Source organism: Aythya fuligula, chromosome Z (genome assembly GCF_009819795.1).
Source record: "Aythya fuligula isolate bAytFul2 chromosome Z, bAytFul2.pri, whole genome shotgun sequence".
Lineage (NCBI taxonomy): Eukaryota > Metazoa > Chordata > Aves > Anseriformes > Anatidae > Aythya > Aythya fuligula.
In genome coordinates, this window is record NC_045593.1 from 68,931,112 (window position 1) to 69,002,927 (window position 71,816).

The following is a 71,816-nucleotide window of genomic DNA, read 5'->3' on the forward strand; positions in this document are numbered from 1 at the left end:
ATTCCCCTGGAAAAAAGCTTTTGGGGAAATTCTTTCCTTTCTCTTTCAGATGCGAACATGCCAGAAGTACTCCCTGAGACTGCACTGCCCTTGTGTTCAGCTTTGCCCGGAGATGCAACCTATAACAGTGACAATTCAGAAGTTACTCCGTGATCTCTGGGGGACATCTCTCTTGGCATTCAGAACACTTTGATGTCATTATGAAGTGCACAGCTCTCCCATTAATGAGAGGATTACCCAGGTGGAAACCTTGAGCACCAGCTGACCTCTTCAGTATTTCAACACCCTGACCTCTTTCTTTATCAAGCCTTGAGCCTATTATCTATAAGTAGTTTTCCCATCTCACTTGGGTGTTGTTAGGAGAAACACTTTTAAAATATGGCATATGTCTCAACTGCAAAAAGATGAACTACATGCACTTAACAGATAGCAGCAAACATGAACTCCTTGCTCAAAGCAATTACCCTTTTACTAAGCTGGACAGTAAGATGTCCTTTGATTCGGGGGTTTTATTTCACTCCTCTTACCACAGTGTCCCAATTATTCTATAATGAGACCAACTAAAATATATATAAGCTCCAAAGTACTTCTTAAGCTTCTGTCTTGGTTTCTACTGTGTGATGCTTGGCTACCCGTTGGGTTAAACCACAACGACTTCACTCTAAATATTTTACAATAGTTACTGAATTAAACTCATTTTTAAGTTGTAACCTTCTTAGTTCAAGCATGTTTTATTATTTTGGAAGATGGTAAAAAAAAAAGGAGAAACATAAAATCCCTCTTTTTCAGGTAACTTCCATGGGCCTAATGTTAAATTGTTATTCAGAGCTGGATAACAAGCTAGATGACGTATACATCAAGGCTTAACTTGTATTGCTACATAGGCTACTTTAGCAAAAAAAATCTCATGGAAGGAAAACAGGTTATTTTGCTGGTAGAGGTAAATCACATTGCTGAAGGACTTAAACTGTATTTGAAAAAGGCTTAACATGAAAGAGTGATGGGTTGCTTTGACACATCATATCCAGATGTTGGCTAGAAGCACCAGCAAACTTCAGAACAATGCATTAACTACCCACGTACCTATTCACCTCTACAGAGGTGAGACCACCAGGCCAGGTGTCCAAATACAGAGAAATGGGACTGTGAGTCCACTTAATGGGAGCAGGTAGAGACATGACTGAGGTGAAGATTTGGTCCCGATCCCACTGCTCACGGGCTGCAGCAAGGCTGTGTGGGACGGGCATGCAGTAACTGGTTGATGCATTAGTCCAACAGTGCATACCTGTCTGCCTGCAGCGAGGAGGGAATGGGGAGGGGGGGCAGCCTGAGTCAGACACTCTGAGTCATGATGCCTCCCAGGTTCAATCCACTGGTGGTGCAGTTTACAGTCATCAGGACTGAACTTTTAGTTATCAGTCACACAGCAGTTTTACCTGAGCAGAGCCAAGGAGGACAAAGCCAAGATGCAATCAAACCAGAGTTACGTGTATGAAAATCCATCTGTGGTTCACAGAACTCCACCTCAACTCAGACTAATGGAAATTTTATGTCAGCAGTTTCCATTCTTCCCCTTTTAATTTTTGCATGATTGGTGTAGAATTAAAGTTGATGTACATGTTTAAAAAAGAAAAAATGTCAGAAGTAGAAGCATGTGGTAGATAAGAGCCATGCAAGTTCCAGAAGAGCCACAGGGGGAGACAGCTCATTCTGTAGATAACTACACTAACTTCATAAGCACTTCAGTGAACAGGTGATAAGGATGCATTCATGCACTGAATGTATGAAAACTGCCATGGAGGCAGTATCAGCAAGAAGCACTCAGTTCTCTAACTCTAGAAGACCAACATGCTTATTAACTGAAATAATACTCATGTTCTGTAATCACTTCTGACATTTTCTGGGGTTCCCCTTTTTCTCTGTGGCATAACCAAAGAGCAAGACTCGGTTTGGGACACTAAGGCCATGCAATACATTTAGGAAGAAAAGCATGATGGTTTAATTACACATTTTATACACATTTTATTTTCTGAACACATACACATATTGTATTGTCTATAATGTATACACATTTTATTTTCTGAGGCTACTTATGTTACTAATATCAAATGTCACAGTTCTGAAGCTGATCATCTTGTCTTGCAGTAGTTTTTAAATACCTGATCTCATACAGCTTGCCTTTCTTTGCACAGAAGCTTTTCAAAATGCTTGTAAGTGGCTTGAAAGCTTAAAAACTCTTCTTTCACCTCCAAAAGAATTGGCAGAATTGCTGTCTGTGCACTGTGCAATCTCTTCAGTAAGGTTAGTGCACAAGAAACACCGAACAGCTTTAAAGCTCATTAAGCCAGGTTCTTGATGGCTCCTCCCTGAGGAAAAAAAAAAATAAGTCATGTTCTGGAAAGGATTTTAGGGCATGCCTGTGTTGCTGAAATGGTCCCTGTAATATACATACACATTTTTCAAATTAGGGAAAACCAGCTGTTCATGTTGCAAAGGGATGGAGCTATGCAAACTGTTGCAGTCCCATAGCACAGACCATGCAATGACAGCCATCTTCACTTCAACTGCTATAGAATCATAGAATATCCTGAGTTGGAAGGGGTCCATAAGGATCATCAACTCCAACTCCAGGTATCGCACAGGTCTGCCCAAAAGTTTAGACCACGTGACTAAGTGCACGCTTCTTAAATTCAGACAGGCTTGGTGCAGTGACTATGTCCCTGGGGAGCCTGTTCCAGTGTGCAACCACCTTCTCGGTGAAGATCCTCTTCCTGATGTCCAGCCTAAACTTCCCCTGCCTCAGCTTAACACCATTCCCATGGGTCCTGTCACTGGTGATTACAGAGAATAGGTCACCTGCCTCTTCACAACCCCTCGTGAGGAAGTTGTAGACCGTGATGAGGTCCCCCCTCAGCCTCCTCTTTTCCAGGCTGAACAGGATGAGTGCCCTCAGCCGCTCCTCATACGTCTTCCCCTCTAGGCCCTTCACCATCTTCGTCGCCCTCCTCTGGGCACTCTCTAACAGTTTAATGTCCTTCTTGTACTGTGGTGCCCAGACCTGCACACAGTACTTGAGGTGAGGCTGCACCAGCGCAGCACAGAGCGGGACAATCACCTCCATCGACCGACTAGTGATGCTGTACTTGATGCACCCCAGGATGCAGTTGGCCCTCCTGGCTGCCAGGGCACACTGCTGGCTCATATTCAACTTGCTGTCAACCACAACCCCCAGATCCCTCCCTGTGGGGCTGCTCTCCTGCATCTCATCGCCCAGTCTGTACATATAGACAGGGTTGCCCCATCCCAGCTGCAGGACCCAGCACGTGCTTTTGTTAAATTTCATGTGGCTGGTGATCGCCCAGCTCTCCAATCTGTCCAGGTCTCCCTGCAAGGCCCTTCCACCCTCAAAAGAGTCCACAACTCCTCCAAGTTTGGTGTCATTGGCAAATTTGCTCAGAACACCTTCTAGTCATACAACCAAATCATTTATAAAGACATTGAAGAGGACTGGCCCTAAAATGGAGCCTTGAGGGACCCCACTAGCAACCATGCGCCAGCCAGATGTGGCCCCATTTACCACAAGCCTTTGAGCCCTGCCTGTCAGCCAATTGCTCACCCATTGTATGATGTTTTTGTTTATCTGTACGCTGGACATTTTGTCCAGTAGGATCCTATGGGAAACCGTGTCAAGAGCCTTGCTGAAGTCCAAAAAGATCACATCAGTTGGTTTCCCTTGATTGACTGGACGGGTGATCTTATAAAAAGAAATCAAATCTGTTAGGCAGGACCTACCCCTCATGAACCCATGTTGGCTGGGACCAATGACTGCATTGTCCCCCAGGTGTGCTTCAATAACTTCAAGGATCATCTTCTCCATAATTTTACTAGGCACTGACGTGACACTGACAGGCCTGTAATTGCTAGGGTCTTCTTTCTTACCCTTCTTGAAAATTGGCACAACATTTGCCAGCTGCCAGTCTACTGGGACCTCTCCAGATTCCCAAGATCATTGAAAACTAATTTAGAGAGGTCCCGCAATGACATCAGCCAGCTCTCTAAGCAGGGATGAATCACATCCAGATCCATGGACTTGTATGGATCCAGGTGAAGTAGCAAATCCTGCACACATTCAGGGTCGGTTGGCAGTTTGTCATTCCCACAGTCATGGTCCTCCAGCTCAGGGCACCCTGCGTCCCGAAGCCCATCATCAGCATTGAAGACAGGTGAAGAAGACATTAAACATCTCTGCCTTGCCTATGTCTTTGCCTGTGAGAAGACCTTCCCCATCAAGTAGCAGACGTATGTTTTCTTTGGTCCTCCTTTTTCTGTTAACATACCTAAAAAAAACTTTTTTATTGTCTCCCACAGACACGGCCAGCTTCAACTCTAGTTGGGCTTTGGCCCCACAAATTTTCTCCCTACAAACTCCAACAGCATCCCTGTATTCCTTCCTTGTCGCCTGAACCCTCGTTCCAGCAGCCGTACACTTTCTTTTTCCGTCTAAGCTCCTGTAGAAGATCCGGGGTCAGCCAGGCTGGCCTTCTGCCTCGCCTGCCTGATTTCTGATATTTTGGAATTGCCTGATCTTGTGCTTTTAGGAGGCAGTGCTTAAAGACTGACCAGCACGGATGATGAAGATTGTTTGACTTTTTCCAATTAGCCTTTGGTGGACATGTTTTTGAGAGTTCACAGAGCTTTATGCTCCACAAGAGAGCTGTAGAAACAATAAACTCTAGGTTAAGTAGATAATAGTGAACAGCTGGAAACTAAAGCTTTCAAATACTCCTGAATAGGATGCTTGGACACTTCCATACAACAGCCTTGAATATATTTATGCTTAAAAATGATTTGTACTGACACCAAACACACACATTCCTTCTTCTCTGAAGTCAGTTGAAACCTTAAGTGATTATTGTGGAGACTGGGTCCAACAAACAGTACACAGAAGAAAATATAAAATGTAGATATAATGCATGTGAGAAAGCCAGTTCCTTATTAAGAGTGCATGGTAAATATGGGGTTCCTCTTTGTTCAAGTCTTCGCTGCTATTGAGATAGAATGCTCTCCTTTCAATGTTTGTAATATTCCATCATTGTTGAAATAAATTGTGTGAATTTTCAGGGCAGAAAACAACAAAGTCTGCTAGCAGTACAGCATAACAGGAACTCACGACACTGGGTTCTACATGAATGAACGTGAAAGGTAAACCTGTCTTGCCTGAGCCTTTATTTCCACCACTCCTTAACATCAGTGTTGTTTCTTTGAAGTAATATTAGCAAAAGCAATTTAAAGCTCAACTATATGTACACAGCACTATTAATTTTTTTACAACTTTTGTAATAATAAAAAATAGTAAGACTTTTTACCACGAATATGGTGTTTTTCATCTTCAAAACACTTTTATAAATAAACTCTAGCTAATGTGAACACATGTTTAACGTGGGTTAAGGTTGATAATCATTATGATTATGACCTGCAGAAGGGTCAGTTTAAATTACTGAAATCCACAGAGTATTTGATGTCAGAAGAGGGATTAAACTCAAGGGTCACTATGTCCTAATTCGCTGCCTGAAACATTAGACCCTCTCCTCTCAACCTTGGTTTGCACTGTGAAGAATTACCTTCTTACACGCAGACTGTTTTCTATATTTACCTAAATAATAAATTATTCATGTAATTTAAGTACCTATTACACACAAAAAAAGGAAATGTTACACTGAATTTGGCCGAGACTTCAAAACTCTGTCAAGCACATGGCCAAAACTGTTGGATAGCTGCAAAGACCAAACTGTCATATTTTACTATATTACTACTAGAACGAACCCTTGGTATTACTAAGGGTTTTCAGGTATTTACCAGATATGGACCTTCATCACAATTCTCTTGAGGCATAAAAACAAAGAAAATTTACATTTAAGCCTGAAGAGCTTTAATGTGAATGTCTAAGTCATTGTGCATTTCCTTTAATTTTGTAAAGCTGGAATGAAACTCCACTAGATTACACATTTTTATTCAGATAAATGGATTTGCATTCCATAATTTAGAATATGAAGTACAAAGCATACCCTTTTGGAAAATACAGGGCCATTTCAAGGAGTTCAGAAATGTCATTAAAGGAAATATGAATTGAAACTCTAGCAATCCTGTAGCTGGTGGCTTTTTAAATCCATATGTCCAGCTAAGACTACATGTTCATTATATTTTCCTGAGTAATATACTGTTGTTTTTAGTGGGGTGGTGTTTGATCACCTGCTTCTAATTGCAAATGTCTGCTGTAGAAAGATGACTATTCACAATAATAAATGCTGGGTCAAGAACTTCTGCAACATAGTTTACTGATGAACAGTCACTGCGCTGGATTCCATCTCTTAGTCCTATGACAAGACTTCAAACTATTCAAAATTGAATTACCAAAAGCATATTGTCAACAGAAATGAAAGCAATTCAAAATATTTCTTTCACAAAGCACTATTTCCTACCTGCTACCAAACAGTTAAAATGTTACTAAACATTCTGAAGATTCAGCCTAGGTTATTAGCTGGTTCAAGTAATGGGAATGCATTACTGTTGTGATGTTGCTGCTGGTTTACAATGAGTTGACTTGAAGAAGTGCAAAATTTCATATATATATTATACACACACACACATTTTCCTTGCTGGTTCTGTCAACTGCTAAATTTGAATAAGCACTGTATTAAATCTGTAAAAGTTCTTAGTTTGGCTGGAAGAATACAGTGTTTCATATCCTTTTTATGACTCTGAATATGGGCTGTTTGGAATGTGCCAAGAACAGTGGCTCAGACTGGACATCTTCGAAAACTACATGTAATAAAGCTTTTTTTATGCTTCCAGCTCAAAATTTCTTGAGTACCCAAGTCATTACCAATTCAGCATGAGCAGAGTTTTCTGCTTGCTGTCCAGATCTACACAAGTCATATACACAACTTTATACAGAGTAACACTCCTGTAAAAAACACATAGTACTGACACTCCACAAGTATGAAACTGGAAAGCTAGGTACCTCTGCGGACAGCTATGGTATTAAACTTCAGGCACTGGAACAGGCTCCCTGGGAAGTGGTCACAGCACCAAGCCTGTCAGAGAAACCTTTGGACAATGCTCTTAGATATACTGCCTGATTTTTGGGTGGTCTAGTGTGGAGTCAGGAGTTGAGCTTGATGGCCCTTTGAGGGTCTATACTTTTATAATTTATTCTTTTCATACTATTTAAACAGTGAGCTTTCATATTCAAAAAGAAGTAGAAAAAAAATACAGCAGAAAAGCAAGTGGATTGCGTATATTTATAGTAAAAAAAAAGACAACTGCACGACAACTTTTTGTAAGCAATTCAACATAGGAAAATCGTACTAAAATTAAACAGGATGAATTGCCAAAAATTATTCACTAAAAAATTCTGTGCAGTGAGAGTAAAGTAGAACACATAGCTTCAACTGAAACACCAACCTACAGTGAGAAAAATATGATAAATTTGTCTTACTATGGTACTAGTGCTGTACTGTGCTGCACCAAAGAACTTAACATGTATCTTCACCCATCTCCTTCTTTCTGCCTTTGTTAAATTGTGATTTTACCAAGTCCATTCCTCATAAATACAATCTCATGTTTTGAACTGTGGAGAAAAGTTTTCAGCATCTGAGACAAACATCTCAGCTGTGTATGAAGATCTGTAATGTACTGAAGACAGATAAAATGTTTAAACCTTACATGAACAAACTCCAGCTGACACAAGTTCAGCACTAGCCTTAATTATAAGGAATATCCTTCTTCTGCAATCCAGTGAACTGCCTCCCAGGTCTCAGCAGATTTCTCAGCTATGATACAATGCAGGACGTACATCCTGAGTTTGCATTTATTAGCAGATATGTGGCATTTATTATGAAAGAGGTAGTGCTTATTGGCATGTGAGAATGGTATGTCTGGATGGCTGAGTCATCTCTGATAAAGTTGTTTTAAAGAAAGGACACATGCTTTTAAAATTAAGTACTTCTAATTAACAAGATACCATCTATTTTTGAAAGCCTTATGCCTCATATTTATAGCTATGTTAAAAAATGCATAAACACATCAAAACAATTGATATTTCTCAAGATATAAGGTTACATGTTTTGTTGGAATGTTCTTACATGTACAGATTTGTGGCAACAAGAAGAATACCATAAATATGAAAATAGGCATTATTAAGATATAATGATACGGTATTTAACTCACTTAAAGCTATATTTAGCTTGGAGAGCTAAACACATGTACTTTCTATATATATGTACCTTGGAAAGAAAACACTTTTTTTTTTCTTCAAAAACGTGCTCAACTTCGTTTTCAGAATCATTTACTAATATTAAAAAGACCACACTCAATTTAAACCATATTGAGCCTTTAAATTATTTGCTTTTTAATTGAAAACAAATCTCTTCAACTCAGTACCAAATTGTATAAATTAGGAATAAGTTACAGATGGAATTTTTGGTCTTGTTTTATCATTTCTGGAAAGCCAGGACTAATTAGTATTTTCTGTTTCTTGCCACTGCTTTACAGGATGCTCCAGGGATTTCATGGTACAGTTTTCTCACAACCCCTGTTGACAAAATGAGGAACTTTAGGGGGAAGTCAAAGAAACCAGAGTGTCTCCAGGAATATGGTGTGTGTGATCTGGGTTAAATATGGACAGGCTGAAAGGAAATTTTCAGAAAGACCAAGTCAACACGTCGCATCTCTTAGCAAACTATTTTATTATACCACAACATGTGTTGCATACTGTTTTCAGGAACTGTAGCAAAGCTTAAAAAAAAAAAAAAAAGTATTTACGTACTAACCGATTCAGCATTTTTCCATGTGCATGCGGTTATGATTCCTGGAAAGTCACATTTCAACACACCAACTAGCAGTACTAAAAAGAAAGCCTCCTTTTGGCTGTCACTTCAGGAGGTGTTTAGACATACCACCGTCCTCACTGACTTAATAAAAGTGCCTCTACGCTAAAAGCTTATAAAAATGTACTAAAACATTTACTTAGCTTGCACTTTGAGGATGTAACAAGAATTGAGAGCTCGCAGACCAGGCGATAGCGATGTTTGACATACGCTCCGGAGACATCCTGACGATGGGACCCGGCTAAGCGTAGGACTCCGGCTTTGTCTTTTAACACTTAGGGGAATGCTCCGAGATAAGGCGAAGACGGTATCTACTTGTGCAGAGTTAACCTGAAACAAACTAAAAAAAAAAAAAAAAGATTTAAAAACAAAAAAAAAAAAAGAGAGAGAGAGGTGCTGCCCTCTAGCGTAGAGCACGGCTGAGGCGCTATCCCGGGCGGCGCAGCACCGCCCTCTCTCATCGCGCTAAGATGGCCGCCGGCAGCTCTGTGAAGGTGAGAGATGATGGCGCGGTGCCATGGCGGGGCGGAACCGGCGTCCGGCGGCCGCCTGGCCGCCTGCCAGCGAGCCCTTGGCTCCCACTCCTCCCCTGGGGGCTGTGCGGAGCCGGGGCGGCAGCGGGGAGCCGGGAGCGGGGCGGAGGGAGCCGCTCAGCCCTTCTCGCCCCGTGCCTCCGTGGCGAGTGGCTGCCGGCCCCCAGCTCCGCCGCCATCCCGCTCCGCCGCCTCCCGCTCCGCACCGGGGGGCGGGCCCGCGGCATCCTCAGGGGACGGCGGAGCGGCGCGGGCCCCGCGCCCTTTGTGTTGTTTTTTTTTTTTTTTTTTGTTTGTTTTTTTTTTTTTTTTTTTTTTTTTTCCTTCCCCGTTTGTAAATGAACGACCACGGACACGCGGCTGGCCCCGCGGGCAGCGCTGCGTCCCGGGGGTTTCCGACCTCGCTAGCACCGAGAGGCATGGCGCCGCCTGCGCATTAAGTCCTAAAATCTAGTCCTAAAGGTGGCGCTGCCTGTACTCTTTAAACATGGCTTGGAAAGGCTCTGGCTTGCGTCAGGGAGGAGGAAAACAGGCTGGCGCTCTGGATTTGTGTTTTGAGTGAAGCTTCAATCACTTTTCTGAGATAACATAAGCCTCCCGAGCCGTTTTTATAAATCATCTGAAAACTGTCTTTCACGTTTTTATTTTACATTGAAAGTGTGTTCTGTTATCTTCTAACTGCAAATAATCTCCAGCTTCTTCTTTATTCCCTTTTAAGTGAAACTCTTCTCAGTGCTGTTCTCTCCCTCTCCTCATCTCCCAGTCCAAAAAATAGAGAGGGATACAGGAGTATTCAGTGTCTTTCAGTTGTCAGAAAAACTCATCACTGATGGTGATGACATTTTTCTCAGTGCCTAAAACCACTGCTAACTGGGCAAGTATGGACTGTACATTGTCAATTTTCTGCCTCATGCTTTAGCCTATGGGAGGAATTTTGCCAAACAGCAGATTATGGAAATGATACACTTAGGTACAATTATTATTTAGATTCCCATAGAGAATTGCTTTTCATTTTATAGTTACTGGTGAAATAAGTACCACCATACTGGTGTGAAACTTTGATAAGTTTCATGTTTCTTGCTCTTCCTCACAATGTTTGAGCTGGATGATGCTATAGTAAAATACTTCATGGCTAGGACCACTGTAAAATTCCTGATAACATGTAAAAATTGATGGTAACTATATCGCAGAATCACAGAATGTCAGGGATTGGAAGGGACCTTGAAAGATTATCTAGTCCAATCCACCTGCCAGAGCAGGAACACCTACATGTACATCAGGTCACACAGGAGCATGTCCAGGTGGGTTTTGAAAGTGTGCAGGGGAGGAGACTCCACCACCCCTCTGGACAGACTGTTCCAGTGCTCTGTCACCCTCACCATGAAGAAGTTTCTTCTCATATTTAAGTGGAACCTCCTGTGTTCCAGCTTGTACCCATTGCCTATAGCTAAGGTTATGCCCCTGTCACCTTGTAGGATGCAGTCTGGAAAGGAGCATACAGTCTAGCGTCTTTCTGTTCTTGAGGTCACTCCTAAAAGTGACTTTATCTGCCTTTTGAGAATCAGTGAAACTTGTCTTGCTGAACCAACTCCTCTTTGCTGTGCTTTGCCTTCAGAGCCTGGGCTGCTAGGTGAAACTGTATGAACCTCATGTTCAACAAGGCCAAGAGCAAGGTCCTGCATCTCATCTCAGTTGGGACAATCCCAAACACAGATAAAGAGAGAATAAGGAGAATGGATTGAGAGCAGCCCTGATGAGAAGGAACGGGAGGAGTTGGTTCTTGAGAAGATCGACATGAGCCAACAGTGTGTGCTTGCAGCCCAGAAAGCCAGCCATAGATGCGGTGCTTAGGGATGTAGTTTAATGGGAGACTTGTCACTGCTAAGTTAACAGTTGGACTTGATGATTTTAGAGGTTGTTTCCAACCTAAACGATTCTATCATTGTATGATCTTTAAGGTCTCTTCCAACCCAAACCATTCTATGGTTCTATGTTTCTAGAACAGTTGAAAATTTGAAAATTAATGTTTATGTGGTATAGCTATAGCTCGTATCTCCAGCACTTCATTGTTTTCCTCAATCCCAACACCTTTCACTTTGTCAGACATAAAAAATCATTTGCTTGTGCATGTTCTCAAGTCACAAGGCACTAATAAAGCAGGAGAGTATAATACCAAACTAAAACTAATTAAGTTAGTGAAGGATTTTTTTTTTTTTTTTAGAATCAAGAAAAAAAGTCACCATTTTGATCCTGGGTTATGTAGTATACTCAGTGTTTACTGAATACATGCATGAGCATTGTTAAGGATGGTCTTACAGATTTTGAGCATTGAGACTGTTGCACAGTTTAATATGATTCTTAAGGCAAAAAAAATTGTTCATCATAAAATTTATATAGGTTTCAGGATTTCCTTGAGCAACCTCATTCTAACATTTAATCTGAATGTTTGTGATACATAAGCAACACAATACTACCAGAAACAGTGATCTGTCTTCCCTAACATTCAAATACATTCAGGGTTGGAGTTTGGATTTTTATTTTCCTTTGCACTACTCATCAGGCTCCACAAGGGGGTAGCAAAAGGAAATAAGAGATGTTAATGTAAACGACTTACGTATTGGCATTTGCACTCTGCTGTGGACAGCTTTCTCCGGGAAGTGTTTGACTTATAACAAAGCCAAACGATCTCTGTTTTTTGAAACTAAACCCTAGAATAGAATAGAATAGAATAGAATAGAATAGAATAGAATAGAATAGAATAGAATAGAATAGAATAGAATAGAATAGAATAGAATAGAATAGAATAGTTGATTTAGAAGGGACCATTAAAGATCATCAGCTCCAGCTGCCTGACCTCTTGAGGGGTGCCCAAAAGTTAAAGCATGTTATTGAGGGCATTATCGAAATGTCCCTTGAACACTGGCAGGCCTGGGGCACCAACCACCCACCTCAGAAGTCTGACCACCCTCACAGTACAGAAATGTTTTCTCATGCCCCATCTGAACCTCCCCTGGTGCAGCTGTGTGCTGTTCTCTCCTGTCCTCCCATCACTCACCAGGGAGCAGAGCACCACCCTCACTGCCTCCCCTCCTCAGAAAGCTGCAGAGAGCAGTGAGATTGCTTCTTGGTCACCTTTTCTTCAGACCAGACAAACCAAGTGTCCTCAGCCTCTCCTCACAGACCATGCCCTCCAAGCCTCTGCCAGCTTTGTTGCCCTCCTCTGCACGCTTTCAAGGGCTTTAACATCCCTTTTGTACTGCAGAAACCAGCACTGCACACAGTATTCAAGGTGAGGCCACACCAACGCTCAGTACAGTGGGAGGATCACCTCTCTGGACCATCTGGCTGTGCTGTGTTTAATGCACCCCTCAGTGGGGTTTGCCCTCCAGGCTGCCAGGGCACACTGCAGGCTCACGCTGAGCCTGCTGCCACCAGCACCCCCAGGCCTCTTTCTGCAGGGCTGCTCCCCAGCCACTCGCCTCCCTGTCTGTGCCTGTGCCTGGCACTGCTCCATCCCAGGGCAGCACCCATCATTTTCCCTTGTTGAACTGCAGGTTGTTAATCACCCAGTGCTGCACTGCTCCAGCCTGTCTGCATCCCTCTGCAAGGCCTCTCGTCCCTCCAAGGAGTCAGCAGCACCTCTCTGTTTAGTGTCATCAGCAAGCTTGCAAGGGATACACTACGGTCGTGCATCCACATAACTGTTAAAAATGTTGAACAGAACTGGCCCTAGACTTGAGTCCTGAGGACCACTGCTGCTCACCGTCCACCAGCCAGACGTAGCTTCATTCACTAAAGCCTTCTGAGCTCTACCGTCAAGCCAGTTCATGAACTAACTGTGATAACAGTGATTAAACCAATCAGGCCTCTGTGAACGTGTAACTTAAGAAAAAGTGAGAATAAGAGGCAGTTGGCTGTGTGTTTTGGGAGGGGGGTGTTTTATGGTGTTTTAAGTCTGGAGTATTCACTTGAGAAATTTTGTACTTTAATAAAAACTGCTGGAGCCATACGGCAATAAGTCATGCCATAATTGTACCATCATAAGGAGCAATTCAGCCATGATAAAAATTCTTCGACTTAAAAAGTGAGACAAACTTTGCAACAGTTGGTTGCATTAAAAAAAAGAAAAAAAAAAAAAAACAGCCAAAGCAGTAGTATTGTCCCCATGTCACAAATGGTGACGTTATTTTTAAGTACAGTTACTATGCTTGAGGTTGTGAAAGACCATATGACTGACAGTAGCCCTTCCATCCAAAGAACTGTAAGTATAGTGAGCTCAATAGAAAACTTAACTTAACTGAACATGGTTTTGTCTTTCCCTAGAAAGACAAAATCAAGATACTTATCAGTGGTGTATCAGAAACAGGAAAATTCAGATACGTTATTCTTTAGCTGGAATATGAAATCGCAGATGATTTTGGACTCATTATGTTTCAGATTATCTTTTTTTTTTCTTTCTGGTTTTTTTTTTTTTTTTTGCAAGTGAACTAGAATATATCAGCAATGAGCAAGAACAATAAATCAATCTTTACTTAAGCATGTCAGATGGATGATATGGATTCAGTACAAGTTGTATGAAAACACAACATACACGTAGTACTCGCAGCCTGATTGCCTAAGGAAATGTATTGATTTAAGTGGCCCTTTGCTTAGCCCTTTCTTTTTTCTTTCCATTATGCTTTGAAACTGTGAGTTTATTTCATTGGAAAAAAAAAAAGGGGGGGGGGAAGGTAGTTACTTCAAAAGGTGTCATTAAAGAAGTAAGAAAAGCAAAAGTCTGTTAATGTTTCTACTTACAGAAGGGTTGCATGTGGAAAGAAGCCTGACCCCCCCACATCTACACAGGAGAGAATTTTTGATGGGCCTGTGGGCAAACAATGAATGAGTATTTGTGCATTCTTACATACCAGAATAATTGTATATATTCAAAGAACCCCAGCAGTGCTCACAGCAGTTGACATTGTCAACAGATTCTTTGTATTTCACTTATGAAGATGCTGCTGATCTGTCCGCCTTTTCAGAAGATGTACTGAGACTACTTACAGAAGCAGGGAGGTTCCTAGGTCTTCACAAGTCACCAGAAAAACCCTCTAATGTTTTGGAAAAAAAGGGAGGTTCATAATTTTTGTTGGTACAATAGTATGTAATAATGTCTGGTATTTAGTATAGTAGTTATATACAGGACTGTTTCTCCCAGTGGAAACAAGATGCCTGTGTTCTGTCATGCTTTACCCAAGTATTTCTCACTCATTAGAGGCATTGCCAGGAAACTCCATTCATTTTCATATTGGGAATAAATGATGGATGGGCACATCTTTGTGCATTTTCCATGGCATTTTAAATTTTGTACCTTTAAAGAGGAGAATCGCAGCGTATGATATTGACAAGTTAAATACAACTGTTTAAAATCAATTGGTTTAAATTTCCTTTCTGGGAAACTGTGCTGGGCGTGTAATATTATATTGACGCATGGTCTAGCCCCATCTCAAGCAGAAAATACATTTTGTAGGTGTCTAAGTAATTTTTCAAATATGTTGTTAAATGGAGCATAACTTCAAGAAGGCTAATATGTACTTTTCTGTCTAAGATTGGAATCATCGGTGGAACTGGCCTGGATGATCCAGATATCTTAGAAGGAAGAACAGAAAAATATGTTGATACTCCTTATGGCAAGGTGTGTATAACCTGCTCTGTTATTACTAAGACTTCTTCCCATTTTTAAGATGTTTTTGTGCTTGAAAAATTGTCAGACTAGGCTTCTGTGCTAAGTGGATGTATAACAGAGGTGCAGTCACAAAGCTGTATTTCTTTTTCATGGCTTTATATTGTGTGATTCTTAGTTTGTAGAAACAAGATCTTACAAAAATGATGATGTGCAAAGGAGAATACACCTCTTCTCCTTTGTACGTTGGATGAATTTACTCAGTCCTGAATTTGCAGCCAAGAGGCATAAACCCTGTCTTTCAAATCTGTGCTATTGTGTGTCCTGTATTATATTTCAGGTAGCTCCAGGAACCTTTCTAACTTGCAGAAAACTGGCCTTCGAGGTATATGGGCCACCATTTTCCCTGTTATCCCTGAATTACACCTTATACACCAGTGCTTTCCTTACAGTCATATTTACAACCTCACCACTTGAAACGTTTTAAAATGGAGCTTGAAGGCCGTTTATGAGGCATCGTATTCATTATAAGCTTTCCTTTGTGTTGCTTCAGCCCTTTTCCTCAGCAAAGGGGAATGGAGGCTAGGTATGTTGCTCTATACACAGTGCCTAGTGTGGTATGAAAGACATAGAAACTGGCAAGATGAAGGACAAGAGAGAGTTTTACAGGCAGGAAAACAAGGGAGAGGTTTCAGTTGACTGAGGAAGTTTATGGAAGATCTGAATCTTAATTTTTCTGCAATGTCGTAAGACCAGAGTAGTTAACTGCTTTAGAATTGCCATCAGAATCACATCTTATGAAATTTACCAGCATAAGCTAATGTACATACAATAAAACATCTGGCATATAGCAGCAAGAGTCATTTTATGGATAGAAGCTGGCCAAAAAGTTAATCTCTGTGGCCTGTGGTTGAAAATTTGAATTTGTGCCTCTATTCAAAATGGTTTAAGGGGGAAATTGGAGTGGAAATGGTTTGTGTGTGTACAGCTCAAGAAGGGGAAGGTGATGAAGGTCAAGTAGGAAAAAATGTCAGAAAAATACATTTATTTTTTCCACCATCCTGCAGAATTTGCTAACAAATTGCAAGAGAATAAAGGAGACTCCCCTCCTCTGTTTTCTTTATCCTGCTGCTCAAATGTATTCAGTGTTGATACAAAGCAGTATCCGTTAGCTAAACCAAACCAGCTGCCATTTAATTTCTTACTTTTGGAAGCTCCTGGATGGTCACAGCATGGCTGTTTCTGCAGACTGTTCAAATGCAAAAATATTGCTACCCTTGTAGCAGATAAGGCTTGAAGCCTTTGTCCGAGAAATATGAAATGCTCTCCTCCTCTCTCACAGATCAGAGGTTTGGATGAGTGGTATGGGCACAGCAGCAGTGCAGCCTTTAGGAGGCTGTTCTGTGACAGCACTTGGATGCAACAAGATTTGAGTAGCCCAAATTCTGGAGTGCTGTAGGTGACCCCCACAGTAGGACTTAGACTTACAGAGTTGAATGGGAGTATTTGCAAGATGGCTCTTACATGGGAGAGTGGAAAAAACTTCCTCAGTCCTTCATCTTTTGTCAAAATGAAGGGCTTGTAAAATTTCTTTTAGGATGTAAATTTAGCTGCTGTGTTTTTCTCTGAGTTCTTCACAGAAGCAACATGGATGGGGGAAGTTAAATCTTGGTTGGCTGTTGTAGTTTGTGAGGTACCTTGATCAATGGACTTGCTGTGTCTGAGCTTGTGCATTATGCATTCAGCATAGGCTCACTTTAAAAAGGCTTGTCACTGTTCTGCCTTTGTATATGTTCATGTGTTGTGTGTCTTTTTCCAAACCGAGGAGCTGTCATAGCAGGAATGCATGTGTGAATTTCAGTTACAGTTACCAGCTAGCTGGGACTCAAGCTGACCTTCTGAGTGGGAAGCTGAACAACTTCACAGGACTTCCACATCTGTGAAAGGCAGCACAGCCAAACGACGAGTATTTATCCTCATCCTTGCTGGCCTGCCTCTCTCCTCTCTGCCTGCAGATCTGAATTCATGCCATTGGTATGATAGCTGTTTCGTGTGGTCAGACTTCTGCAGAGAGCCACAGTAACTTCAGTGTTTGCACTTGTTGTCTTCATGGAGCAACTGGTGGATAAGCCTTATGTTAAGAAGTGCAGGGCTTATGCCACAAGGTACAGTTGGCATATGGTGCAATGAGTACGTCAAGTTGCTTCACTTAAAATGAAGCAGAATCAAACCTGAGAAATGTAATTTCTGAATTAATGTTTGCTTGTTTTGCTGCTGAGATTTTTTAACATTCAGCAAGGAGGTGTTACACAGCCTGCCTCTCTTGTTTTAGAACGACAGATAGCAGAGAAACAGCTGTCATTGCAGAATGTAAAATGGAAAATGATATTTTTTATTTATTTTTTAATAAATATGCTTGGAAAAGTGTAGAAGCCTGTGGTTTAGTTTAGATTTTTTTTTTTCTAAAGTATGTCTTTTCTTCTTCCTGATAGCTATTGAAACAAAACCAAATTGTTTTTTTTTTTTTTTCTGCCATAAGGATGCTTTTTCATAGAGCCTTGACAACAATGAAGAGTGCCTGAAATTTTAAGAAGTAAAACACTTTATCTAAACAAACACTTCAGACCTTTGTGGTCTTTTAACTGCTGAGAGAAGTAAGATACAAACATCTTTTGATGTTAGTAATATTAGTGGAAATGTAGTAAATTAGTTTCATGAAAAATAATACAATTAGACCTGTTAATATTCCAACCTTTTCTTCTCCCTTTTCTGCTTCCATCATTCCTATTGTATAAAAAACTGGGATGAAATTTTGTTACCTCATTTTTCTCTGGAAAATACCCCAGAACCTTTTGGTATTCTGTCTCCAGGAATGGACAATACTGTTCTCTTGGAGAGCAAGCAAATTGCTTGCAACAGCATTTATCCTCAGCATTGTATTGTGAAGCTACTAATTAAACTTATTTTTTTTCAGATTATATTTTCAGTTAGATTGTTCTGCTTTCTGGATGTTAGAACTTGGTTCTGAAACACCTTTCCCCAAATCATCCAATGGTCTTCCTGTGCTAGAAACTTCTATAAAGCATGTGTTCCACCCTGTCTCTCTCTCTCTCTTTTTTTTTTTTTTTTTTGTAAGGGTATATCTGGCTAACAAAGCAGGTTTCTTTTCTGACCTGTATATGAGCTCTGTGTGCTTGCAGCAGGAAAACCAGACCGTGTGACATAGCACTAAAGCTCCTCTTCTGCCTCTCTGTCTCTGTGTGCATCACTTGGTTCATAAACTTGATTGCAGATTAAATGAAGGATCGGAAAATCTATGAGATACTTTTTCCCTTTCAAGTTTTCCATGTGCGTGTTTATGTTGTTTTCTGTTCAATCTTGCTTCTGAGGTTAAGCCAAAATAAAAATTAAACCTGTCGACGTCAAAAAAAAAACATGTTTTATGCATATTTATGTTGTAGTCGGAGGGGATTTGTTTAAATTGTTTGTTACTGTCATAACTTAGGGTTAACTGTGTAGGGTTCCTTGCTTCCTTTTCTGTTTTGCAAGACTGACTAATATATATCTGACTTGGATTTTGTGGAAGGGGGAAGTAGTTAAATATAATTTAAATATGCATGTGAATTATTAATGTTTGAGAACTTTTTATTGGGCCTTTTATTAAATCCTGTTTTGAAAATACTATATTAGAGGTTTAAATTCAGATTGTTCCATTGGAACTTTTTATTATTTTATCAGTGTTTCAAAGCTCAGAAGTACAAATTAGATAATATTGCAGAGGTATAACACTGGAAAGATCTTGTGGGGGAAAAAGAGCGGAACTGAAGCATACACTAGCTCTGTTAAGTAGTTAACACACAGTTTGAAATTTCTGTGTCTTTCACTTCCTTGTAACTTTGTACAGTGCTGATTTATCCTTATCTCCTTTCTGGATGCACTATTTGCAAACTCCTTTCTTAATCTGTCATTTATCATTGCATTCTTTGTTCCAAATGTTCCGTTTTCCTCATCATGTTTCTAACTTCCATAGGCAAGACAATTCTTCAGGCAATCACCTGAAAGATGCCCTCAGTTTGTTCTGTAGAAATCTGTAACATGGCCAGCTTGAAGCCTTTTGAAGTGGCTAGGAAGGCAGCAGATTGGGAGGGACACCTTGGATGCTGTGACTCTTGGGTTTAAAAGTTGTTGCATTCTTGCTGCAGCAGTGGTGTATGTGAATATTCAGTAGAGTTCCATGACACAAATGAATATCAAATAGGAGTTAAATTGTACTTTATTTCCCCCAGATATTTTGGAAATTGATAGAAACTTGAATTTGGCACTTGCAGGAAACTGGAATTTGGCACTTGGCAGTAAACTTGAATTTGCACTTGCAGGAAACTGGAATTTGGCACTTGCAGTAAACTGGAGTTTGGCATTTCTGAAGGAAATGATCCATGATCTTTGTTTTCTACTTGGTGATCTTTATTTTTCATTTTGAGAGCAGGCAAGGAATTTCCACTGAAGTCCTTTTTAGTTTTTAAGGATATTTTTGTATTCTGCTGTGACCTAAGTTGCTTGCTTATTACTTCACACAGCAAATCTTTTTCTGGGATTCCTAAACAAAACAAACAGACTCAAAAACCAAAACCCTAAATGCTAATTATTGTGAACTGTCATTGTTAAGGAATGTTGTAAGAGCAAAATGCCTTGACAACTAGACAGTAAGCCTTTCTCCCTGTTCAGAAAGTATACTTTTATAGCCATATCTGGTTCAGAAGAATATACATAAAGTAAGGTAAATAGGTTAAATATTTAAATGTCAACAGCTTAACAATAAATGGGGACTTCTTAAAAAGTCAGAATACACCTTCATTCTGAAAACAACTTTTAGGAATATTCCCTTTATTAAAAAAAATGGTAAATGTGCATCCAGTAGAATTTAAATCTAGGTGAATGCATAAATGTTTTGAAGAAATCCTACATAAAAAATGACCCCAAATAGCCGCACAGTAGGAAGCAGAAAATGTTATTCTTATTAGAAATCAAGGTCTCTAATGGGTAGCTATATGGGACTCATATATTAGTTTTTTATTCTATGTCTCTGCACATTTTCACATGAGTAGTAGAATTAACAGTAATAAAATAAAATGTAAATGAGAATTGAAATTTTATAGCTAGAGTTAAAATTAAAAAAAAAAATGATACTAAGTAGTAGGCAACAGACATTTCTAAATATGAATGTGTGAGTTCTCCCAGACATTTACACCTTTGTGATCAGTAAATATATTGCAATTTTGTTAACAACTATTTCAGCTTTAATTCCCAGGAGGGAGAGACTGGCACAGAGTGTCTTCCAATATCCTTACTGAAATAGCAAAAGTGCAGTTCTGAATTGGGCTGAAGAAGCAACACATCCAACTGCACCAATGTTCAGCAGCAATGCAGTTCAGCACCTAATGAAACAGAGGCCTTACATTTTTTAACAAAAGGTATTGAACATGGCAAGCGAAAAGCACCCCACATTTCAGATCTCTGAAGTGTATAGCCCGGGAGCAGACTCCACCTGCAAAATCAGGAGCTCAGAGAACTGACTCTCCCCTTGCCTCTGCACACAGAGGTTTTGATCAAACAAACAAAAAACTTCTCCAAGGTGTCGAGGTAGGAGCTCCCTCCTCATTTTTGCCAAATTCTTACTGCTGGACAGACCTTCTTGCTCCTTCCTTTGGCCCAAAGCATCTGTATGTGTTTGGTTTGTGACTTTGAAGAAAACACAACAAAGCTTGTTTCATTAACAGCCAATGGACACTTCAAAGCAAAAATGTGGCTGAGAAATTAATCATTCTGGAACTCCAAAGTGAGATTTATTATGGTTCCAAAGCTAATACAGAAATGAACCAGAAGCTAACTGCATGAATCACTCTTAAAAAATAAAGTCAGATCTTTAATGACTACAGTATGTGTGTTGGTAAAATGAATTGCAAAGCCATCTCATTTTCTGATTTTACATTTAAGATAACATTAATGTTGTTCCTTAGCTTCTTAATGGCCTGGGGAAAGCGTTTCCCTTCAGCAGAAAAGGTCTTGTCCAGAGACCTTTTTCCAGTTTCTCCCAGTCACAATTTGCCAGTAGGAAAATGTGGCCAGCTCCAGATGCAGTACCAGGGATTCATTTTTAAAGAACTGTTGCTGCCACTTGCCGTCCCAGGGGCTGGCCCCCATGTACAAGATGTCCTCTGCCTGCTCCTGCACCCGCAGCCTCCATGACCACACACACGCTGCTGGCAAACAAAGCCCCTTTCACAGGTAGGACTGTGGCCAGAGAGGACCCCACAGGAGTCCTGCTTTGTTTTCTCAGACCATCAGCTTGTTTTTGGGCCTGGCTGAGCAGGGATGCTGCTAGCCCAGCAGTGTGGCCATACAGCCTGCATTGTCTTCAATCCCTTCCAACTCTTTCCAGGTTATTGTCATGGTCTTACAACTGTTTCTGCTGATGAGTGTATTATATTATTTCCTCAAACTGTATAGCACCTAAATATTCACTAGGCAGAACAGCTTTGTCTTTGCTAAGTTACTTGTACACGCGATATGTTTTCCCCTAAGGGCTGGTAGGGCTCAGTTTCTGGTACTCCATGCTTGTCGACACATTAACGTGTCTTTGAACACTTCTCTTCTCCTTGGCTTTATTTTCAAGCACAAAATCTCCAACTAGAAATAAATGACAGCTTTGCAGTGCAGGGATAAATTGTTTTGACAAAAAAGTTACAGGGATTTCAAAGGAAAATTCAAACATCAACATCAAATCTTAAGACACTTTTGAAAGGGTTTCCTGTTTTTCCAATCCTTTAGGGATGGTGAGTTCATGCAGAGCTTGCTGAGAGGTTGCTTACATGAGGAGAGCAGCTTATGGCAGTAATGGCATGTCTGCAAGCAGCAGAATTGGTAACAGAAACTGAGCTAAGAGCAGGCTTCTTGCTTCAAATCACATGCCAAAACCACACAAGAGTTTCAAAAACATCAACTTCCAGAAGATGGAGCTGCCCTTCTTAGCAGCCTGCATCAAGAGACATATACAGTGCAGAGGGCTGCTCAGCAGAAGACTCGGGTACAGCAGTCATTTTACATGTGATGGTCCTTCCCCAGGCTGCAGAGTGGTGTGCTGTGCTTGCTTGTGTTGCTGCTTTGGCCCTGGGCTGAGCAAAGATGGTGATTTCAGCCCGAGGAGAGATTAAGTGATTATTGAGGAATTTATTTATCGTTGTCCTGTGTAAATAAAGACCAGAGAAAAACACATTTTTTCTTACAGCTACAAGTTGCTTCTGCAAACGTGAGGGAATACAGGGGTGGGCAGTACTACGCATCCTGCTCCAAATGTTGCTGCAAAGCAGGAGATGGACTCCTTGTGACACCCAGCCAAGTGCGTCTTGCTGCAGTGATCTGCTCCATTGACGATGCCTTGTGGGCCAGCTGGGATCTGTGCCCATATGGCTGGGTTTGTGTTGGTTCAAACTGGGCTTCAGCACAGTAGTGATGTGCCCCTTGCAGGGCAGGATTTGTCCCCTAGGTGAAGGTCTCTGCAAGCAGTGGAATTGTGGAGTGTCTCTGGTAATGGATGAGACCAAGCAGGATCACAGGTTGCTCTCAGTACTGTAGCAGGATGGGAGCTCTGAAGAACATTCCCACAGAGAGGAAGATGGGGATTTTTGTTAACAGTAAATTGAGCACAAGTCAGCAGTGTGCCTTGGCAGTGAAAAGGGCCAACTGTACCCTGGGGTGCATCAGGCACCGGACTGCCAGCTGGTCCAGAGAAGGGATTGTCCTGCTCTGGTCTGTGCTGGTGCAGCCTCACCTCTAGTACTGTGAGGTTTTATGCACCACAGTGTGAGAAGGACGTAAAACTATTAGTGTCCAAAGCAGTGTGCGGTGGTTTTACTCGGGTGGGCAGCCGAGCTCCACCACAACTGCTCTCTCACTCCCCCTCCTCAAAGAGGAACGGGGAGAAAATATGATGAAAAGGGCTCAAGGGTTGAGATAAGGATGAGGAGATTGCACAGTTATTATTGGGACAGGCAAAACAGACTCAGCATAGGAAACTTATAAGATTTATTGACTATTACTAACAAGTTAGAGAAGTGAGAAGCAAAGGAAAGAAACCAAAAGCACCTTGCCCCCCCATCCGCCCTCTTCCACCTCCTCCCCCCGAGCGGCGCAGGGGAACGGGGGAATGGGGGTTATGGTCAGTCTACAGCACTTCTTCTCTGCCGCTCCTTCTCGGTCACTCTCGTCCCCTGTGCTGTGGGGTCCCACCCACGGGATGCAGTCCTTGATGAACTGATCCAGCGTGGGCTTCCCACAGGCAGCAGCTCTTCCAGAACTGCTCCAGATATGGGTCCATACCACGGGGTCCATCCCTCAGGATGAAACTAGGGCGTGTGTCCCAGGTGGGCAGCTACAAACAAGATGCTGTAGCTTAGTGGCTGGTTGGCTAGTCAGGAGGAGCACGTTGTCCTACAGCTGTGAGGGGAAAGTACATTTAATCTCTGGGTCCCTAGTCTGACCAAATGCAACCCTGCTTCTGCAGTTAGTGTACAAGAAGTTTTCTGTCATATCCAAAAGGGATATTTTCTGTTCACCTCCAAAAGGGAGGAATCCATGCAGCAGGGAAGAGGGAGTTTGTTGGGAAATGTGGGGAGCAGAAGAAAGGGTTGGAGGAGTCTGAAACGTGAGAGTGAGCTTGGTAGAAAGGGGGGAATGGGGAACGTTAGGGTAAGGGACAGATTAAAAGCAATTTCTGTTGTGGGGGGGTGTTTCTGTAGGAAATGACTCCTTTTTAGCAAAAAGCAACCAAAGTTTGCAAAGGACAGTGCTAACTGTTTTAAAGGCAACATGCTCATGATTCTTTTTCATGTTAATTCTGCTCTGTTTGAAATAACTGTTTCAACATATTTGAAAGTATTAGTGTTACAAAGTGCTATTTCAAACCTCAAAGTGGGGGCTTGCAGTTATTGTTAGTACGAACACAGAAACACTGTGAGGATCCTGGCTGATCTTCCAGTTCCACACTTGTACTAATCTGCCACGGAGAGTACAGTGATATTTCCAGTCACTGGAGAGTACAGTGATATTTCCAGTGTTATTTTTATCTCACTAGAATTCCCTTATATAGCTGTACTCCTTATTTTTAAGTAGTAGTTAAGGTTTCTGTTGTGATTGGTATGCAGTAACTCATTCTTTTTTGCTTGTTTTGCAGCCATCAGATGCTTTGATTTTGGGAAAGATAAAAAATGTGAGCTGTGTGCTGCTGGCAAGGTAAGTGAGCATCTTGAGGGATTTTATATGATGTTTTTAAGTTTTCTCAAAAATCTTCTCTTTTTACATGAGGTGAACTGAATTTTTACCCTGACTTTGTCAGGCCTGTATGTCAATCTGTACTTGGTACTCCTGTAGACTCTTCCAAGTCATCCCTTTTGATTACTGAGTCCTCTAGCTGCTACCTGCATTGCTTAGAAGGCTGCATCCCATGTAATTCTCCCTCCCTGGGTCATCTTTATTCAGATGTCTCTTACCATATTCACAGCAGATGCTGGAAGCAGGATCTGTAAATGAGTACATGGAATAGTAACACTGGCTAGCATAGCCATGGATATCTTGGATTAAAGTGCTAATAGGTGAAATATTAAAATGTTAATACAGTATCTGGACAACATGGTCTGAGCCAGCTGCTAATAACAAGGTCTATTAACAGTTCTCAAGAAGCAGAGGTGATGAATCAGGTCCAGGATCCATCCAGGTAGCCCAGGCAGGAGCAGTAGGAAACAGGGCCAGGACAGGGCTGGAGACAAGGCTGAAGCATTTGTGCAAAAATCCATCAAAAAAACAGGTCTGGAGACGAATGACAGCAAAGGTCTAAGAGCCATCCAGGAGACACGGCTGTGACACAGTTTGTGCAAAGAGAGATGGCCAGGGCCTGAGCCTGAGGGAGGGAGCACTGAGCTCATAGACACGGTGTGCCTGTGTGGAAGACAAAGTGTGAGGCTGGCCAGGGCAATTGTGACCTATTTGCAGTTAATGTCCTGACTCTTTTCATGCTAGTATTTTTCCGTTAATCAGATGACTGTTTCCAACTCCACGTTTCTGCTTGTGGTTTGCTGGCATGTTTTATTATACCTGGGAAACATTTTCTAAAATAAAAAAAAATACTAAGCCAAGGTCACATGGTTGTGCTATATCAGAATAGACCTTGGGCTACAGGTGGCTGAACCACTGTGGTGTGAGTTATTTCTTCACTGGGTTTTATGACCATTCACATATGAGTCCCACAAGTTTATTTTTGGGACCAATGTACCTGTACCTTTGCTTAGTGGTTTTTGGGGGAGAAAGGGAAGTTAACTTTGAACACCAGATTAAAAAAAAATATATATATATATATATATATATATATATATATATATTTATATTTATATATATTTATATATATATATATATATTCTGGAAGGGAATTATTACAGCTACAATATTAAACAATAAATCTACACATTTGCTAGCTTATCAGAAATGCTAATGACAACGCGGGAATCCTGCCTGACAATACTTGGTTGTGCCATGTGCAATTCCCAATTCCTGACTGATCAAGTTTTTCAAACTTTTTGCTCTCTCTGAAGGAGCTAATTGGGAAATTAAGTTCCCCCTTTCCTCCTACATATTTTGGAACAACTTTCAAATATGTTTAATGGGAGTAATGCATCTCTGTAGTGATGACAGAGATAAAATGAAAGCATGTTCTTGTAAGACTTAAGTATTTTCTGTTTTGGTGAAAAAATGATTCTGAAATGATGCAAAGTCATTCTTCTAATTTATGAAAATGGACAGATCATTTTAGAAGCAAAGAGAAAAATCTGATGATACACTACTGTTTTCTCTGAGAGGGTGACATTAAAACAGGGTATGTTTTCTGCTTCTAATTTCCTGTGATGTTCCACTCTTTTCTAGGTTAGAGAACACAAGCAATGCTTGAGTAGAAATTCTGTAGAGTTGTATATAAATCTTATAAATCTGTTGTAGTGTGTGGAAGATGTAATATTGCTATTCCCTGGGTATTCAGAATCTATGAAAATGGGTTACAAATTTCAGAGAAAAATGTTTTTTGTACCCTTAAAGATGCTAAAGTGTATTTCAGTTGTAGTTTCAAGAATTTTTTCATTACAATCTCAAAGTTCAACTTGTAAAAAAAAAAAGCTACATCATTACTTCTTGGTTCAAATATTATGAGAATCTTAATACAGTTAAGAAAACAAGCTATGCCCCAAGTTGCTGAAATGATCAGTTCCACCTCCAGTGTTGTTTAGAGAAACTACATTTCCTAGAATTCCATTTATCTGAGAGAACAAAGGCAATTCCAGTCTGATTTATTTGACTTGCTGTCAACATGCATCTTTGTAGACATGGAAGACATCATACAATTATGCCATCAAATGTCAATTACCGTGCCAATATCTGGGCTTTAAAAGAGGAGAATTGTTCACACGTTTTGGTGACTACTGCCTGCGGTTCATTACGAGAAGAAATACAACCAGGTGATCTTATCATGATTGACCAGTTTATTGACAGGTGAGTACAATCTGGTTTTAATTTTGTACTTAGTTTGGGAGGAGAAAAAAAGGTATGAGCAGGGTTAAGCTGTATAAAAATACGTTGATGTTAATTAAGCTTTTGTGGAATGAGGTGATAGTCTCAGTTCTCATGGCATCAAGGGACATTCATACAAGAAGGCACAATAGGAAGCAGGAATGAGATTGGAAGTCTAGCTCTAACAGGTACTGAAGAAATAACCAGACTTTGAAGAATGGTCTCAAGCAAACCAAAATACTGCTGCTTGGGAAGAGTCTGCTGAAGAAAAGAGGTCTCCTTGGATGTGAGGGAGGAGCATTGTAAGAGCACAAAGCACGACAAGCTTCAGAAAGATTCTGAAATGAAATGGAGAGGTGCAAGAAGGAACTCAGTAGAGTAGGATGCTGGTAGAAAAAAAGATACAGTAATAATGAGGCTGTATACAGGAGAGATGAAAACCAACATTGTGGTAAAAGATAGAGGGTGATTTTAAAACAAGAATTCATGCTAACATTTTTTATTTTTTAAAAATCATAAGGAAGTATTGTTTTCTAAAGTCTGTACTCCCATCAGTAACCCCTGCTTGATTATTCAGTGATTTGAAAAATCCAAACAAAATTCAAAAGGAAGAAGTAACATTTAAAGATCATCAACAACACCAAATAATTCAGAAGTGCAGTTGCACATGTTTACAAGTCAATTTAATATTAATATTTATAGTTGTATTATATACTAAAGTCGTATCTCTGTGATCCATCTAGTTTTAAGTTGGAATGGTTTTTGGAGTGGTTTATGAGGATTCTTTGTGCTTATATGAGACTGCTTGCAATATTTCATTGCCAGCTGAACATGTCTACTTGTTTTCTGCAATGAGGTGTTATTCAAATTCTGACGTACTGATTTTTTGTGTAACTCAAAAGTTTTTTCTTGTAAGAGAATGTATTCTAGGTACAGTGTATCTAAATGACTAAGTACCGTGAAAGAACAAGCCTCATATAGACTGCTTTGTGTTATATTGGAGTTGATTTCTGAGCGGAGAGTAGCTGTATTACTATCAGTGGATGGGATTTTTTCCTTTTTTATTTTTTTGCTGAGGCTAAAAGTATTGAGGCTGATCACTTTATTTATACAGACTAAATCATATTCATCCTTATTCTGCCAATAGTACTTGGAAGTGAGCAATTTTATATCACTATTGGTTGATGGAGGAAATGCTAAACAAAAGCATGTGGTTTGGATGATTGTGAGTAAAGCATATATTATTTTGACAACATTATAATCTAGCAGGCTCAAAGGTAGGTGTGAGGAGCCTAACTATGCTAAACCTTGATCTGCGTGCATGGTAAGAAGTAGCCCAGAGAGACCACAATTTTAAACAAGAAAGAATTGGGATGGTAGCAGGGTTATTGTCTGGTACAGATGAGGGGTGGAAGTATAGAGAAACTAACTCATGCAGAGGTCAGTCAGAAAGACAATGACAGAGACAGGAAATGAACGCAGATATGAAATCTGAGAGCATACTTCATCCAAAATGTAATTTTCAAAATTAATGATTCATTTTGAAGCTAGCTGATCTCCCACAGCTTTACATTTCCAAGCACTTGCCAGTCTGCATGAAAGACTTTCTGAGCTAGGAAGGAAATAACCAGCTTTATTAAGTTTGGATATTAGGAACATATCCCTTTCAAGAAAAAAGAAGAAAAATAAAGAAAAACATTTATATAATAAAATTGTAAAGTTACGTGTTGAGAAGAGGATTGAAAGGACGTTGGTGGTTAAGGTTGTGTTAAAAAAGCCTTAATGGTATCCTGGGCTGCATTACACAAAGCATCACTAGCAGGTGGAGAGAAGAGATCCTTCCCCTCTACTCAGCACTGGTGAGGCCACAGCTGGAGTGCTGAGTCCAGTTCTGGGCTTCCCAGTGCCAGAGAGACATGGCCATATGGAATAGAGTCCAACAGAGGGCCATAGAGATGATAGAGGGAGTGGAGTATGTCCCCTGTGAGGAAATGCTGAAAGAGCTGGGACAGTTCAGCCTGGGGAAGAGGAGGCTCTCATCAGTGTCTATAAATAAATACCTAAATAAATAAATACCTTTAGGTATAAATACCTAAAGGGAGGATGCAAAGAAGATGGAGGCAGACTCCTTTCAGGGGTTCCCTGTAACAGGACAGGAGGCAGTGGGTACAAGCTGCAGCAGAGGAGGTTCCCTCTGAGCAACATGAAGCACTTCTGTGCTGTGAAGGTGCCTGAGCACTGGCACAGGTTGCCCAGGGAGGCTGTGGAGCCTCCCTCCTTGTGGATCTTCAAAAAGACACCCAGACATGGTCACAGAATCACAGAATGTTAGGGATTGGAAGGGACCTTGAAAGATCATCTAGTCCAATCCCCCTGCCAAAGCAGGAACACCTACATCAGGTCACACAGGAATGCATCCAGGTGGGTTTTGAATGTCTCCAGAGGAGGAGACTCCACAACACCCATGGGCAGCCTGTTCTGGTGTTCTGTCATCCTCACCATGAAAAAGTTTTGTCTGATATTTAAGCAGAACCTTCTATGTTCCAGCTTACACCTGTTGCCCTTTGTCCTATCATTAGATTTCACTGAGAAGAGCCTGGCTCCGTCCTCCTGACGCTCACCCTTTACGTATTTATAAACATTAATAAGGTCACCCCTCACTCTCCTCTTCTCCAAGCTAAAGAGACACAGCTCCCTCAGCCTTTCCTTGTAAGGTAGATGCTCCACTCCCTTAACCATCCTTGCGTCTCTGTACAGGACTCTCTCAAGCAGTTTCCTGTCCTTCTTGAACTGAGGGGCTCAGAACTAGACCTGGTATTCCAGATGTGGTCTCACCAGGGCAGAGTAGAGGGGGAGGAGAACCTTTCTCGACCTACTAACCGCATCCCTTCTGATACACCCCAGGATATCACTGGCCTTCTTGGCCACAAGGGCACAGTGCTGGCTCATGGTCATCTCACTGTCCACCAGCACACCCAGGTCCCTCTCCCCTTTGTTGCTCTCCAGTAGGGCAGTCCTCAACTTACACTAGTGTCTGGGGTTGTTCTTGCCCAGATGCAGGACTCTACACTTCCCCTTTTTATATTTCATTAAGTTTCTCCTTTGCCCAATTCTCCAACCCATCAAGTTCCCACTGGATGGCAGCAGCCTTCTGGCATTTCCTCTCAGTTTAGAGTCATCAGCAAACTTGTTCTCAGTGCACTCCATTCCCTCATCCAAGTCGCTGATGAATGTGCTGTATAGTACTGGTCCCAGTACCAACCCCTGAGGAACTCCAGTAGATACAGGACTCCAACTCAACTCCGTCCCATTGACCACAACTCTCTGGCTTCTTCCCTTCAGCCAGTTCACAGTCCACCTCACTACCCAATCATCCAGACCACACAGGTCTGCAATGTACTTGAAGAAGCCCTTTCTGTTGTCCCTGACCCCTCTTGCAGAGGTTTAATTCGAAGGAGGCCTTAACTTTCCTAGTTGCCTCCCTGTGTCTGACAACAGTCTCATATTGCTCCCAAGTGACCAGCCCCTCCTTCCATGATCTGTAGACTCTCCTCTTCCACTTGAGTTTGCCCAGCAGTTCCTTGTTGAAGCATGCAGGTCTCCTGGCTCCCTTTCCTGACTTCCTACCTGTTGGGATGCTCTGTTCTTCAAGGAAGAAGCAGTCCTTGAAAGCTAACCAGCTATCTTGGGCTCCTTTTCCTTCAAGTACCTTGTCCCATGCGATTTCCCTAAGCAATTGCTTGAAAAGGCCAAAGTTGATCCTACTAAACTCCAGGGTTGCAAGTCTGCTTGGTATTCTGTTCATGCCACATGAGATCCTGAACTCCACCATCGCATGGTCAGTGCAACCAAGGCTGCCCTTAACCTTAACTCCTTCAACCAACCACTCCTTGTTAGTGAGGACAAGATCCAGCAGCGCTCCTCTCCTAGTTGGCACGCCCACCATTTGCATCAGATAGTTATCATCAGTGTTCTGGAGGAACCTCCTGGTCTGTGGATGGCTGGCTTAGTAGGCCTCCCAGAAAATGTCAGGGTAGTTGAAATCCCTCATGATAAGCAGGTCCTGGGCAACTTGCTCTGGGTGTCCCTGCTTGAGCAGGGGATTGGACCAGATGGCCTCCAGAGGTCCCTTCTACCCTGATTCTGTGATTCTCTGATTACAGGTGGTGACTGAGTGATTGCCATTGTACTGATATTTTTGTTCCCTTCAAGAATATTACGGTTTTTGACTTTTGTAAATTTATTGTTTCCTATTATCATTTGTCTCTGTTCTTCTCCCTTGAGTATATTTTCTGCTTTTCCAGGACAACTAAAAGACATTATACTTTGTATGATGGTCAGTGTTCCGCTCTTCCAGGAGTATGTCATATTCCAATGGCAGAGCCATTCTGCACCAAAACCAGAGAGGTTAGTGAATTTTGTAGATGTATTTTAAAATGTTATATTTTTATTATACTTGTTACGTATGGTGTAGTAGTCTAATTACCCACGATCAGAATATGGAGATAAACTCCTCCTCTTCCTATTTCTCAGATATGTCATGATATTAAAGAAAATTGTAAAATTTGGAAGGTATGGGAAGTAAAAGATCTTGTAGGATCTAAAGTAGGTACTTGAAACACTTTAAGAAGACACTTGGCAACCTAGATTTCTCCAGAGTCTTAATAGCAGGGCAAAATACCTTTATTTCTTGTGTAAATGACAAGAGAGCAACAGTGTGGACTAAATAGGAAGACAGAATTAGAAATTATTTCCTTTCCATTCTAAATGAAACAGCGTCTTTGGCTAAGACACTCTACATACTTGCAGTACAGAGAATTAAGAATAATACTTCAGTATTCACAGAAATGTTTCATTTGTGCTTTTGTGCATTGCTGGTCATGGTAGAGAATAATGGCCTTGTTTAAAGGATATTAAACATAGAAACTGGCCAAATTACATTTGCCTTTAGTTCTTAAATTTTGCTTCTCTTAATTTAGTCACTTCAAGATTTTCAGGCTTAGAAAACACGTAGAATAGTGTGAACTGCTGCTCTGCTTTTCAACACCTTTATAAACTTCTAGAGTGTATCTGATTAAATATGCCTTCTCAGTGTATTCTTACATCTGAGAAAAAGCAAAGGTGAAGATTGAACTCAGTGTTTTGTGCCATTGTGGAATTCTCTGATCAGAAGCTGCAGGGACTTACATTCTCAAGGGCCACAGGAGTATTTGCAAGATTAGTCATGTACATCCAACAAATTCACTCTCCGTACCATCAGTTACAACAATGAACAGGTCAAAACTGAATTACGAATCAAGTGACTCAATCTGTACCCTAAGCATCTACAAATATTTGTATTGCTGAGCTATTCTGCTTGTCACCATTTCACTTCACTGCCATTAAAAGCTATTTTTGTTAATTAGCCAAGGGACAATGTGGATTTGACATATTAACCCGTAGGTCCAAGTGTTGTTAGCGGAACATTTCAGGGCACTAGGAATGAAGGTGAAGTAAAGAATTTTTAAAGCTGAAGAGGAAACAGACTGCTATATATTATATATGTGACTATTCATACCCTTCTTCCACTAGGCAGTAAATTATGCAAAATAATTTGTAGTTTACAAGAAGCAAGAGCCTAGCCACATGCTGTTATCAAAGATTAGGTGCCGTATAGTTGTTTACTGACTTTGAGCATGTCATGTCACAACAGATTCAAGGATTTTATTGACATCTAACTGTAAACTTTATGTAATGGTTTAAAAACAGTGTTATTACTGAAATGATTAGCTATACTTCATTCTGTTTCTTCCTCATTTTTTAGAAAGCATAAGTAGATACATATAAGCCATTTCCTGAGGATGCAGGAAAAGTGCACCAAGGCTGGTTTCATCTGATTGTTAAGTATCTATCAACAATGCTCTTTAGATATTAATTTTTGTAAAAAAAAAAAAAAAAAAAGAGCAGAGAAATGCTACTTTTTCAGAGAACAAACATTTAGGTACTTCCCAGTCTCACATGTAATCATTATCTCATTAGCTCGTGCATTCTAATCAGCTTAACAGATGTTTTAAAGAAATGTTGTTTTGAGCTCCTAGAGAGGCTGAAAAGAGATGCTTTGACTTTGTTTGGAAATATCAGATAAAAGTGAATTGATTTTTTTTCCAGGAAGTGTCCCTGAAAAGTGTTGGAATTATTTCAGTTTTCCCTGATTGAGGGGACTATCATAGCTAAATGCAGTAGCAATTAAACCAAAACTGTTAATGTAGTAAGCTAATTAAGGAATTTGCATGAAAACATTTGAAAACTTTTTATTAAATTGCATTTGTGCAAATATGTGGGAAAATTCCATTGTATTTTTACACAATGTAAATCAAATGAGAACCTGAAAGTGATTTATCTTTTCTGTGATTGCAGGCTTTTGAATAACATAGTCTGCCTTGGTTGTTACTACTTCTAGAAACAGCAGCATCTTATGAGGACTGGAGTGGTAACTTTATAAAGCATTTCAGGGAAATACTTCCCAACTCCTCTCGTTTAAGTGAAATCACAGCTGAAGATTTTTATTCATTTATTAATAACACATAATTAACAGGCAAACAGTGAATTATATGTTCAGAATCAGTATAAGGGATAAGGCACAATATTAGATACAGCATGTTAATAAATACATACAAATTTCTAAAAGTCCTTCTGTGGCTGATCTCCTAAAAGTGTCATTTAGGGCCATCTACGCGTATGCACCCAGTTACATGCACAAATGCCCTTCCCCAGCATATGTGGGTTGCAAACATACCCACCCTCTTTGGGGATGGCAAGTTTGCCTACACATCTGCTGTGGGGTAGTGTGCTCCAGCAGACATTTCAGAAGTCCATGATGCTGAGAAGACAAGGCCTTTCTTTGCATGGTCATCTTAAGCAGGTGTCATTACTGTTACTTTCCTACTCAGGTCAGTTGTGGATTTTCTAGTCCCATTTACCCATGCTGGTACGCTCTCACTCTTACGGTATCAACTATTGCTTCCCAAGCCATGTACCAAGAATGGAAATCATGATGATGATTTCATCATCATGATGTACGTGATCCTTGTTGGAAATATAAGGACTATTAAAAAATAAAAATAAAAATATACACGTACAGCTCAGCCACAAGCAATAGGGAAAACGTAAAAGTTTCAGATTCCCAGGGTACTCTTTAAAGTATACACTTAGAAAGTTTTGTAAACTTTCAAAAAGTGAATTTCATATTTTCCCCATCTTAACTCCAACACTGTGGCAATGCAGTGCTTGGTGGTGTAAGCCTGTAGCATTTCATGATTCTGTTCTTAAAGTAAGCAAAGCCTAAATATAACTAAATATAAATATAACAGAATGTTTCTGTTTTCCAATCTCCTTGGTCTACTCTGAAAACAGTAAGCCAAGTGATACAATCAAAATCAGGTGAACCCAATATCATTCTTATTAGTAATACTATTAATTTATCTTGCTGGATGAGAAAACTGAAACTAATTGTTGCATTTGGACAGCTGTAGCCATGTGAATACTGCTTAGTATCAGGGTAATATTTTTTTGTATATAAGATTTTATTTTTGTGTGTGTGTGTGTGTGAGATGCAGAGCAGTGCACCAGGGAAATTATTTGCTTTTCCTTATATTGGCATGCTTTGCAGGTTCTTATTGAGATTGCAAAGAAGCTTGGGCTGCAATGTCATTCTAAGGGGACAGTGATCACAATTGAAGGCCCACGTTTCAGTTCTCGAGCAGAAAGCTTGATGTTTCGCAGCTGGGGAGCTGATGTTATCAACATGACCACAGTGCCTGAAGTGATACTCGCAAAAGAAGCTGGAATGAGTTATGCAAGTATTGCTATGGCAACAGATTATGACTGCTGGAAGGAGCATGAAGAAACAGTGAGTGCAACTTTTTTCCTCTGAGTCTTGTTCAAAAGGATCTGGATGAGAACCTTTATGTAGTTTTTGGCAGAGGTCACATACTAAATTAAATCTGGTTTTACTTAGTGTTGAAGAATTACTCTGGAGTAACAATTGTAAAGTAAGAATAGAAACAGATGTTGCTACCTCCTTCATTTTTATAAACTCGCCTTACTGCTAGCAAACCATTTAGCACCTTGTGTCTGAATCAAGGGGGCTGTATGTATGAAGTTAGTGTGAGATTGTCTCTTGTAATCTGTCTGGTGTTTTTTCTTTTGCAACTCTTTGCAAAAGGTTATGTCTTCTTTAGTTCTTTTTCTTGTGGAATACACTTGGGCCAAACTACCAGTGAAAAGCTTCCACAAATAGCCTGTTAAATCATAGTCATCATAGAAAGGAACAGCAGAACTTTACTGCATGATACAACAGAGCCAGTTTAGTTGGACACCTGATAATTTGCCTAAGTAACTGGAAAACTTCTCTCTCGATTTTTATGTATACAAATAAATTCTTTCCCACACCCCTGTACAGTATCACTTAAACTACTTCTAATTTCTCAGATGCATTCTGAATCTTGCCTCCATTTTTCTGCAGCACTGTTTGAACATGGACTGAGCACTGCTGCAAAAACACTAGTAAATAGAGATGACATAGATTTTTGTGGAGCCAGCAGTTCCTGAGGCATACGCTTCCATAATATAAAACTACTTAGTATCAGATACAGCTTAGCACACATAGAACATTTATTATTATTAAATTGAATTTCTGACTATCCAAAATATTTTTTATCCTCTAATATTCATCAGTACACAAAAAAAAAGTATCAAGTCTTTGGTAAAATTAATACACACATCTGTACTGTGCTATAATAAAGAGCCCTCTGTGACATTTTATTTCAAGTTCCCTGTAACACAGGGAGAACAGAACTGGTGACTTCTCTGCAAATTCCACAGAGATTTAATAATTACTTGTTTTACTTAGCTTTTGCTTTTTCTTATTTTTTTAGGTTATCACTTTATCCAGATGTGTTAGTTTTAGTTTATTATGATTCATAAATACGCCTAGAAAGCAATATGTTTTTTCTCTAGTGACTTTACTTGTAATGTGTTCAAATTAAAAGCTCAACCAACATTTTTTTTGAGTATGAAGTTCATAGGACCAAGCTATAACATACAATCAAACGTACACTCCCAGAGGAAAGAAGTTTTAGCAGCTAAAATGATCATGACATTTTAAAATACATACTGTGTTTTTGTCTGTGCTTCACCTTTTCACTTAGAGCTGGATTAGTTGAATAAATTTAGTTGGAGCATTTAAATGTGTGCCATAAAAAATGAATTACCACTCAGTTCAATTTCATTTGTAGGTTTCAGTGGATAAAGTTTTAAAGACGCTGAAAGAGAATGCAAATAAGGCTACTAGCATACTCCTTAGTGCTATACCTCTGATAGGCTCCATGGAATGGACAGACACCCTGCACACCTTGAAAGTAAGTACACATATAAGGCCAGTTTGTACTGGGGCAGCGTATGCATATGTACAAGTCATGTAGGTGTATGCTGTAAAATGTTTCTGATTAAATCATAATTTTTTTAACTAGGTGCTTTAACAAACCAAATCTATTCAAGATGGACAAATATATTCATTAAGAGTTTTACAAACTTTGCTGCAAAAATTCAATTTTAGCTTCATTTTCATGGCAAGAGTTATGAAAGGTAAAAAGATTAAAGACATCTATATATGGACACTGAAGTATACGCTTCACAGCACAGTGTACTGGTTTAACCCAACCAGCAGCTAAGCACCACACAGCCATTCGCTCCCCCTGCCTTCATCCCCCATGAAATGGGGGAGAAAATCAAAGGGAAAAAATCAAAAGGAAAGCCTGTGGATTGAGGCAGAAACAGTTTATTAGGATAGAAAAGAAAGGAAAATAATAATGATAATAGTACTACTAATAATAATGTTTACAAAACAAGTGATGCACAATGCAATTGCTCACCACCTACTGACCGATACCCAGCCTATCCCCAAGCAGCCGGTCCCCCCACCCCGGCCAGCTCCCCCATATTAATTGTTCAGCATGACATCAGATGGTATGGAATACCCCTTTGGCCAGTTTGGGTCAGCTGTCCTGGTTCTGTCCCCTCCCAGCTCCTGCTGTACCCCTAGCCTGCCCACTGGCAGGACAGAGCAAGAAGCTGAAAAGTCGTTGGCTTCGTGTAACCACTGCTCTGCAACAATTAAAACATAGGTGCGTTACCAGCATTGTTCTCATCCTAAATCCAAAACACAGCACCATACCAGATACTAGTAGAAAAATTAACTCAATCCTAGCCGAAACCAGGACACACAGGTAAGATAAAAATTTTGGCGAGTATACTGCTGAGAAACCTTTACATCTGCTCAGCTATAGATTAAGTCCTGGAACAATGGAAGACCAAGTGTTGAAGACTGAAATGAATCAAAAACATTGTGTTCTCTTTAACGTGTATAATGTGAGGAGTTTGTTACAAAATATGTGTAATAGCCAGATTGAAATTATTAGAACTGGATTCACCCACATGCTTTCAGATCCAAAGAGCATGAAAAAAAGAATGGAAAATAATATTATTCAATAATACCTTAGTGATGGATTTCTTAGGCAGATTTTTTTCTGAGACTAGAGTTTCCTTTTATGTTTTTTTAACATTGCCACAGTTTCACGGGAGTACTTGAGATTCCTTTCTGTCTACAGGATAGAGGAAGGGAACAATGTTAAAATTGTTTGGATGTCTGTCCAACTTCTTAAGGTTCTTGTGACAAATAGCTACTTCTGACAGTCCAAGTGTGTGTAGCATGAGATGAACTGAGGATTACATTGGGATGGTGTGTGAGAGAGCGAAAGAGAATTGGAATGTGAGAGAGCGTACAGAAGTGTGCCAGAAAGAGGTGTTAGTGGAAGCAGCATTCTGAAAAGGAGGAAGCCTGTTGGGGAAACAAAGGAGTCCAATCTCTGATGCTCTTTCCACTTAAAGGTTCTTTCTTTCTCTTTTCTAAAAATTACTATGTTTACAGAAACTTAAACAAGTAAGAAAGACAAAACCAGACATGTCCATGTGTACCTGAAAGTGTTCCCTGAAACTCAACTATCAACAGAATTGTCTGTGCTGTCAAAATCTTCAGTGTCTTTTGATGGGTATAAAAATTTGTTTCATTTCTGGTCTGGTTCTCTTGTCAGTGATTCTCATATGTGGTTTAGTCCATGTCCTAAAAGAAAGACTTACTAAGTTAAATTCCCTGCAGATTCTTGTAAGCATACTTGAACAGGTCAGATTCATGGAATTTCAACCCCAAACCCTGAAATGAGTGACTTTGGATTATGTTTTCAACTTCTCCTCACTTAAGTTCCAGTTATCAGGAATAGCTATTAGTTGTTTTTCATGTCCCCTCTACACATCTGTGAGAGGCAACAACATTTTCCCCTTCCTCTGTGCAGTCTTTGGGAAGTTGTGGCATAAATGGAAAAGGGAGGCAGCAGTACCAGTATTCCTTCTCCCTTCTAATCCACACAAAGCATTTTCAGAGGACTTAACTACATTTTTTGTTAAATACTAGCTGTAAAAAAAAAAAAAATCCTCTGGCAACTACTTTAAAAAATGTGCTAGATATACCTCAGCTATTTTATTCATGGTGGTGTGCAAGGACCTTATAGAATCATAGAATCATAAAGGTTGGAAAAGACCTCCAAAATCATCTGGTCCAACTATCCCCCTACCAGCACTATAACCCACTAAACTATGTCCCTAAGCGCCACATCCAGACTTTACTTGAACACCCCCAGAGACAGTGACTCCACCACCTCTCTGGGCAACCTGTTTCAATGCCTGACTGCTGTTTCTGAGAATAAATGTCTCCTAATTTCCAACGTGAACCTCCCCTGGCACACCTTGAGGCCATTCTTTCTTGTCCTATCACTGGTTATCTGTGAGATGAGGCCAACCCCCAGCTCCCCACAACCTCCTTTCAGGTAGTTGTGGAGAGCTATAAGGTCTCCCCTGAGCCTCCTCTTCTACAGACTGAACAACCCCAGTTCCCTCAGCAACTCCTCATAGGACTTGGCTTCCAAGCCCTTACCCTTCTCTCGACACGTTTCAGGGCCTCGATGTCCTTCTTGTAGTGAGGGGCCCAAAACTGAACACAGGACTCAAGGTGTGACCTCACCAGAGCAGAGTACAGGAGGACGATCACCTCCCTGCTCCTGCTGGCTACACTATTCCTGACACAAGCCAGGATGCTGTTGGCCTTCTTGGCCACCTGGGCATGCTACCAGCTCATGTGCAGGCGAGCGTCAACCAACACCCCCAATGCCAAATCTTTTTCCTCTGCATAGCTTTCCAGCCACTCTGCCGCAAGCCTGTGGTGTTGCATGGGGTTTTTGTGGCAAAAGTGCATGACCTGGCACTTAGCCATGTTGAACCTCATCCCATTGGCCTCTGCCCATTGACCTATCCTGTCCAGATCCCTCTGCAGGGCCTCCCTACCCTCCGGCAGATCGACACTTCCCCCCAGTTTGGTGTCATCTACAAACTTACTGAGGGAGCACCCAATTCCCTCATCCAAATCATCAGTAAAGATAGATAGAGAGTGGACCCCAACACCGACCCCTGGGGAACACCGCTCATGACTGGTCACCAGCTGGATTTAACTCCATTCACCGCTACTCTTTGGGCCTGGCTGTCCAGCCAGTTTTTAGCCTAGCAAGGAGTGTACCTGTCCAAGCCATGGGCTGACAGTTTCTCCCAGAGAGAAACTGTGGAAGATTGAGTCAAAGGCTGTGCTGAAGTCTAGGTAGACTACGTCAACAGCCTTTCCCTCATCCCCCAAGCAGTTACAGAAGGAGATGAGGTTGGTCAGGTAGGACCCGGATTTCATGAACTTTCCCAAGTAAATAATGCTGCAAAGGTACTGAGGGATCTAACTCCAAATCTGGAAGGTGTACTTGAATAAACAGTGAAATAGTGTCTTGTTGCTTCTGTTTGTATGATTGTCTCGATTCTTCATAGGGAATGAAAGAGCAAGTGGCTGGAAAGAACTGACACCAAGTGTGTAAGGTTCCCATACTCTTCTACCATTTCATTGTCAACTGTTTAAAACACCAATTCAATTGCTTTCTGCAGCTTTTGAACTACTATTTTCTGAAAGAAAACATGATACATGAAGAGGATGGAGCACTTCTTTCTAATGTTGCTTCTTAGGCTCCTTCTCTTAAGTGTCTGCTGCTACCTAGTATTAGTGATGACTTTTGAGATAGTTTCACTTTGACTTGGCAATTCTTATGTGTTTATGCTCTTTGCTGGTAGTGGCTTGGTTTGAGTGATAATATACTGAGAAAGGAAGTTGGTCTGAAGGTACTAAAAGTATTGGAAACAGGAACTAGGTATTGGCAGTAGGGGTTGAGATCTGATGTCAGGAGAGTAAGAGTCATACTGTTTCTGCTTTAATAGGACAAAGCAGTGTGGACAAGTGGCAGGAAAGTCTGAGGTTTGGAAGTGTTGCTTTAATTTTATTTTTTAGGAAGGGCTGGAAAGGCTAGCAATCTCTCTGAGACGTTAAATAGTGGTAGATGCAGGGCTGGTCCTGTGTTTCCATGTTTGTGGATAAGGAGAGAGGCAATTACTTGATACAGCAAAGAGAGAGAGATGTTTGTGCCTCATTGTGAGTATGTAGTTGAGCCATTAAGTTAAACATATCTTATTTTTGTTGATGCAAAATGTTATGTGGATTTTGTTCTGGCAGCTTTAAAGGTCAGCTGATGAGGGTTTTTTGAACATTTTCACAGGTACCTTTTCCCAATGCTTAAAGGCAGCACCTTGTGTGTGCCTTGTGAACTGTGCAAGCTTGTACTCAGCAGTCAGTTACCAAGAGAAACCCTGCCAGCTTACACTCAGGCTGCAGCTGGGTATCTCAAACAGGCATTTGCTGGTGTCTCTTTCTAGTGTTTGGGGAAGCATGTAAAACCATAAAATTCTGCGTGGATAAAACTTTTCCTTTCTGACCTCTGTAATCTGGCTACTGTGACTGGAGAGACTTCACCAGACAGGTGCAAAGGTGTTGCAAGGCTCCTTGCCCAGCTGCATTACTTGCCTCTTTCCCAAGAGGTGTGTTTCCTACTTAACCATACAAGCACATGGAGGTGTCACCTCTGAAGCTCACAGTGGCATTTCAGGAAACCCTGGATGTTGAAGCAAGGAAGTTCAAGGGCTGTTTTCCTGCTCATGGTTAGGCTGCTTGCCATCCATTCTACGTTGTGTCTTTTTGCCTGTGATATGCCAATTAGTTTAAGCCTAATATGAATGTTAGCATTTTTTAACTACCAACACATCTTTAGGCCAGTATTTTGTGGCCATGTTGCTGTAAAAGGAGACCATTCTCCAGGCTCAGGTTACATGACTTTGAAAAAAAAACTTGAAGTAAACTTTTCTGTATGCACACTATCTTCCCAGCTGAGACACAGTCAGCATACAAAGCCCTTACTCTTTCAGAACAGGTGTGATCGCATTGTGTTTCTGTCATTGATCAGGAAACACAGATCATCCCAATAGTCCACATGTCTGACTGGTGTCGGGGAAATTTGTGATGAGTGATGAACAGCTTGTATGACTGGACTGTTGTCATGGAGGCCTATGTGCTTTTTAGGAAAGGCAGGCCAGGAAGGTGAGGTGGTGGAGTTGTACTTTATGTGAGAGAGCAACTGGAATGCATGAAGCTCTGCCTAGGGGTGGTTGAAGAGAGAGTTGAGAGCTTATGGGTAAGGATTAGAGGACAGGCTACCATGGCTGATACTATTGTGAGTTTTTGCTACAGGCCACCTGATCAAGAAGAGGAGGTAGATGAAGCCTTCTACAGACAGCTGGAAGTACCCTCACAATCATAGGCCCTGGTTCTTATGGGGGACTTCAGCCACCCTGATATCTGCTGGAAAGACCACACAGCTTGACAAAAACAGTCCAGGAGGTTTCTGCAGAGCAGTGATAACTTTTTGACACAGTTGGTGGAGGAGCCAACAAGGAGAGGTGTGCTGCTGGACCTTGTATTAACAAAGAAGGTCTGGCTGGAGATATGAAGGTTAGGACAGCCATGGCTTGAGTGACCATGAGATGCTGGAGTTCAGGATCTTGCAAGGGAGAAGCAGGGCAAAAAGTAGGATCACAACCCTGGACTTCAGGAGAGCAAACTTTGGCCTCTTAGGGACCTATTTGGAAGAATCCCATGGGTGAGGGCCCTGGAAGGAAAGGGAGTCCAAAAGAGCTGGTCGGTATTCAAACATCACTTCCTTCAAGCTCAAGATCGATGCATCCCTATGAGTAAGAATGCCAGCAAAGGGGGCAGAAGACCTGCATGGATGGAAAAGGAGCTCCTGGCAAACCTCAAACACAAGAAGAAAGTATAGAGCATGTGGGAAAAGGGACAGGCCACTTGGGAGAAATATAGGGACATTGTCAAAGTATGCAGGGATGTGACAAGGAAGCCCAAGGTCCATTTGATTTTAAATCTGGCAAGGGATGGCAAGAGCAACAAGAAGAGCTTCTTCACATCCATCAGTAGTAAAAGGAAGATGGGAAAATGTTGGGCCTGCTGCTGAATGGGGTGGTGCCCTGGCAATGAAGGATACAGAGAAGGCAGAGTTGCAGAATGCCTCCTTTGCTTCGGCCTTCACCGCTAAGACCAGCCCTCAAGAATCCCAGGCCCTAGAGACAAAAGAAGAAGTCTAGAGAAAGGAGGAATTCCCGTTGGTTGAGGAGGATTGTGTCAGAGATCATTTAAGCAAACTTGACATCCACAAATCCATGGGCCCCCATGGAAGGCACCCACGGGTGCACTCTCCATCAACGTTTGAAAGGTCATGACGAACAGGAGAGGTGCCTGAGGACTGGAAGAAAGCCAGTGTCATGCCAGTCTTCAAAAAGGACAAGAAGGAGGATCCAGGCAACTACAGGCCAGTCAGCCTCACCTCATCCCTGGAAAGGTGATGGAACAGCTCATCTTGGAAGTCATCTCCAAGCATGTGGAGGATAAAAAGGTGATTGGGAATAGTCAGCATGGATTCACCAAGGGGAAATCGTACTTAACCAATCTGATAGCCTTCTGTAATGGGGTGACTGGCTTGGTAGATGCAGGGACAGCAGTGGATGTTGTCTACCTTGGCTGCAGCAAGGCTTTTGACACTGTCTCCCGTAACATCCTTGTGGACAAGCTCAGGAAGTGCAGGATAGATGAGTGGACAGTGAAGTGGATTGAGGAGTGGCTAGAAGGCTGAGCTCAGAGGGTTTAGTCCGCAATGCAGGGGGTCGGTACTTGGTCCAATCTTGTTTGATTTATTCATCAGTGCCCTGGATGATGGAACAGAGTGCACCCTCAGCAAGTTTGCTGATGACCCAAAGCTGGGAGGAGTGGCTGATACCCCAGAGAACTGTGCTGCCATTCAGAGGGACCTGGACAGCCTGGAGAGATGGGTGATGAGAAACCTCATGAAATAGAACAAGGGCAAGTTCAGGGTCCTGCACCTAAGGAGGAATAACCCCAAGCACCAGTACATGCTGGGGGCTGACGTGCTGGAGAGCAGCTGTGTAGAGAGGAACCTGGGTGTCCTGGAGGACAGCACACTGACCATGAGTCAGCAATGTGCCCTTGTGGCCAAGAAGGCCAATGGTATCCTGAGGTGCAATGAGAATAGTGTTGCCAGCAGGTGAAGGGAGGTGATCCTCCTTCTCTGCTCAGCCCTGGTGAGGCCACACCTAGAGTATTGTGTCCAATTCTGGGCTCCCCAGTACAAGAGGGGCATGAAGCTACTGGTGTAAGTCCAGCACAGGGCTACCAAGCTGATTAGAGGACTGGAGCATCTGTCATACAAGGAGAGGCTGAAAGCTGGGCCTGTTTAGCTTGGAGACGAGAAGACAGAGAGATCTTATCAATGTATATGATTATCTGAAGGCAGAGTGTCAAGAGGATGGAACCGGACTATTTTCAGTGGTGCCCAGTGACAGGACAAGAGGCAACGAGCACAAACTGAAGCACTGGATGTTCTGGCTGAATATGAGGGAGGAACTTTTTTACTGTGAGGGTGACAGAGCACTGGAATGGGTTGCCCAGAGAGGCTGTGGAGTTTCCTTCTCTGGAGATATTCAAAACCCCCCTAGATGTGATCATGTGCATCATGCTCTAGGTAACCCTGCTTGGCAGGGGGTTGGACTGGATGATCTCCTTCCAACCTTAACCACTCTGTGACTGTATGCACAGTTGGATCTTCTGGTCACTGAAAATATTTGTATAGTAAGATGATAATCATTGGCGGTTACTGCTGTAATGCCCACAAAATCATGGAGTTCAAGATCCTGTGGAAACAAAGAAGGCAAATAGCAGAGCACAGATGCTGAACTTGAGGTGAGCATACTTGTTTAACGAGTAAACAAGTAGGTAGCATCTCATGGGAGGCAGCTCTGAAGAGGCAAAGAGCTCTGGAAGGCTAGCAGATCTTTAAGGTCAGCATTCTCCAAGTGTAAGAGTGATCCAAACAGAGACCAATCAGGAAACAGGGAACAGAGCTCCAGTGCAAAAATGCAGAATTCAAAAATTGGAAGCAAGACCAAGCTACAAAGGAGAAATCCAGAAGCAAGACCAGAAAGAAAGGAGAAATCCAGAAGCAAGGCATATACAGATGGTTTGAGGGAAATGAAATCTTGCCTGTAATTGACACTTCGAAGGGACATCAAAGAAAACTAGAACATCTTCAGCCATTGTATGATTTCAAAAGCTGATCAAGGAAAATATGGGCTTACTACTGAATGAAGTAAACAAATTTGTAACAACAGACACTTTCCAAATGGAACTAGTATAATAGATTCTTATTATCTTTGTTGGGAAAAGTATTGGTGAGAGAGAAAAACTGACTTGTTGAAAAGATTCTTAGCTCACAATTGTGAATTGAGCTTTGTACTTTTATTGCGATAGGATTCATACCCTTGAGGTTTGGAAGAGAATCTGTGCTGAAATGGTAAAATGAACTTCATGTTGTAACTGATTTTTTTTACTATTTATGTGTAAGAAAATCAGCTATAGTAGGGCATCAGATCTTCTGTGAATGCTCCTCAGGTGAACTTAATGACTATTTGAGGAATCCTGCAGATATTGCCTGCCTTTTTTAAACTACTGTACCAGCCTTTGTGAAATGATGTTTGTCAGAGCTCTCTGATAAGAGGGAATGGTCTATTCAGATAAGAGAGCTGTAAATACTATAGGATGGTTTAGACTGGGCAAGGTATACATAGACATATTTCAGCACACTTCATCTTTGACGTACTTGGACTTAATATGTTTGGTACCTGGCAAGTCAAATGGCATAAAAGTTAGCTTTTTCAGTCATTTTTTCTAGTTTATGATTGATACCTACATTCATAATGTATGTATCTCAAGCTCTGATCTTAAGGATGTTCTTGACTAATTTTCTTTCCCAAAAAAACTCCCAATCGGTGAGCCCACTTATATGACTAGAGTGAATTGGCTCAGGTGAATAAGGTGGAAAGTAAATTAATTGAGAGTTCACTTAACTGTAGTTGTATCAGTTTGTGTACTGTGGCCCTTGCAGGCTAAGGACCTCTCAAGAAAACTGAAGTTTAAAAGTTTATCAGGTCCTACTGTTGAATGTGGCTGATGTCAAAGTTGCCTGTCTCTGCATATCATGAACATTTAATTCACTCCCAATCAATGCACCTTTAGAGAAAGGTTTTCTGTTCTTTATAGCTGTACTTGAAAATTGTTGATGAACCAACCATGTAAAATATCATCTTGTTAGGGAACTTCACTTTCAGAGCATTCTGATGACATTTATGAAGAGCTTTATACGAATGCAATGTATGTAGATGAAAAACAAAAGCTGCACATTTTTTCATTTGTAGCCTGCAAGCCTAAAAACCTTAATTTTAGTCTTGTGTTTGTACAGTATGATCATTGGTTCTCAATACCAATGTGCACGTTACATACAGCTACATAAAGCTGTAGTGACAAGTTCTTGAACCCTCAAAATTCTTTTAACATCTATGGTGTTTGGGGAAGTTGGAGATGCTACACATATGGAAAGGGGTACACCTGTTTGCAAGCTGAATGGAAGCTATGTAGCCTGCCTTTACACTGAAAGTAAATCTATCAGAGGAGATACTCATTTACTTTGATTTTGTATTTCAGACAACTGTGCAGTGTTCAGTCATTCTGCCAAAGCAGTAACAGCCTGGATGGACTGAAGTTTGAGTCCTCACAAAGAAGAGTGGACTACTTCCAAATTTCCAGAGGGGATAATATCTTCGAATACCATGAAAAGTATGAAAGAATGGTGTAAACATTGACCAATTACAATGTATAAGACAGCTTTTGTAATCTTGGTCATGCTTAGTAATCTACAAAATAGTGAAAGTTAGGTTTTGAGTATGTTTTAAACTTGGAATACCTGTACTATATCATTTCATTGGACAGTAGAAAGCAGATTCACAAGTATGGTATTTGCTTTGCTATTTCTGCATCTTATTGTTTCGTCTGATGGGGATACTGGTTACCATTCATTTCAGAAACAAACCAGAAAAATTAGTATGTAATTTCATAATAAAATTATACTATTTTTATACATTATCCATATTTTTATTTCAGTATTTTTGATACGCAGTTTTTTTGTTTGTGTGCTAGAAGAAACAGTTTAATAGTAGGAATCACCGAATGGTTTGAGTTGGAAGGGCCCTTAATGATGTGGTGTAATTGCCTGAAGAAACTAGAAAAATAAAACTAACATTTGCATTTTTAAGGAAAAGGTACAGCATTGAAGAGGTTTTCAGGGTAGGGCATAACTGCATTACCTGAGCGTTCCCTAGGCTCCCAACCTTAGATGCTATCGCGCTGGGGAAACTTGGTGTGCTAGCCTTAAGGAACAGCACAGAGTGTAGAGTGGAGACACCACGGCTAGGCTCTGTAATCAGGTGGGGCCTCGATTGTTCTTGTGCACAAAGCTGCACTTTTTGCCACCCTGAGCCAAAGACCTGTCATGTTTTGACAAATGCTGTACCCTACTGTACTTTTTGCTCATTATAATATCATTATAATACCAAAACACACCTCCATCCCAAAAGCTACCCGCCTCCAAGGTGCGACCACCGCTCACTGAGCATGCGCCCTGAATTTCTCGGAGCCTATTACTTTAAACAGAGACAGGAAAACTTTACACCAATCATAACTAAGATATGCTTGACTAGAGCCACTCAAGCTCCACCTAAAAGATAGAAAATAATATAAATTGGCCTAAGAGAGAGGGGATGTCAGGGAAGATACCACCGTCAGGGGAGATACCATCCCGAGGAAATACAACATCCTTAGGACCTCCTGACTCGTGGGATCAGTCGACGGGCTGAGCCTCTCTTCCCCCCCATTGGGACGCCTTTGGGTGAGATCTGAATACTTGCTTATAAATCTCTATAGTCTTTGATCCTTTTAACGTGTTTATTTCTAGGCTGCACACCTGTAACACCTGTAACACCTGTAACATCTGTAATACCTGTAACACCTATAACACCTGTGTATTTCATGCATACTAGCTTGCTTTTGCAGACAGTCACTATCGCTGGCAATCCAAAAGAACCTGATTATCTGTTGCTGTAATAAACCATACTTGATTGCATTGTGATAGCTCTCATTAAGTGCAACGAGGGTGAGGGTGGTTATCTGTGATAGTTCAGTATTCTGAATCTAACCAGACCCCCAGACAGTTAATGCGTTGATAGTGACTGTCTGAACGGACCCCCAGACGGTTAACGTGTTTTTGGTGAATGTCCGACTGGTTCAGTACTCTGAATCCGTCCGGGCCCGTAACAGTTAATCAGCTACACCCCTTAACACGACAAATGATAATCCAGTTCCACCCTTCCTGCCATGGGCAGGGACACCTTCCAGGTTGCTCAAAGCCCCATCCAGCCTGGCCTTGAACATTTTCAGGGATGGGGCATCCACAATAATAATAATAATCATCATCATCATCATCATGGTTCTTTCACAGCTGCAGTTGTGTCATGAATGAGCAGTCTTATTACAAAAATGTTAGCAAATGCCTATGCCAAATTTGTGCCTGAAGATGCAGTTATGTGATTTACAGAACTATATAGAAAGGTACTTCGCTGCCAAGGGCCTGAACACTGTGCTGGCCTTTTGCTGCTTCACTGACCTGAACAACCCTGGCTTTAGTTTCTATTTTAAATGATGAATGTACTTGAGTGCTTTGAATGTATGCATTTATTAAAACAGTTTGGCTTCAATAAAATAACCTGCTGATTCTTGTCAAAAAAATAAAACAAACATATCCTTCTCTGAACAGTGTGGAAAATTGATTTATTTTTTTCTGTATACATACTTCTAGTCATCCAGTGTGAATTTTGCTTGTCTAGCACTGACTTGCCCTTCATGGAACAAGTTGTGATACTTTGTAAACACCACTTATTTACAGTAATTTTGGAACATACTGTACAACTTTGAATATATTGTGCTGCTTAGAACTTAAGATTCTACATCCATGAAACATCAAGTATCACTGAAACAAAAGTGGATCAGAATGCAAAACAAGCTAAGCAAGGAAAAAAACAGAAACATGAAAGGTACAGATTCTCCTAATAGTCACAGAATCATTTAGGTTGGGAAACCTCCAAGATCACCTAGTCCAACCTCTGACCTAACGCCAACAAGTCCTCTGCTAAACCATATCACTAAGCCCTACATTTAAATATCTTCTAAATACCTCCAGGGATGTTGACTCAACCACTTCCCCGGGCAGCCTATTCCAATGCCTAACAACCCTTTCAGTAAAGAAGTTTTTCCTAATATCCAACCTAAACCTCACCTGGCGCAATTTTAGCCCATTCTCCTTCGTCCTGTCACCAGGCACGTGGGAGAATAGACGCCACTTTGCTACAGCCTGCTTTAAGGTACCTATAGAGAGTGATAAGGTCACCCCTGAGCCTCATCTTCTCCAGGCTAAACAATCCCTCAGCCGCTCCTCATAAGACTTGTTCTCCAGACCCCTCACCAGCCTTGTTGCCCTTCTCTGGGCTCTCTCGAGCACCTCAATGTCGTTCCTGTAGCAAGGGGCCCAAAACTGAACACAGTACTCAAGGTGCAGCCTCACCAGAGCCAAGTACAAGGGGACAATCACTTCCCCAGCCCTGCTGGCCACACTGTTTCTTATGCAAGCCAGGATGCTGTTGGCCAACTTGACCACCTGAGCACACTGCTGGCTCATATTAGCTGACTGTCAACCATCACTCCCAGGTCCTTCTCTGCCTGGCAGCTCTCTAACCACTCTTCTCCCAGCCTGTAGCACTGCTTGGGGTTGTTGTGCCCCAGGTGCAGGACCCGGCACTTGGCCTTATTGAACTTCATACAGTTGGTATGCCCAGTCAGCCCATCGATGCAGCCTATCCAGATCCTCCTGCAGAGCCTTCCTACCCTCGAGCAGATCGACACACGCGCATAGCTTGGTGTCGTCTGCAAACTTACTGAGGGTGCACTCGATCCCCTCATCCAGATCATTGATAAAAGATATTGAAGAGAACTGGCCCTAGTACTGAGCCCTGGGGGATGCCACTAGTGTCTGTCTTCTGACTGGATTTAACTCCATTCACCACAACTCTTTGGGCCCAGATATCCAGCCAGTTTCTAACCCAACGAAGCGTGCGCCAGTCCAAGCCAAGAGCAGCCGGTTTCTTGAGGAGAATGCTGTGGGAAACAGTGTCAAAAGCCTTGCTGAAATCAAGGTAAACCACATCCACAGCCTTCCCCTCATCCACTAAGCACATCACTTTGTCATAGAAGGAGATCAGGTTCGTCAAGCAGGACCTGCCTTTCATAAATCCATGCTGACTGGGTCTGATCACCTGGTTGCCCTGCAAGTGCCGCATGATGACACTCAAGATAACCTGCTCCATGAGCTTCCCTGGCACTGAGGTCGGACTGACAGGCCTGTAGTTTCCCAGCCCTTCTTGTAGATGGGCATCACATTTGCTAGCTGCCAGTCAACTGGGACCTTCCCTGCCTGATAGCCAGGACTGCTGATAAATGATGGGAAGTGGCTTGGCCAGTTCTTCTGCCAGTTCTCTCAGTACCCTCAGGTGGATCCCATCCGGCCCCATTGACTTGCATACATCTAAGTGGAGTAGCAGGTCACCAACCATTTCCTTGTGGATTGTGAGGGCCACAATCTGCTCCCCATCCCCTTCCACCAGCTCAGGGGACTCGGTATCCAGAGAACAACTGGTCTTGCTACTAAAGACTGAGGCAAAGGCGGCATTAAGCACCTCAGCCTTTTCCTCATCTCTTGTCACTAATTCTCCTAATAACATTGAAAAATAAACAAAAAACATACCCAAAATAAATAAATATTTTTTTTTTTTTAAAAAGGGGGTTCGGGCAGTTAGCTTGCTAACGTTTACCTTGTTAGTCATGTTCTGTTAGATAGCCACTCTTCCTGTGAAGCCCTTTATAGATGGACACTTTCCTCCCAAGCAAAAATAGTATACATGTAGGTGCTTTTAAGATACTGGGGAAAATAGATTAATCAATTTGCCATATTTCCTGGTCTGTTTTTTAAACGACTTAAACTGCAGGTGCCAGACCTTGAAGCTTGACAGGGAGAAGGCTACAAATGCAACATTCCTTTTGCTGTTTATAGTATCTAGCCAAATCAGCTGTCTGACCTTAACAGTAATTTTCATTGCTGTATTATTTTAGCCACTTAGTGAAATGGTTTGGAGCCATAAAGTTCATGCTCTGATGCTCTAAGAAAATGCTGTTTCTTGGATTCTGTTTTCAATCTCTTGATTTTTAAAATTCCATAGTGACATATAATCATGGCATTAATTTTCTTGTTTAGTATACTGAGTACTTACGGTATTGCAGGACACTTGTTCAGGGCAGGTCCATGGTTAATGTTACCTTTTCACTATAAATTTCTTGCCTTCACAGCAAGGATAGACTATACATATTTGCCCTGTCAACACAAGCATGGTATTTGAAGGTGTCTCCTGCAGAATTAATACACAGAATGTCAGTACCATGGTGCTAGTATGCAACGTGTTTTTGCAAAGTTTCATACATTTCATACTCCTTGAATTATGTGGGAACATGTTTATTCATCAGATTACACCATGAAGATGGTAACTGGTGAGAGGAACTTGGGTAGTGCTTAATTATATAAAGATAGCAATATAACCAATTTTAATTTATTTCTAAGCACTTATAAGTGCTTTGTGGTAGGAAATAGGTATGGTGCAGAAGAAGACACAAATTTAAGGTACTGTATTATTAACACCAAGTAAACATTCTAGCAGAGAACTGTGGCAGTTCCTAAACTGTCTCTGGTAAAAAAGAGGCAGTGACATGCAGAAGACTTCATTGTTGGAAATTACCTCTCTTCCATTTGACTGCCATGTTTGTTTGTTTGTTTGTTTGTTTTCCATGCTCCGTGCCAGTTTTATTTTTTACAATTATTATTCATCAGATTTGGGCTGACTTCATCTAGTACGTAACTTCCTGTGCTCTATCTTGTGACCAGGACAAGGAGTAGTGGTCACAAGATGGAGCCCAGGCAGTTCCGCACCAACATGCGAAAGAACTTCTTCACGGTGAGGGTGACGGAGCACTGGAACAGGCTGCCCAGGGAGGTTGTGGAGTCTCCTTCTCTGGAGATATTTAAGGCCCATCTGGATGCCTACCTGGGCAGCCTGCTCTAAGGAACCTGCTTTGGCAGAGAGATTGGGCCCAATGATCTTTCGAGGTCCCTTCGAACCCCTTCTATTCTGTGATTCTATGATAACACACTGCCACTATATCTTAGCAACAGAATCAGTCTTAACAAATAGCTTGAAGTTCTTGGAAAATTACTTCTTGCCTGTTGTCATCTTCAAAAAGTTCAGACTCCAAAATGAACACATCTCAAGGGTGTCTGCTGCCACTGCTCCTCTTACAGTAATGTTATGTTTTCCTCATGTTACCAATGAACTAGTATATACTTGCAGTTTTATACTCACACCTCATGTAACAAATACTGTCTGTTTAAAAAAAAAAAATGCTTCTTCAGCAGGAACTTTCAGGATCTGATTGGTTTCTATATGCATGTTTCCCGGTGTGTTATATTTTAAAGCCTCATTTAAACAACAAATGTTTACCACAGGTACCTAAATTGTAAGATCCAAAGGAAATGAAACAGCTTCTCTAAATTGCACATCTCATGCAAGATAGCTTATAACTGTGCAAAGCCTGTTGAAGTTTTAGCTAATGAAGTTTTAACCATATGTGTTTCAAACCTACTTATTATTCAGTGAAATTGTCCTAAATTAACTCACTGATTTGTATGGCTTTAGGCAGAAGGATATCATCCCTGGACAGCAGCACACAGGACCTGCTGAAGAACGGGTCTGTTTCTCTTACATCATTTTTCTTGGGGATATATGGAAATGCATCTGGGAAGCAGTGGGTGTTTTAGAAATAAATAACTGAAATCATAACTTTTTTTTCCCCATGTATAGGGAGGCAAGACTGAACAGAAGTGAATAATTGTAAATAGCACAGTTGCACGATGCAGGAGAAGTGCAAGTATTAGCTAAGGACTAGGAAGGATCATTAGCCAATTGATTCCTTGTAAAAATTTTCACTGGGCACCAAAGGAAATGCCAGAGCATGGAAATAAATGAACTGTCCAGATCCATGCACACAACATGGAGAACTGTCACTGAGGAGTGAGATCAATATGCAAGTAACAACATGTCAGGCAGCAGATCTCCTTCCATTTTGACTGAGGAGAGCTCTTGTAGTGAGTTTACATGGCAAGGTGTTGGTAGTAGGGGGCCATAGGGGTGGCTTCTGTGAGAAGAATCTAGACACTGCCCCATGTTAGATAAGGGCCCTGCTGCTGACCAGAGCCAAGCCAATACGCTATGTTGTTTGAGCCTGTGTGAGAGCATATTGAAGAAAGGGAAAAGAAAAAGAAGAAGAAGAAGAAGAAGAAGAAGAAGAAGAAGAAGAAGAAGAAGAAGAAGAAGAAGAAGAAGAAGAAGAAGAAGAAGAAGAAGAAGAAGAAGAAGAAGAAGAAGAAGAAGAAGAAGAAGAAGAAGAAGAAGAAGAAGAAGGAGAAGGAGAAGGAGAAGGAGAAGGAGAAGGAGAAGGAGAAGGAGAAGGAGAAGGAGAAGGAGAAGGAGAAGGAGAAGGAGAAGGAGAAGGAGAAGGAGAAGGAGAAGGAGAAGGAGAAGGAGAAGGAGAAGGAGAAGGAGAAGGAGAAGGAGAAGAAGAAGAAGAAGAAGAAGAAGAAGAAGAAGAAGAAGAAGAAGAAGAAGAAGAAAGGGAAAGGGAAAGGGAAAGGGAAAGGGAAAGGGAAAGGGAAAGGGAAAGGGAAAGGGAAAGGGAAAGGGAAAGGGAAAGGGAAAGGGAAAGGGAAAGGGAAAGGGAAAGGGAAAGGGAAAGGGAAAGGGAAAGAAAAAGAAAAAGAAAAAGAAAAAGAAAAAGAAAAAGAAAAAGAAAAAGAAAAAGAAAAAGAAAAAGAAAAAGAAAAAGAGAGAAAAAGAAAAAGAAAAAGAAAAAGAAAAAGAAAAAAAAAGAAAAAGAAAAAGAAAAAGAAAAAGAAAAAGAAAAAGAAAAAGAAAAAGAAAAAGAAAAAGAAAAAGAAAAAGAAAAAGAAAAAGAAAAAGAAAAAGAAAAAGAAAAAGAAAAAGAAAAAGAAAAAGAAAAAGAAAAAGAAAAAGAAAAAGAAAAAGAAAAAGAAAAAGAGAAAGAAAACATTGCTTCACAGCAGCTGGGCAAGAGAAGTGAGAAACAGACTTACAGGCAACAAGGTCAGTGAAGGAGGAGGAGAGGTGCTCCGGGTGCCAGAGCAGATATCTCTTGCGGTCTGTGGTGAGATCCCTGGTGGAGCAGGCTGTCCCCCTGCAGCCCATGGGTCCCACATGGAGCAGATCTCCACGCTGCAGCCCATGGAGGAGCCCCTGGTGGAGCAGGTGGATGTGGCCTGGAGGAGGCTGCGGCCCATGGAGAGCCCCCGCAGGAGCAGGCCCTGGGCCAGAGCTGCAGCCCGTGGAGAGGAGCCCACGCAGGAGCAGGGGGTCTGGGGGGAGCTGCCGCCCACCCGTGGGGGACCCGTGCTGGAGCAGTTTGCTCCTGGGGGATGGATGGACCCCGTGGGACGGAGCCGTGTGGGAGCAGTGCTTGAAGAGCTGCTGCCTGTGGGCAGCCCCCTCAGGCTCAGTTCAGGAAGGACAGCATCCCGTGGGAGGGACCCCACGTGGAGCAGGGGCAGAGGGGGACCAAGAAGGAGTTGTAGAGACGAAGTACCATAGGCTGACCACAACCCCTGTTCCCCCATTTCCCCTTTCCCCTACACCAGTCAGGGAGAAGAGGTGGAAGAGGGTGGATGGGTTGGAAGTCATTTTTGGTTTCTTTCCTTTGATTCTCACTTCTCTAGCTTGTTAGTAATAGACAATAAATCTTACTGTCTCCCTACTCTGAGTCTGTTTTGTCTGTCACAATAATTGTTGAGTGATCTCTCCATCCTTATCTCAACCCTTGAGCCCTTTGCATTGTATTTTCTCCCCTTTCCCTTTGAAAAGGGGGAGTGAGAGAGTGGCCATGGTGGAACTCAGCTGCCCACTGAAGTAAAACCACACCTCTACTTCTGGGCTCAGTAGCATTCAGACCCAAACAGCCCTTGTCTGTGTTCCAGGCCAGTACACCATGGTTACCTGAACCAGGAATGTCTGCTCCCTTTGGCCATGGGGTTGCTATTGTGTCTGACCCCAGTTTACCACAGTTATCCTCAACTTCTAAAGCCCCTCTCTCTCTGAGGTGATCTCTGTTCATTTTGCTCAGAGCATCCTCCAGGGTGCATGTTAGCAGTGTAATAGCGTACAGATGCCAATGCAGTATCACAGCCTCAGATGTGGTACAAACTAGACCACAGGGCAGACCAGTAGATTTAACCTTCTCCTTTTTCTGTTTCCTCTAAATCACTCTTCTGTGCAGCCTTACATCGATCTATCTTGCTAAAACAAGCTTGCCTACTCATATCTCATTTTCACTTAGCTAACCTTTCCCACTAATACACTAACAACATCCGTAAGTCTCTCTCTACACCGGTACACGGGGCACATGACATCAGATGTTCATATTTGTATCGGTACTCAAAACAGATCTGAGGGCAGTTGGGGTTCCCAGAACTAAACCAGCAGGAGAGCATTCTGTTTACCGAAATCAGCTGAGTATCAGTAAGAGGTGAAATTAATTCTGGAGGTGCTCAGCTTTGGGCGGGATCAGCCCTCTAAGATGGAAACTCTGGCATAACTGTTTTAACGATTGCTTCCTCTCCCCTCTGTCTTCGTGGTACTGACTGCAGCAGGACAGCCAAAGAGAACTGAAATTAACATTTAGTCGCTCTTCTACAGAAGCATGCAGTTGTTTATTTAGGTAATTGTCAGGTTCATCATCCTTGCTGTGGATTGACTCAGGCCATTTGTGGTGCAAAGCACTGGTTCCAAGCATACTTGAAAATACACGTTTTCTGCCTGAATGTCAGTGTGTCACACTGGAGGCCCATCTGAGAGAGTTTAGGAGCATGACTCAACCCTGCGAGGTTGGTTGTGAGAGGTCAGGAGCTACCCTGCACTGCAGAGCAGGCAAAGCAGCTTCTAGCAGAAGCTTGAGCAAATCTGGATGCATGGAAAGATGAAAACCAGCAAAGTCTGGATGCATTAATGCTCCCATGGGAAGATGAAAACCAGCAGAACTGAGAGGGAGCTACATGGCATTAACATGACTGTGCCCCCCATCTCCTGCCCTTAAAGACCACCTCCTGGAGGAAGGAGGGAGAACCCCTGCTGATCCTAGGAGGGTTGCTGGGGGTAGCATTAGTTCCTCATTACCAATGAAGTTGTTTCCCAGCACTACATGGTGTTTTGCACCTGTTACCAAGATTCCCATCACAAATTATTCACAGGTGTTGCTGGGATTTTTCAACTCCATACAGCGCCTCTTGGGCACAAGATGGGGTATGGCTTGGGTCAGCAGTTGTGAGTTTGCACTTTGTGAAGCTCGTGGAATTTGGCAAAAAACCTCTGAGATGGCCATGAGTGATAACAGTCTACAGGTCCTCAAGACACAGTTACCATGACCACAAAGGCGAGCTACTGGCTACTGCTCCCCATCTCCCCTACACCTCTCTTTTGCTAATTTTTATACCTGTTCTGTATAGGCACACTCCTGATTTGGTTTCTTTAATTCTCTGAACTTGCAGAAAGCAGACATTGTCCTTTCCTCAGAAAGGATTATCTTCCACCATACCACCGAGCTGAAGCAGGTCATGGAATGCACAACACACGGCTGCAGGGGCCAGACGGAAGGAAGAAAGAGCTTTTCCCTACAGCAGCTGTGAAAAAAATTACATCTGCCAGAACTGCACAAAATAAATAAATAAATAAATAAATAAATAAATAAATAAATAAATCAGTTTTTATCAGTCTTGAAATAATTCTGGAATTGACCCTCTTTCTAAGGAAGTCTCCAGCTAAAAAGATGGGAAAAAAAAAAAATCAAACTTTGAATTTTCCACTTTCCACTAATCTTTGTAAGTGAACAATAAATTCATTGTTTAACAGCCTAATTCCAGTCATGCAGCTGGCAATTTGGCCATTCTGAATCTCTTGAACTTACTAGCCTGTGCAGTACAAAATGCTTCTGTGGTATGATGCTTTAACGTAATGAGGATAAAAAGGTTCTGTGTAGGTAAGTAAGCCTGCACCTAACTCTTTGTCTGTATCTTCTCTCAGCTTTCAGTTTTATTCTCATGAAGCCAAGAAGCAAGGAATAACATTGCTGCTCTTGTGATTACTACTGAATGCATAACCTGCTTTCAGAAACTTAAAGCAGGTATGAATCTCCTAAGCAGCTCTGAGTCTTCTGACTCAGTTTTTTACCCAGGACACTGTAAGATAAATGCTTTATGGTCTGAGTAACAATACTAGAAAACAGAATGTTTAAAACTTACATAGAATAGACCTGAATGAAATCCAGAATGTTCTTCATTTTTTAGTTAACACCATCTATTTTTACTGTGGCTATGTAGACTCATATTTCCTAGAAATTGTTGGTGACTGACATGAAACGAGAAAGTAACTTCTGCATGTATTTTTTGTGAACCAGATGGTAAAGTTAGTCTAATTCCAGGATTTTGTTACTAGATGCATGCAACTCTCAGAACTTTCAGATGCCCTGACTTAGATTATATTCTTCATGGAATCAGGTTTCTTATCCAAATTATTTCACAACGTATACTTGGCATTTGGTGAAACAAATTGTGTTACTGACAACAGATTGAACTGCACCATTATTTGCACCATTATTTCAAATATGCATTTGAAGTGCTTCTACACAAACACACGCAGTATAAGGAATAAAATGGAAGAGCTAGAAGTCTAGGCCTAGACCCACAGTTATGACATCATCGGCATAAGCAAAACCTGGTGGGATGAGTCCTGTGGCTGGTGTGCTGCAATAGATGGTTATAGGCTCTTCAGGAAGGACAGGCAGGGTAGGCAAGGTGGCGGAGTGGCGATGTATGTGAAGCATGGGCTGGACTGCGTGAAACTTCAAGTTGGGAATGGCAAAGTTGAGAGCCTCTGGGTAAGGATTAAGGGATGAACAAATAAAGGGGATGTCGTTGTGGGAGTCTATTACAGACCACCCGGCCAGGACGACAATGCCAATGAATTATTCTTTGCAGAACTAAGAGATGCCTCGAGGTCAACACCCCTTGAATTATGGGAGATTTCAACTTGCCAGATGTCAACTGGGATTACCACACAGCTGAAATGAGCAAGTCCAGGAGGTTCATAAAGCATCTAGATGATAACTTCTTGGTGCAGGTACTAAGGGAACCAACTAGGAAAGGTGCCTTCCTAGATCTGTTGCTGGAGAACAGGGAGGGTGTTGTGGGAGACATGGCAATTGGCGGCCGTCTCGGTCATAGTGACCATGAAGTGGTTGAGTTTAGTATTTATGGTGACAGAAGGAAAACTGCCACCAAAACTTCACCCCTGGATATGGGGAAAGCAGACTTCAGGCTGCTCAGGGAACTAGTTAGCAAGGTCCCCTGAGAAGCTGCTTTTGAAGGCATTGGTGTCCATCTGCTGTGCCAATTTTCAAGAAGGGTAAGAAAGAAGACCCTAGCAATTACAGGCCTGTCAGTCTCACATCAGTGCCTGGTAAAACTATGGAGATGATTCTTGAAGTTATTGAGGCGCACCTGGGGGACAATGCAGTCATTGGTCCCAGCCGACATCAGTTCATGAGGGGTAGGTCCTGCCTAACAAATTTGATTTCCTTTTATGATAAGATTACCCATCTAGCTGACCAAAGGAAACCAGCTGATGTGATCCTTTTGGACTTCAGCAAGGCTCTTGACACAGTTTCCCATAGGATCCTACTGGACAAAATGTCCAGCGTACAGATAAACAAAAACATCATACGATGGGTGAGCAATTGGCTGACAGGCAGGGCTCAAAGGCTTGTGGTAAATGGGGCCACATCTGGCTGGCGCATGGTCACTAGTGAGGTTCCTCAAGGCTCCATTTTAGGGCCAGTCCTCTTCAATGTCTTTATAAATGATTTGGTTGTATGACTAGAAGGTGTTCTGAGCAAATTTGCCAATGACACCAAACTTGGAGGAGTTGTGGACTCTTTTGAGGGTGGAAGGGCCTTGCAGGGAGACCTGGACAGATTGGAGAGCTGGGCAGTCACCAGTCACATAAAGTTTAACACAGGCAAGTGCCAGGTCCTGCACCTGGGATGGGGCAACCCTTGCTATCCGTACAGACTGGGCGATGAGATGCAGGAGAGCAGCCCCGCAGGGAGGGATCTGGGGGTTGTGGTTGATAGCAAGTTGAATATGAGCCAGCAGTGTGCCCTGGCAGCCAGGAGGGCCAACTGCATCCTGGGGTGCATCAAGTACAGCATCACCAGTCTGTCGACGGAGGTGATTGTCCCGCTCTGTGCTGCGCTGGTGCAGCCTCGCCTCAAGTACTGTGTGCAGGTCTGGGCACCACAGTACAAGAAGGACATTAAACTGTTAGAGAGTGTCCAGAGGAGGGCGACGAAGATGGTGAAGGGCCTAGAGGGGAAGACGTATGAGGAGCGGCTGAGGGCACTGGGCCTGTTCAGCCTGGAAAAGAGGAGGCTGAGGTGGGACCTCATCGCGGTCTACAACTTCCTCACGAGGGGGTGTGAAGAGGCAGGTGACCTATTCTCCGTAATCACCAGTGACAGGACCCATGGGAATGGTGTTAAGCTGAGGCACGGGAAGTTTAGGCTGGACATCAGGAAGAGGTTCTTCACCGAGAAGGTGGTCGCACACTGGAACAGGCTCCCCAGGGACATAGTCACTGCACCGAGCCTGTCTGAATTTAAGAAGCGATTGGACTGTGCACTTAGTCACGTGGTCTAAACTTTTGGGCAAACCTGTGCGGTGCCAGGAGTTGGAGTTGATGATCCTTATGGGTCCCTTCCAACTCAGGACATTCTATGATTCTATGAATATTTATTGAAAAGAAAAAAAATGCAGTTGCAAATGAAGTACACTCATAGAATCACAGAATCATAGAATACCCTGAGCTAGAAGGGACCCCAAGAATCCTCAAGTCCAGCTCCTAGCTGCACAGGAACCACTCCAAAAACAGACCCTACATCTGAGACCATTGTCCAAACATTTCTTGAACTCCAGCAGGCTCGCTGATGTGACCACATCCCTGAGGAGCCTGTCCCAATGCCCAACCACCCTCTGTGTGCAGAACCTTTTCCTAATACCCAGCCTGACCCTCTCCTGTCCCTGCTCCATGCCATTCCCTCGGGTCGTATCGCTCTCCACAGAGCAGAGCTCAGCACCTGCCCCTTGTCTCATAGATCATAAATTGCGACTAATTTGCATGCTTTTAACAGATGTAGAAAAGAAATAGATAACAAATCCATAGAATATCTATGCTGTTGACATCCATGGTGTTAAAAGCATGAGTTTAAAAAAAAAAAAAAAAAAAAAAAGTTTTTCCATGTACACCTCAAAAAGAAGAAGAAAAAAAAAGTTAGGACACAATGTTCAGTCCACAGATTTAGCATGGTATGTACCCAAGAATAATGTCTGTAACAAGTGATATATCTCTTAGAAAACACACAGTCTGTCCAGTTGTTTGGTTTTCTACAGCATGGTTTCTCTAGCACAAACAGGAAGACACTTGATCTCATGAAAGTCTTTCCATTTGGCCTTAGAATATGCATTTTATTAATTATAACTTCATGGGAAGCAGTTCCTGTATGAACTTTGTGTGAATTTTATCCACTCTGTAAGAAGCTCCTGAAATACATTATATTTATTTTCATACCCTGGTCAAACATTTAAAATCATTCCTTCACATCTGCCCGAGGATAAGCCAACAAGGTAAACCTGCAGAAGGAAGGTGATGGTAAGAGTTGCTTTCCCTTGAAGTGCTTGTGAGAAGGACAGTTCTTACTGAATTGGCTCTGTCCTTGGACCTGACCCATGCATGTCCCTGATAACAATCCTTCACTCAGTTGTGTTGTCAGTGCCCTGACTTGGCTCACAACTTCTGTTCTGGTCCTTAGGCTTCTTGGGGCCTGAGGTGAAAGGAGATGTCTGCAAACCATAAGACAAGCAAAGGTCAAGCACTTGATCTCCCCAGGCAAGGAGTGCCCTGTGGGGATGAGCTGTGTTTTAGAGGCCACTCAAAACCATCAAGACAGTTAATGTGGTACAGAGGTAGAGGTAAGTGTCCTTGGTGCATACCCTCAGGCTTAGGCAGGCCCTGCTGTTTCTTCCCCCTTTCTCCAGGTCCCCCTTCCCAGACCTGGACCTGCCCCATCCTCCCAGCACGCCTCTTTTCTTACCTTCTTACCTGCTCCACATGGCCAACCACCAGCACTACATTGAGCAAAAGTAACTCAGCCTGGGACTTTCTCCACCTGGAGATGAAGATTACCACCCTTCCCTCCCCGGATAGCAATGTCTTTGTTCAGGAAATACATGTAGGAGTCTCCTTCCTGAGATGAGTGACCACATCAATGGCAGCACAAACTATGTAATTTGGTGGTAGGACATAGGGTATTTCTAAAACCATGTCCCCTGCTGACTGTGCCAGCTGAACTCTAGATGTCTTTTCCCCCTTGGCCCTTTGTGGAAACCATCTCCCTGGTTCCACAGCCCCTGGCTGAAGCCAGAAGATGCAAGCAGGGCTTCTCACAGCCCACCTTCAGTCCTGAGTTTACCCTTGCTGCCAGTAGCATTGCTTAGTCTAGTGGCAGAAGCCTGTGTATCTTTCTGTGAGGCGACTTGGTGCCTCTCATTGCAAGTTCTTGGTTTTCAACTCCCAAGGACCACCTCTCACTTCACTTCCTCTTCCTGTTTTTTTCCAGCACAGGGAAAAAAAAAAAAAAAAAAAAAAAAAAATTAGCAGGTGTTTCTACCAAAAACATGCATGTGCTTATGAGTACATGGTAACAAAGACAGAAAAGTGCAGAGAAATTTGTCCTCTGCTCCCTTTTCTGCAGAAGTGTTTTACCTTGACTTCTGTTCTCAAGATATCTTTAGGTATTCCTACCTCTTCTTCTCATATATTTACAAAGGAAGAAAGGAGGGAGGGAGGGAGGGAGGGAGGGAGGAAGGAGGGAAGGAAGGAAGGAAGGAGGGAAGGAAGGAAGGAAGGAAGGAAGGAAGGAAGGAAGGAAGGAAGGAAGGAAGGAAGGAAGGAAGGAAGGAAGGAAGGAAGGAAGGAAGGAAGGAAGGAAGGAAGGAAGGAAGGAAGGAAGGAAGGAAGGAAGGAAGAGAAAGAGAGAGAGGAAGAGAGGAAGAAAGAGAGAAAGAGAGAGAGAGAGAGAGAGAGAGAGAGAGAGAGAGAAAGAAAGAAAGAAAGAAAGAAAGAAAGAAAGAAAGAAAGAAAGAAAGAAAGAAAGAAAGAAAGAAAGAAAGAAAGAAAGAAAGAAAGAAAGAAAGAAAGAAAGAAAGAAAGAAGGAAAGAAGGAAGGAAAGAAAGGAGGAAAGGAGGAAAGGAGGAAAGGAGGAAAGGAGGAAAGGAGGAAAGAAGGAAAGAAGGAAGGAAGGAAGGAAGGAAGGAAGGAAGGAAGGAAGGAAGGAAGGAAGGAAGGAAGGAAGGAAGGAAGGAAGGAAAGAAAGAAAGAAAGAAAGAAAGAAAGAAAGAAAGAAAGAAAGAAAGAAAGAAAGAAAGAAAGAAAGAAAGAAAGAAAGAAAGAAAGAAAGAAAGAAGGAAAGAAGGAAGGAAAGAAGGAAGGAAAGAAGGAAGGAAAGAAGGAAGGAAAGAAGGAAGGAAAGAAGGAAGGAAAGAAGGAAGGAAAGAAGGAAGGAAAGAAGGAAGGAAAGAAGGAAAGAAAGAAGGAAAGAAAGAAGGAAAGAAAGAAAGAAAGAAAGAAAGAAAGAAAGAAAGAAAGAAAGAAAGAAAGAAAGAAAGAAAGAAAGAAAGAAAGAAAGAAAGAAAGAAAGAAAGAAAGAAAGAAAGAAAGAAAGAAAGAAAGAAAGAAAGAAAGAAAGAAAAGAAGGAGGGAAAAGGAAAGCAAGCAAGCAAGAAAGAGAAAAAAATTGTGAGTTGTTCCAGTGAGTGTGAGAGCAGTGTTAGGATTGATTGAGACATGACTAAAAAAATGACATGACTAAAAAAACAGAGCAAAAAACAGAAACCTAGAACTGCTGTGTAGATTACAGAATCACAGAATCATTAAGGTTGGAAAAGATCACCTGTCATTACCCCACTGGAGCTCCTGTAAAGTATTAATGTCTTCAGAGGTCCTCTCTCTTCCATCAGGTTCTTTGGACTGTGGCTTACCTGACTCATCTCCAAATTCCTCATTTTCTTCTATGAGGGCTCTCTGGACCTCCATTTTTCTCTTGAGAGTTGTAGTACTTGAGGATTATTTTCTATTTTAGTAGGCACTGGAGTTAACGTATTTCCAAACCTTTAGCCCAGGCAAGGTCAGGCAATGACTTTCTTTACTAAAACTATTTTTGTTTTTCACCTCTGCGGAGCACTCAGAGACTTTGAAAACAATGTGCAAAGCCTACGGACAGTTAGACATGATGCATTTTGATAAATGTAGGTGAACTTAAGAGGGATGCCTGTTGCACAACTTAGAAGTCATGTTTTCATAAAGAAAATATCTGGAACTTATAACAGGAAAATCTTTGTTTGTGTTTTTTGCTTTTGTTTGTTTGTTTTCTAACTCTTCTTCAACCTGATTGATGGCTAGCTATTTTTTATTAAAAAATAAGAGCTTGACCCTGGCAGCTACAATGGAAAATATCTAGTCAAATTCTTTAGATGCTTACATTCATGTACAATTGAAAATATGTTGTAGAAAATGTACTGCTGCTGGCTCCTGACAAAAAAAAAAAAAAAAAAAAAAAAAAAAAAAAAAGGAATATTTATGGCAGGAAGTAAAGCAGCATAAAACTGTTACCTTAATGTGGCGGGCTTACCTTTATAGTGACACTTTTTTTAACTTTCTATGGATATTTTTTAGAGATTTAGGGGGAAAAAAGGGAAGGGAAGGGAAGGGAAGGGAAGGGAAGGGAAGGGAAGGGAAGGGAAGGGAAGGGAAGGGAAGGGAAGGGAAGGGAAGGGAAGGGAAGGGAAGGGAAGGGAAGGGAAGGGAAGGGAAGGGAAGGGAAGGGAAGGGAAGGGAAGGGAAGGGAAGGGAAGGGAAGGGAAGGGAAGGGAAGGGAAGGGAAGGGAAGGGAAGGGAAGGGAAGGGAAGGGAAGGGAAGGGAAGGGAAGGGAAGGGAAGGGAAGGGAAGGGAAGAAGGAGAGAAAGAGGGAAAGGAAGAGAGAAAGGAAGAGAGAAAGGAAGAGAGGAAGAGAGGAAGAGAGGAAGGAGGGAAGGAGGGAAGGAGGGAAGGAGGGAAGGAGGGAAGGAGGGAAGGAGGGAAGGAGGGAAGGAAGGAAGGAAGGAAGGAAGGAAGGAAGGAAGGAAGGAAGGAAGGAAGGAAGGAAGGAAGGAAGGAAGGAAGGAAGGAAGGAAGGAAGGAAGGAAGGAAGGAAGGAAGGAAGGAAGGAAGGAAGGAAGGAAAGAAAGAAAGAAAGAAAGAAAGAAAGAAAGAAAGAAAGAAAGAAAGAAAGAAAGAAAGAAAGAAAGAAAGAAAGAAAGAAAGAAAGAAAGAAAGAAAGAAAGAAAGAAAGAAAGAAAGAAAGAAAGAAATGAAAAGAATGGTGTGAATGTTGTTTCGCGTTTGTATGTTTGGACACCTGGAGGGAGGGCAGCTGTAAATAATACCTTTTTTCCAGGATTTGCACGGGTCCTACCATTCCTTCTCTGCCGGCTGTGGCAGCCTACGCGCCGTGTAGCTGCCGCAGCCCAGCTACATCCCCAAATTCTCCCGGCTTTCCCTCCACCGAAATACCTTCCCGGTGAAATTTTGCGTTCGGCAGCTGCGGGAACGAAGTCTGTGGAAGAAACGGATCCTACGTGTGTGCAGCAGCAGCGTGGAAATCCCGTGGGCACGGCAGGGGCTCAGACCCGAAATAGATAGGAAAACCCACCACCCCGTCCCATGCTTTTTTTTATTATTATTTTTTGTGTGTGTGTTTTTATTTGTTTGTTTATTTGTTTTGTTTTTAAGAGAAGAGGGGGTATTTATTTATTTATTTATTTATTTATTTATTTATTTATTTATTTTGTGAAGAAATGAGCGACAGAAAGCTAAGCCGTTTCTTGGTAAGCCAGAATGGAAACGACGAGGCTTGTTGTGTGCATCTCCACGTTCCACTATCCGTGCCGTGAGCCAAGTGCAGGCTCCTACATATGGGTAAGAGAAGTGCTCCCGCATCTTGGGCAGTCGGGAAAAAATGAGATATTTCAGGCTTGAGATATGCCCATGGCGTCTTATGCTACAGTGTGTGTACTACAGCAGGAAGTGAACAAAATGATCCGTTTGTAAAAAGATCATAAAATCATGAGAAGGTACGAGGTGAAGCTGGGCTTTCCCGTCGTGCTGCAAGGCTTCTTTTAAACAAGGCATTTGCCAAGTTTCAAGAATGTTTTTAACTCGAGCGTAAGCGTGTGGGTGAAAATCACAGCTCTGCAGATAAGCCCTCTGCATTGGATGTGTGTGAGTGTGCTGTGCGTGTGTGCATCTCTACACACAGAAACAAAACGTGAGAGACGAACGAAGTTGAAATAAATAACACCAACCAATACTGAGCTGTGCTGTAGACAGGACCTTTTAATAGTTGAACACAAAGATTGTTTTTATTAAGCCAACCTCTTTGATATTTTGCCGCTGAAACATAACAGGGAACTCATCACACGTAAATAACATGAACGCTGTGTAGACGATGGAAATCTTGTAGAAAAACAAAAACGGCAATTAAAAAAATAACAATAAAAGTAACACCACAAACAGAGGCAATGTGTGGGAAGAAATTCAGGTTTACAAGGGAGCACGGTCTTTTGTTTTCGTTTCCAAATATCTCGATTGGAGACCCCTCAAGCTGCAATAAAAACATGGGTCTTTTTACCAAGAACTTCTGAACCAAGGGAATATTTCCAAATGTTAAAACGATGCGTATTGGTCATCTGTATTAGTTTATGTAAGCGATTAGCAATTGATTTCACACAGGGAGAGATCTCCCTGGATAAATTTGTAAACTAATACATGGATTTATATATTTATATATCGTAGTAGCTTCCTGATTCTAATTTCAGTAGGTATGAAGTTGAGCAGAGAGGTAGGGGAAGAAGAATTGAGCACGAATAAAATTTGAAAAATGGGGTGGCCAAAGTGTTCACTGTTTCAAAGGGTTGCAAGAAAGAAACTCGAAGGGGCAGCGGAACTACAAAGCCCTAAGGGGGACGTGCGACGACGCATAAAATCGTCTCCACCTCGAAACCGCGCTGAAGAGAGAGATCCATGCAGCCGGAGAGAGAGATCCAGCAGGGCAGCGAGCAAAGCGGCAAAGCCAAACGTGCCCGAAGGAGACGAACTGAGCAGCGAGCGGGCAAAACGCCGAATTTAGCACACGCACATGAGCATCCCCTTTCCCTCGCCGTCTGCAGGAGGGGAAAGGACGGCTCCCGTCGGCGGGGTCTCAGCGGTCAGCGCTCGGCGTCCCTCTCCTGGGGGTCGCCCGGGGGCTGTCGCAGGAAGAGCCCCACCGGTCCGTGGGGTCCCCCCGCCGCCACGTCGAGGGGGAGGCGGCCGCGGCCGTCGGGGAGGTCGAGGCGCGCCCCGGCGCGGTGCAGCGCCGCCAGCGTGTCCAGGAAGCCGGCGCGGGCCGCGTCGTGCGCGGGGAGGCAGCCGGTGCGCGGGTCGGGCCGGTTGGGGTCGGCGCCGCGCTGCAGCAGCAGCTCGGCCACCCGCGGGCTGCCCAGCATCATCACCTGCGGGGAGGGAGCGAGGGAGACACGGCGTCAGCGGGCGCCCCGTCCGGGGAGGGAGAGGTGGGGGGACGGCCGCCGAGACCCCCCGCCCCGGGCAGCAGGCGGGGGTGGGCAGGAGGTGGGGAGGGGGGCATGGCCGGGGATGCGGAGGATAATAAGGATAATTAAATTATCCTATCTCAACCCCTGAGCCCTTTTCTTCCCCATCATAATTTCTTCTCCCACGTCCCTTTGAGGAAGGGGTGTGAGAGAGCGGCTCCGATCAAGTTGAGCCGCCCATGGGGTGCGAAACCACTGCAGTTCCCGAGGCTGCGGGGCTGGGGCTGCACTTTACTTTATCGGCTGTGTGCTGGCGTGACCTGCATAAGCGCACACTGCTACGTGCAGAGATAAAATGAGGGCTATGATATGCATGATTCCCAGACTATGCATCGCATGTCTATATATTCTGGTCCACATTAAAAAGAAAAAACTAAGGAAAAGTAAGGAAAGGAAAAAAAAATTAAAAAGAAAAAAAAAAAAAAAAAAAAAAAAAAAAGGAACCAATGGGAAAAGAAAATAAAAAGAAAAAGGAAAAGAAAAAAAAGAGAGAGAAGTGAAGAGAAGAGAAGAGAAGAGAAGAGAAGAGAAGAGAAGAGAAGAGAAGAGAAGAGAAGAGAAGAGAAGAGAAGAGAAGAGAAGAGAAGAGAAGAGAAGAGAAGAGAAGAGAAGAGAAGAGAAGAGAAGAGAAGAGAAGAGAAGAGAAGAGAAGAGAAGAGAAGAAAAAAAATATAGCATAACGTAACAATGTGATAATTACATTATTTAATAACTGTACAAAAACAATGTACCGATATTAATATAACAATATTATATTATATATACAACATTACGGACAAAAATGGTATATAACATAAATGACAAATAACATAGATGACAAATGACAAATAACATAAATGGCATGTACATTTACTCGGCAGAAATGTTACTAATACATCAGTGAACAGCACAGCTCCCCAACCCATTAAACATGACTGCAGCTGGGCTGGGCGGTTCTCAAAAGATTTGGCACCTTTTGGCCTTGATTTGGCTGCCTGCGTCTTTTCTTCCTTTCAGCTCTAGCTAAATGTGTGCTTCTTCTCAGAAGGAAGCAGGAGGTATGCGGGGGTAACTCACATTACTCTGCTGCTACAATTACTCTGTAACTGAACCCAAAGCAAACACTTCTGGAAAGGTTTGATCGTGCACCACTAAACAAACAAGCAAGCAAACAAAGAAGCAAACAAAAAAGCAAGCAAACAAACAAACAAAAAAAAAAGTCACTTGGAGTTTTACTTCATGCATTTTCCTTGTGGATTTCAAATGAATTTTAACCTCTGTAAATTGAATTTTAAAACTGTAGAAAATATCTTGAGACAATAGGTTCTCTTACTATTTTCTTTCTGAAAATAGTCCGGTTATGGAACACTATTTTTTGGTTTGTTTACCATACGAGAGTGAAAATGATTAGGACTGTCACTATTTATAATTTTCTGTTTATAGTTTTTCACATACAGACAGTTCACATATCAGTCTGGCAGCCATTTTGCAAAGTTACTGTAAGGGAAACAGCTTACTCTCACTCTGAAGTGAGGTGAAACAAAAAGATAAAAATAACAAACAAAACAAGAAAGGAGACCTTTTTCTCCTGGACTTTGAACCTAGAATAAAAACAAAACGAATTACTCTCTCAGTGGTTATTATCTCTTTCCATCTGCAACTTATTTTAGAAAAAATATTTCCTTTCACATATGAAGTGCAAAGACCAAAATGGCCGTTCAGCTTAGCTGGTGAGACATTAAATACACCGGTTTAAACGATAACTCGAGAAAACCTCATCACGAAATACACAGCTGCAGTTTAAATCACGGTGTATTAATTGCTCAGCGAGCATTTTTAAAAAATCAGCTTAAATATGTCTATAATGCACTGTTATCTCTCAAAATCCCTGGAAAGCCACTCCACTACACAGTGGTGCTTCTATCTATCAGTTCAAATTTCTTCCTCCGATTAATATTGAATATTAAAAACACTAATAATAGTGACTACTAAGTGTACATCGTTGCAAGTCACAATTTCTACTCTGTGACAATTTCTGCGGCGTCTCCTGTGCCGTTCTTTTGCACGGAAATACTAGCATGTGGTCCCCCTTCGATTTCTTTTAGGAAAAAGACTATACTTGGGTGAAAATATATATATATATATATATATATAAAGACGATTGAAGTGCAGCCAACTCCCCAAACCCGTTCGGAAGCGGATTTGGCGGTCCCACTTCTCCTTTCAGATACCCTCTGGCACAATCCGTTTGCCTCCGGTGGCGCCCCTCTAGCCCTCCCGCAGCGGCGAGCCGTCGGGTGGGCGCGATGCGGAGCGGTGCGGAGCGGTGCAGTGCCTTCACCCCGCGGCTCCTCCGCCCACGGCTCCGGGGGTGGGTGCAGCGGTGGCAGAGCCCCCCGCCCAGAGCCCCCCGTCCCGCCCCGGGCTCCCTACCTGCAGCGGGGTCCTCCCGAAGGAGTTGGTCCCGTTGGGGTCCGCGCCCGCCTCCAGCAGCTCCCGCACCTCTGCCAGGTCCCCGCGGGCCGCGGCGCTGCACAGGCGGTCCCCGAGGGGGCTGCCCCGGGGGGGTCCCTGCATCACTGCCGCCGGAGATAGCACAAACCGCTCCCCTTTATCGCCACCCGTTAGTCTCTGCTATTCCTTCTCCTCCTCCTCCTCCTCTTTTTCTTCCTCCTCCTTCCTCCCCTCCTACCCCGGGACCCCGGCCAGGGCCCCTCTCCCGGGCCCCGGGGCGGTGTCGGAGGGCGGGGGGGGACGCGCAGCACCAGAGGTGCAGTCCCCGGCTGCTGCGGGTGAGCCTGAGGGGGGCTGGTGGCACGGGTGGGGGTCGCGTCCCCCTCCGAGTTTCTGCGACCCCACCCCCGGCTCGGGCAGGTGGGATAACGCCGCGGTTATCCCGAGTGGGACACGGAGGAGGATCCCCGACGGGGCGGAGGGAGGCCGCTGAGCGAGGGCTGAATGTCCCTTCTGCCTCCGGGTGGGGGATAGGGGGGCTCTGCCCCGAGCCCCTTGGTAACGTGGGTCTGGGGTCTGCCCCCGCAGCCCGGATGAGGAAGAGCTCCGTGCCCCCGCAGGAAGTCAGTGATCCATCTAGTGGCACCCGGCAGAAGAGGACTGCTTCTCCCCGGCCTCCGCAAAAGCCTCCGTGGGGAGGGAGACCCGCGGCGGGACCCCGACGGGACGGAGCGCCGCTACAGCCCCGCAACCAGCGGCTGGGGGCCGGCATCGCCCGGCTGCAGCGCAGACCCCAGAAACAAAGCACCTGACTCAACCCGCCTTCCTCCCTCCCCTTCGTCCCCGCTGGACAAAGAGGCTCCCGCAAAGGGGCTCCGGGGACCCCACACCTCACCCCTGCAAGAGACCCCGCCGTCGGAGGGGAGCCTCAAGGAGCTCCGGAGCCCCTCCGGACGGCGGGCAGACACGTGTGGAAGGGAGGTGAGGGAGGCGATGTAAGATAAGGCTCCCACCCCCACGCAGAGCCCCCACGGGGAGTGGGGCGACCCCGAGCCACCGCCGAGGTCTGGCAGGGGTAAACTCCACAGAAATGAGCAAACACAGAAAAGAGATTAAAGAAGCTCTTTTTTTTTTTTTTTTTTTTTTTTTTTTCTCTCTCTTCAATGTCAGTTCCCTAATCTCCTCTTTTTAGTCGCAGAAAAACCGTGCGACAACCGGTGCCCGCCACGTAGAAACGCCTCTGTTCAATTTGGCACTAACCCGGCCACTCCGTCCGGGCACAACGTGGGATTTTGGCGAAGAAAAACGAGATTTTGCCTCTTTACAGGCCGACGACCACGCTTGGATGTGGAGAAATAAGCACCGAACTACCCCCATCTTGGGCCACTCAGGGGATGGGGGAAATTTCCTGACCGGGGCCGCAGCGCACGGCGCAGGGACGGGCGGCCACAGGATACAGAAATAAAACAAGAAAGAAATCCACCAACATTGTTTTAAAGTGCTCTTTTCCTTCTTTTTTTTTTTTTTTCTTTTTCTCTCTCTCTTTTTTTTTTTTTTTTTTTTTTTTTTTTTTTTTTTTTTGAAGTCCACGAAGCCGAAGGAATTAAGAGGAAAGTGTCCCCCATTCAACAGGCAAAGCGCCACCATGACATACGCTCTCTGCCATTTCGTGCCATGGGCATGAAAAGACAAATTCGGGGGGCAGCAAACAAGCAAGCAAACAAACAAACAAACAAACAAAACCTCCTCGATTACGCCTGTCAAGTGCCTTCACATTTTAAGTCCGCACTAAGGCACGGCTGGGCTGCATGTTGCCCATGGGTGATATCTATTTCCACGAAATGCTGCTGATAATAGATTTTATTCACTCGTGTTTGTGTATAAAATACGTTGCATGCGTGTCTTTCCGCGAATATTTAAGTTTAAAAGCAACTATGCTCGCACATCTGTATATTTGTAAGTGAAGATAAATTGCTAGGGGAGTCAGACGGCCTGTATGCTGTATGCATCTCCTGCATCTCTGCATCGTCTAATAAAACTCCTGAAACCTGCAAAATTGCAGGATAGCGTCAAACATAAAATACGGCCCCGTGCTAGCAATATTGACCCTCCAAAACAAACAAGCAAACAAAAAACAAACAACAACAATTAAAACATTCGTCAAGCTGCTACGCCGTTAAAAATATACGGTTGTAACTGCTATTACTAAAATCATATGATGTTTTCCCCACAAATGTAAATCCTCTTTTGCACAATTCTAGTACCAACAAATGACCTCAAATTAATCAAAACACGACAACATACTGTCATTTCAGAAGTAAAGTAAATAATCGCTGAGTCTGGGTGAATGTATTTTGAAAAAGTCTCTTGCATTGTGCTTACATTTTGGGGAAAGGGAGGAGAGGCCACCCCCCAAATAATCCACCCAAAATAATGTTACTGCAGAGATGTGTTCCTGAAGGGGACAAATAGATCAGCCTACATTAAATAGTCTCACTACCTTCCATTTCTCCCCCTATTTCTTTCTAAAGCCATTTCTCAGCAATACAGATCTTTGACACTGAAAACAGATTCATTTCCATACCACGCTATGGGAATCCTGAGAATTGTTCTGAGATATTTTGATAATAGCAAACAGCACGGAGAAAGTAATTTTCATCTACCAAAAGCAGCCATTTTATGCCCTGTTGAAAGTTAATCAGGCTTAGTTTTTTTCTCTTTTAGAGAAAAAAAAAAAAAAAAAAAAAAACACAACCGTCACCGAAAACAAACCAAATAAAAGCCAAACAAAATCGGTAACAACAGCACACACTAACACATACAAGCCACGTACTTCAAAACATTTACTTTAATTATTTTATGCTCTAACAAGTATTTTGTTAATCAGTTTACGGCTTACTCAAATGCCATAAAAAGACAAAGTATAAAGAACACAACACCAGCATTCCCTCGCCTGTAAATAGGCGAAAAAAGGTGCAAGAAAGACAGGAGTGGGAATGCGATGGAAAGGATGCATGGAAGTAACCTGATTTACATTAAAAAAAAAAAAAAAAATCAGATCTATGCTAAAAATGAAACAAAGCTGAAGAATAGAAATGGTTGAACAGTATTCTTCCACCTCTCAGGTTAAAATCTCGGAACATTTGCACATATTGGGTAAGAGCAATAAAATCTAACACCTTAATTTCAGACGAGTTAATTTT

At 42.5% G+C, this 71,816-nt stretch overlaps 2 protein-coding genes across 2 annotated transcripts; one reads left to right on the plus strand and one right to left on the minus strand.

Annotated features, from left to right (window-relative positions):
* The first annotated feature begins 9,339 nt into the window (after positions 1-9,339).
* MTAP (methylthioadenosine phosphorylase) lies at positions 9,340-46,225 on the plus strand. The gene is made up of 8 exons (XM_032205867.1): positions 9,340-9,382; positions 15,009-15,095; positions 24,313-24,371; positions 26,502-26,669; positions 30,992-31,094; positions 34,336-34,575; positions 35,963-36,085; positions 45,817-46,225. Exons 1-8 carry the CDS (start codon positions 9,359-9,361, stop codon positions 45,853-45,855), a joined length of 843 nt encoding a protein of 280 aa, XP_032061758.1. The 5' UTR covers positions 9,340-9,358; the 3' UTR covers positions 45,856-46,225.
* Positions 46,226-65,796: 19,571 nt separating this feature from the next.
* LOC116500967 (cyclin-dependent kinase 4 inhibitor B-like) lies at positions 65,797-68,736 on the minus strand. The gene is made up of 2 exons (XM_032206325.1): positions 68,593-68,736; positions 65,797-66,081 (listed from the first exon to the last, which is right to left on the minus strand). Exons 1-2 carry the CDS (start codon positions 68,734-68,736, stop codon positions 65,797-65,799), a joined length of 429 nt encoding a protein of 142 aa, XP_032062216.1.
* Positions 68,737-71,816: the final 3,080 nt, after the last annotated feature.

Coding starts and splice junctions, on each gene's coding strand:
- MTAP (XM_032205867.1), top strand. CDS start 9,359: ATGGCCGCCGGCAGCTCTGTGAAG. Junction 9,383..15,008: donor CCGCCGGCAGCTCTGTGAAG/GTGAGAGATGAT, acceptor TTTCTGTCTAAG/ATTGGAATCATCGGTGGAAC. Junction 36,086..45,816: donor ACACCCTGCACACCTTGAAA/GTAAGTACACAT, acceptor TTTGTATTTCAG/ACAACTGTGCAGTGTTCAGT.
- LOC116500967 (XM_032206325.1), bottom strand. CDS start 68,736: ATGCAGGGACCCCCCCGGGGCAGCCCCCTCGGGGACCGCCTGTGCAGC. Junction 66,082..68,592: donor TCGGGAGGACCCCGCTGCAG/GTAGGGAGCCCG, acceptor CCCTCCCCGCAG/GTGATGATGCTGGGCAGCCC.